Here is a 61,895-nt window from a genome sequence, read left to right as displayed (position 1 = left end):
AATCGTGTAAGCTCTTGCTACGTATTCAATAAATTTCATTAGCAGAATTATAAAATCAATCTTTAGATTAAATATCACAAATTCAGTAAATGTATTACCTCCTTTTAATTTTTCAGCTAAAATCTATAAACTAAAAAAGAACTTTATTAAATCTATAAATTGAAATACCATTTTATATTTGTGACACTATTGAAATTTGTGACAATACATACTATAGCCTTCGTTCTAATACGAAATTTGATATACAGCACCTTCGACCTAAAACAAACATTCTTAAACGTTCGTTTTCTTTTATGGCTGTAAAAATTTGAAAAGATATACCTTACTCAATAAGAAATGCTAGCTCAGTAAATTCATTTAAATATTTACTTAGAAACTTTCTTTTAATCAATACAGTGTAGAGTTTTGTTATGTGACTGTTAACATGTGTTTTTCTTCTTTACAAGTCTGCTGTATGGAATGACTGTGACATTTTCATTTGTATGAGTAAATGGTTTTGTGTTTGTTAGAGGGCCTCATTGAAAATAAGATTTGTATGTTATGTATGAAACTTAATGAGTCTTACCCTCTTTAAATAAAGAATTTATTATTATTATTATTATTATTATTATTATTATTATTATAAATCTTAACAAAAATGTATAGATCTAATCATTACTTTGACAAAACTTTAATGGTGTTAAAACTCTTAAAAAATGTTACAAAACCTTATAAAGGTAAAGTCTATTAAATAAAAAAATCAGTCATAAAACATATCCTATGTACTGTGTATAAAATAATAATAACAATAATAATGTATAATAATTAATAATAATTTTAATAAACTAATGAAAACATATATCTTGACTGAAGTTGATACCTATTTGGTATCCAATTATTTATCACTGTATAAAGTGATTTAAATGTTTAAAAATATTTGTGTCTCGTTGCAATTACCGGGGGTACTTTTTTTAGTTTTTATTTCAACATAAAGTATCCTGACCCATTCCTGATTGCGTTTCGTCTGATTTCCTTTACCTTGGGTAAGATTTTAGACCCGACCGACTACAAGGAGCTAGGAAAATCGATTTAAGCATTTATATATTTTACACAATAATGACTTGTCCGCAAGAATCTTTAGTTCTATAAATATCATACATAACCAGTTGAATATAAATGATTTTAAAATACATCTACCCATTTTATTCTAAAAATGTATGCTTTGCACAATTCGAAAATGACCCCTGCTACTTGAAATATCTTTCGAAACCGAAAAAGGAAGTAATTTATTAGTCATCAACAGTTGTTTACATAAACTCGTTCTACAATCATCTGGACAGGTAAATATGTCTGCTAACCGAAATAAATGTGGTAAATCAGTTTCTAAAATGTTTTTATTAAAGCCACTATAAAGGTCCGGAATAAGATTTATATTATCCACAATACACGCCAAATGTGGTCAAATACAAATGTCGATAGTTTAAATAACTATTGCGCGTAAGTGTAATGGGTTAGATCATTTCAAATGTTGATATACTAATTTCAAACTATTAAGTGCGTTATTTACCTCAAAACTGATCTTCTCCACCAAGGTCATATACCTGTTAGTATGAAAGGATTTTTCTGTTTTGTTTTGTTTTGTTTTATTCATTTTTTTGTTTACGCTGCGCTGCGTAGTTATGACTGTTTCCAGTCTAACTAATCAATTGTAGGCCCAGCGGGATTTGAATTTTGAGACCCGTTGCCAGATACAGGTCGGCGCCTGGATCGATTCCAAAGAATTAGATTCATATGATATAATTAAAAGGGGGCCTTAATTCAAGGCCCGGGTGTTATTTTTGGAACATGTCTGGGTCTTGGCTGGAGTATTTATTGTTATTGTAATGTTTTTAAATGTTATACCCCCCTAAATTGTGTCTGAATTTCCGAAATAATAAATAGATTATGAAATATATATTTAAATTTATTAAATTTTGTCATCCAGGGTAAGAGCCGCGATTACCTTACTTACACTCCTGGAACGCCTGAGAAAAACTGCCACTGACCATGAACTACATCTATACTCTTAAGCTTTATTTTATTAATATTAAAACCTTAAAAACTTTCAAACTTAAAAAACACATCTAAAACATAGCCTTTATATACGGTACGTCCGATTGTTGACAGTACAAAGGTTATTTATAGATTACACGCCACGCCTACTGCATAAATGTGTCATATCGATAAATATGCTTATTTTATATTCTCGTAAACATTCAATGTACTTCACCGATACCGTTTTACTATATTTTGAAATTGCTGTCATTTTGTCATTTTTTAATGTTTTTTAGTTCTGTTTTTTTTTGCACTTTATAGCCCAAAGTCTAAATTTAATGTTTATTTCGGTATTACTTACTTTACATATTGCATGTAAAAGATATTTACGATCGCGCTGTATGAAGTTTTGCGTTTGTTTTTATCAAAATTCGACCGTTTCTATGTGATTTTGCTTATTTTAATGATATTATCTTCCTAAAAATGCTCTAGCAATATAGCTATATATGTTCTTTAGCGATTCTGCTAATTTGAAGGTAAACTATGTATTAATAAGTGTTTTATACGCGAATCCTGTGTACCCGTCGCCTAAATTACGCGTAAGAATTTTACTTAAAATTTACCTGTTTACCTGTTGTTTGTTTACCGTTGTGTGTCGACGTCTGTATGTTTCCGGATCATCATCACTACTGGATTTTCCTATGATGGCGTCTTTCTCGGACTGGGTCATGCTTATGCATGCCACCATAGGTCCCTATCACATATATACAGTGCTGACCATTACTTTAATTTATTTTAATAGCTTTATTTGATATTAGTTGCTTATGTTTTCATGATTTTATTACTGTTATTATAGAATTTGTATAAAAAAGTTAAAATTGAATAAAAGTTGGTTAAAAAGCTAGCTAAAATTTGATAAAATTTGATAAAATCAGAGTCGGCCTTTGCCGAAAGACGAAAACACAAAGACTCTTATTTCTGATTTTTATTTTGCCTAAAGTTTTTAATAAAATTAAGTTATAAAAATATGTTTAAAACTAATTTAGTAAAAACAGGTGACCATCCTTGCCGAAATGTAAAGTGTTTGCAAGGATGTGTCTCCTAGTTTTAAAATCATTGTCTAAAATTAGCCTAGTTATGGCTTAAAATTACGTATATGTTTAAAATCAGAACAATTTAAAAGATACTGGTTGCTAAAAGAGTATTTGGCCTTTTGATTATTATATAGAACAATAAAAAATAGCATATGTATATATACATTTTAACAAACTAAAAATAAAGTACTATAATATAAATTATAATGTTAAAACCTCTTTCGGGCTTATTTTTGATATGCTTCATATACAGTCGGCTCCTGTTACTATGTTGTTCTTGAATTTATTTCTAGCTGTTCATAGTTGTGACCCGACCCTAGCAACTTTAATAGATAGCGCCTTTCACCCTGAGGATATATCGCTTGTATTGACCGCACCAGTGCCGTTAAGCCTTACATGGTACCCCCAGACGGGGTGCATATACAAGCTCAGCCCCCCTGGTTATTGACGCCATCTCTTTTGAACGAAGTTTAGGATTTTAACATGTTTATACACGTTTCCCCTGAGATTATATTATCTCTATTGACCGCACCAGTGCCGTTAAGCCTTACATGTTACCCCCAGACGGGGTGCATATAGAGATTCAAACCCCCTGGTACTTTGTGATATTAAATTAAGGCCAAAGTTATAAAATCCATTGTTAGGTCGGGACCCTCCTATGTAATGTTTATGTTTTGTTTTTATTCTGTTCAAGTAACCTATTTTGGTGATGAAATGTATTAGGAGGCTGTAGACCTGCTGCTCGACTTCCTTTGGAGGGAAGAGGAGTGTTTTTCTGTCTATACAGACCAACCCGAGTTTCAGGAGTCCACATTCATGTTCCAATCTGTGTTCTGCATTTCGTGTACACTCTTTGTGTATGTCAAAGAATACGTGGTTGAATGTTTCGTATTCTGTACAGTGTGGGCATAGATGTTTATCTGAGTAGTTCTCCCAGCCCAGACCGTTCCGCCCCAGCCTTAATCTGGTAATGATCTTATCATGGCCGGTGTTTGTGCTATAAATTTGCATTTTACTGGGGATATGTTCTGAGAGGGCGCAGCGCATTGTGTCTTGTTGTAGCCATCTCTGTCTAAAAAACTCCCTTGATTTGGCCTTTATTATGCTATTAACCTCAGATACTGCTAATTTGATCTGTTTTGGGGCTCCATTTTCGGACCCTTGCTTGCTTTGCTAGTTGATCGACCCTTTCGTTTCCCATAATGCCTACATGACTCGGGACCCATATTAGGGAAACATGTATACCTATTTTACTGAGATGGCTGTTTTTATGAATAATGTCAACTATTATATCAGATCTTGATTGTGACCTGCCTGTATTTATTGATTGTAATACAGACAAACTATCTGTAAATATAGCTATGTTTCTGGGCATGTTTTCGGGTATCCATTTCAGTGCATGTTGGATGGCTGTTGCCTCACACGTGAATATGGAGACCCTAGGGTCTAATTTGAGAGCCGACGAGCAAATTTCTTTTTTCTGTGCATGATGTTCCTTTATATATATATAAAACGGCTAATCATGTTCATCTCACGCGGTCTACCTGTAGTTAGATATATATATAAATCAGTCTCAAATAAATATGTGAACAACCTTGTCACAGGTCATTAAAATGCAAACAAACGCTGTTCAGTTCACTGGTCGACGAAAATGTGAAAACCGTGTTGCTTCATTAAAATGTTTTAATAATAGTCTGAGCGTAAATAACTAGGTAATGGTCTAAATTAACATCTGTATTTAAAAAAAAGTACTTGGTTTTCTACTTCAGTTGTGGCTGTAAGCTATGTAGAAAAGTATTACGTAATGATTTGCTTATAAACTTCGCAACCATATCTTCACTTGTTAAAGAGAAATCAATTAAAAGATATTCGTAACTATGTCATCGTTCGTTTGGTTATAAATGATTCATTGAAATGGAACGTTTATTATTTTCTATAGGTTGAAATATGAAACGTGGAGGAAGCTATGCACTGATTAGTCTTATTTTGCTGATTGCTGTAACATTTGTTTTTGGTAAGTTGTTTGCCTTTAAACCTTTCTTTGAAAGACCAATTAATTATTAATGATTTTTAATACACCTGCACTTCGCTTATATAATTGGCTTGTATTGCATATGATTGTAGAATATCGTTAATCTTCACACTACACCACACACAATAGAGACAAACCATATTTTTTTTCAAAGATTGAAATACAGTGAAACACCGCTCGCTCGAGGTCGCAATGGGATGAACAAAATGCTCGAGTTATCCATGGTATCCATGAGCGGCCCAAACATTAACCAACATACGAAGAAAATTGAAGTTTGTTTTACCAATTGTCATCGAGACCATTTGCAGAGGAAACGGTGATGCGTAATAATAACACACTCGTGACATTTTCTAAAAACGTATTACAAACGTTATTTATGATAGATCGTAAATGGCACATGTGAAGAAACAGCTAAGACATTTTTTTATTTGAAATACTGTAATCGAATTCGCAATTTTCTTCTCCAAATTAAGATCTCATAATTATCGTCTCAATTTTATGAAAATACTATCTTATTTCCTTTATTTGCATGAAAACAACTGTTGATTAAAATATTTTAAACAGTCATTCTCTGTAATGACTTAACCAGCTATATAGGGGGTTTGGCAGGCATGACCTTCAATTTTCCTAAAAATTTGCATATTGTCATTATTTGATGTGTACTATATCAATCTACTTCTTTTTTAGTGATACGTGCTTCTGTTGCCATGGTAACCAACAGGTACATTCTATGCTAGGATTCCAGCATATTTTTGGCAATAAATCCCACTTTTTAACCCTTGTTTATTTTTAGGAACAAACAGAAAAAAATGAAAATGGGATTATTGTGTTAAAATACATTGTTTTAAAAGAAAAAATGACCAGTCTGTATATAAATTAAACAGTTGTGATTGTCATGCGTACACTCAGAATTGTGGGGTGGTCCTTGTATATGAAAAACATTGATTTTGCGTAATCTTTAACTAACTGCTGTTATTTCCTGCGGACACATTGGGAACAAAAAGCCTTGGTCTATGAAAGGAAAATACTTGTTGTTACAGAATATGAAATAAAAGTTCTGGGAATCTACTTCCAAAACGTTGTTACCATGGAAACAAAATGTGCATATTTTCAATTTTCAAAAAAATTAAATAACGTTTGTCAAGATCATAACTTTGACATGCATGGTGCAATCTTGTTTATATTTGGCATGAGTATTAACATCAGTGAGACAAAGTTTCATGCACAAATCCCAGGTTCCAATCCCAAAGGTCAGGGTCACAGTTGGAGGTCAAAGGTCATATCAGATCTTGTATGGCCCATAACTTTGGAATGTGTTGAGAAATCTTCTTTAAATTTGGCATGGATGTTTAACTCAATGAGACGGAGTGTCTAGTGCAAATCCCAGGTTCCTATCTTAAAGGTCAAGGTCACAGTTAGGGGTCAAAGGTCGTTTTAGAGCTTGTCCAGGCCACAACTTTGATAAGTAAGTAGCGATCTTTTTTATCTTTGGCAAAAATGTTCATCTCTGTAAGACACAGTTTTGTGTGCAAACCCTATCTCTAAGGTCAAGGTCATACTTGGGGGGTCAATGGTTATTTTAGAGCATCTCCAGGCTTTTACTTTGCTATGCATAAAGCAATCTTTCTTTTATTTGGCATAAATGAGTGTAGACCTTGAGCCGACATGGCTTACTTATGAGTTCTGGATGAGGTGACCATTTGACCAAGGTTTAATGAAAACTCTTCAAGGGTTAATGAGATTCAGAGCTCAAACCTTTGACCTTGAGTTGTAACCTTGACCTTGAGCAGACATGGCTGACCAGTGAGTTTTGCACATTGTCTTCATGAGGTGATTATTTGATCCAAGTTTCATGAAATCCCTTCTCAGGGTTTAGGAGATACAGAGCGGACACAAAATGGAAGGCTCAAACCACTGACCTAGAGTTGTGACCTTGACCCTGAGCAGACATGGCTGACCCATAAGTTGTGCATATTATCTTGATGAGGTGATTGTTTGACTAAAGTTTCATGAAAATCCTTCAAGGGGTTAAGGAGATATAGAGCAGACATAAAGTGTTACGGACGGAAGGACATATTGACAGACACCATCCGTATAACAACAACTGTGGTGGTTGATGAATAATTACAGAAGACATTTTAACTTTGATATCACACGCCAAATATCAAGGCTCTAGTTATTATTGATTCAGAGAGTATTTTCATGCTGTTGCATTAACACTACAACAATTTAACGTAATTTGTAAATTTACTATAAAGAAGTGCGTCCCTATATTCTTGTTGACCTGAACCCATAATAGAAGAAATAGTATATTATGTTTCAGTATACAAGAGGGCCATAATGGCCCTATATCGCTCAACTGTCATCATTGCACATAAGGACAAGAAGGTAAAAAGATCATTATCAAGTTTAATCAAAAGAATCATGAGAAGATATACATGTAGTTGAAATTTTCTTAAAGGTACAGATATGTCAAAATACATCTATAAATTGGAGGTACCATCCATGTTGTACCATAGGAAAGTGGTCTCGGTTTTTCCCTATGGCCAATAATTAAAAGTTACTAAATAAGCTATTTATAGTAACATAAAAGGGAAGTAATTAAAAAAAAATATTGTAAGTGAACAAAAGAAGAATCTGCCAAATACAAGAGCTGATTGATGACAGCGCGCTCGACTTTTCGAAGAATTGATTGAATAATGGGGTCAATATTAACATAGATATTCAGACAAAAGAAAAAAATAGATTAGACAATGTTCCAGTATTTATGGATTTCGATAGGTGTACTCTTGCCTACAGATGGAAATCGTAATGATAAACAAGTGTTCAAAGTTTAAAAGCTATATGTCATATAGTTTTGACAAAACATGAGCTTGTATGAAAACAGAACAGATTTCTAAGTCCAAAAAGGGCCGTGATTCAGCCAAGATAGATGATAGAGTTATGTACTCTTTCCTACAGATAGAGACTATTATACTGAATAAGTGATAAAAGTTTCAAAGCCAAATGTCAAACGCTTTACATAAAATATGAACTGGTACGAAAAACTAAACCAAGACTTCTAAGTAGAAAGGGGCCATAATTCAGCCAAACTCCTTGATGGAGTTATGTACATTTGCCTATAACTGGTTATGGTGATGGTAAATAAGTGCTGAAAGTTTCAAAGCTTTATCTCAAAAGACTTTGCCAAAATATGAACCGGTACAAAAAGCTTAACCAAGATTTCTAAGTCAAAAAGGACCATAATTAAACCAAAATTCTTGATGGAGTTATGTGCTCTTGCCTATAACTGGAAATGGTGATGGTAAACAAGTGTTGAAAGTTTCAAAGCTTTATCTCAAAAGACTTTGTCAAAATATGAACTGGTACAAAAAACTTAACCAAGATTTCAAAGTCAAAAAGGGTCATAATTCAGCCAAAATCCTTGATGGAGTTATGTACATTTGCCTATAACTAGACACGGTGATGCTAAACAAGTGTTAAAAGTTTCAAAGCTTTATCTCAAAAGACTTTGCCAAAATAAGAACTGGTACTAAAAACTTAACCATGATTTCTAAGTCAAACGGGGCCATCATTCAGCCAAAATCCTTGATAGAGTTATGTGCTCTTGCCTACAACAGGCTATGGTGATGGTAAACAAGTGTTGAAAGTTTCCAAGCTTTATCTCAAAAGAATTTGTCAAGAAGTGGACTGGTACGAAAAACTTAACCAAGGTGTGATGCCGACGCCAATGCAGTGGTGAGTAGGATAGCTCTTCTTATTCTTCGAATAGTCGAGCTACAAAAAAAACAAGAGCAATGCAATGCAACGCAAATGCAGAGCAATATACACACAAAACAAAGTCATATAACCTTTGACCCCTAAGTGTAACCTTGACCTTGAAGTGAGCCATCTGAAACATGCGCTCTGCACATCGTTTCCATGAGGTGAACATTTGTTTAGGTTTCTTTGAAATCCTTCAAATGGTTCAAGAGTTACAGAGCGGAAATGAAATTGCTAACCAACAGACAGACAGACATTCAGACCAGACACCGAGGCGGTAACGTAATACGTCTCTTAGGGCGTATAAAAAAGAATTGAAATATTATGGTGTAACAAGCTGTGTGCAAATTTGGTTAAAATCAAATCATAAATGAAGCTGCTACTGTGCAGACAAAGTCAAAATAGCTAATTTTGGCCCTTGCAGGGGTCATAACTCTGGAACCCAAAATGTGATCTGGCCAGTTCAAGAAAGGAACCAAGATCTTAATATGGTGACACAAGTTTTTATGCAAGTTTGATTAAATTCAAATCATAAATGAAGCTGCTATTGTGCAGACAAGGTCAACATAGCTGATTCTGGCCCTATCAGGGGCCATAACTCTGGAACCCATACTGGAATCTGGCCAGTTCAATAAAAGAATCAAGATCTTGCCATGATAAAAGTTGTGTGCAAGTTTGGTTAAAATCAAATCATAAATGAAGCTGCTATTGCGCAGACAAGGTCAAGATAGCTAATTTTGGCCCTTTCAAGGGCCATAACCCTGGAACCCATAAAAAGATCTGGTCAGTTCCATAAAGGAACCAAGATCTTATGGTGATACAAGTTGTGTGCAAGTTTTGGTTAAAACAAACTCATAAATGAAACCACTATCGTTCAGACAAGAAATTGTGGACGGACGAAGGGCAATCACAAAAGCTCACCCTGTCACTACGTGACAGGTGAGCTAATAAAACTAAACTGTTATATGCAGTGTTATTCGCCTAGGCCCTTGTAAAATTATTCTGCTTGAGTATAACCCCTTCATAATGTTTCTATGTTAATGCTGATGTCACTTCAATGGTGCACCATGTATTTATCAAGAACCAGCGCTTCAAATTTGATAAAATATTTTACTTAGAAAACATGTTTTTAAACAAAATATCACAAAACACAACTTTCTTGATTAATTTACACATACCCTCAGCTAGTTATTTGCTGTACGCTTTCTCTTTCATTTGCGCCTTAATGGAACTATTCTGCAAGATGTATTAATAATATATGTCATTTGTTATACGAATCAGATAGAAATATCCATCCCGAGGGCACCTGCACATTGGGCGGCAACTCTACAATCCTCGATACCATGCACCCATGCTCAGGTGGCCGAGGGAGGGATATTTCTATCTGAATTTTAAACACGACTGAAGGTTTTTCTTGTCTTATACATAAAAGTTTTATATTCTGGCAGACTAGTTTCCATGCACACAGTATTTTACAAATAAAAAAAATAGATAAAGCAAATAGAAATACTTTCTTTGTAGCACTCTTTCTTAGAGTTTGTAAAGTGCGAGAAATAGATGTCTGTAAGCAGAAGTGATGTCATGACCTTTCAGTGATGCACAATAATAAAGTTCCATTTTAGCTTTATCATTTGTAGTGTAACGTTGTGTTATCACCATAAAGTAACATCTTTTGAATCAAGAAATATACTACAAGGAACGTAGAGAAACTATCAATATATCTGACTATTTCGAATTTTAAATAAACAATATATGTGCATGAATCTCTAGTTGTCATTAACAGCACGAAATTCATCTGGCAATGGGAATATCAGATGGGTTTTGCCAACATTGGAAACGCCAGTTCAATTTGCAAGCATATTATTTCTGGTACTGACAAAGAATGTGACGACCTAACATTTGGTGCCATACATGTGCAAAATAAACAGTTTCGTCATGTTTGATATAACTTTTACATACCCGATATATTAGAATAGCAATAATTTCTAGCAAGACATGTTTAAACACTATACAATCTGACTGTTAAACGTAATATGAAATAACTGCTCTTGCTTGACCTAAAACTCCCATTGTGAAAAAACAAAGTAAAAAGCGGTTTTGCTATAAATTATTTCTTAAGTCTTCTGCTAACTTTAAATTGTCAGCCATGGAAGTAGTCATATTTTGTCTTTAGTGGCTGCTGTCAATTTAGACTTGAAAGAACTTTTTGACCGGATAGCTTTCTTTCCATCTTCTTCAACATCCGAGTCATAATCTTCAACATCTGTTGTCTTTTCGAGTTGATGAAAACGAGAGAAGTAGGAGCTGATCTGTTGACCTGACAAGAATTTATGTCTGGTAAACTTTTCCGACAGTCTCATTTCCTCCATTGCCACAAAGGGTTCGACTTTGTTCATGCCACTTTATCTGTGTTAAAATTCTTTCTCGAAGTTTTTTTGTTCGAAATTGAAGCTGATTCTACATTTTGTTTCTAAAATTACTCATTCTTACACAAGTGTAGTAATACAGTACTTTCAGCTATACTCTCATTATTGTTGGGCAAAGGCAGCATTTCCTTTGAGTGGAACATGTTGAATGAAGTATCGGCATATACATGCTTAGCCTTTTTATGTTCAAGTCATTTTGCTGAGTGTGAACAGCTTTTATTGTTGAAAAAGTCCTTGTGTAGTTGTCCTACAGACACTAGAATACAATGGTTGATAACTCCGCTACTGCTCCTGAAAATCAAATAAAATTACATATAATTTATAAATTTATAAAAGGGAAACAATAGGTTTCCTAATTCCATTACATATACCACTTGAAGTTAATTTATAACAGGGCAGGGCCTCTTTTTACCCTACAGGCATAATTTGAACATTCTTTGTAAAGTACCACTAGGCAATGCAACATACCAAAATTCAAAAGTCTAGGCCTTGCAGTTTCAGACATTTTTTTTCCTATTTAAGTCGATGTTAAACTTAGGACCCCCGGTATGGGGCCTCTTTTCACCCCAGGGACATAATTTGAACAGCCTTGGTAGAGATCTACAAGGCAATGCTACATTCCAAACATTAAAGGCCTAGGTCTTGAGGTTTCAGACAAAGATTTTTTAAGTTGTTTCCTACAAGTCTATGTAACACTTGGTACCCCCGGGACAGGGCCTCTTTTCACCCCAGGGGCATAACTTGAATTTTTTTTTATAGAGGACCATTAGATGATGCCACATGCCAAATATTGAGGCCCTATGCTTTGTGGTTTTTGCCAAGAAGATTTTCAAAGTGTTCCCAATATAAGTCTATGTAAGCCATTTGACTCTCTCCCCAGGGTCTGGCCATATTTGACCCAAGGGGAATAATTTGAACAATCTTGTACAGGACCACTAGATGATGCTACATATCAAACATAAAAGCCCTATGACCTGTAGTTTTTGACAAGAAGATTTTTCAAATTTTTCCTTTTTGTTGGAATGGCAAGTTCTATATGGAATTCAATTCTTTGAACAATTTTCAAAGACCATCCAAGTAACATCCCTATGAAGTTTCATCAAAATTAGGAGGAGATGTTGTTTAAAGGAAAGTGTGGACGGAAGGGTAGAAGGATGCCGGATCGTGAGCGATCACAATAATCATCCTGAGCTTTTGGCTTGGATGAGCTAACAAGAACTGGTAAAAGGCAGCACTTTCAACTGTTTGAAATCCTTCCACACAATATCTGCTTACATACAAAAGCTTTACAAATTTGTGTAAGTTTAAAAATGGGCAAACTTTGGTAAACTGTAAGCCAGAGATGTGAAACCAAGTTCTGAATGGTCAATTCAAGGTGGCAAAGACTTATAAATAGACTTATGCGTTGACAAAATGTCAGCTTGAATTATAAAACCTGCTCTGTGAAATCATCCTACGATAGCATTATTGTAACAATGATCCTGAAAGCAGTCAAACAGTTTCTCAGAAACCTGGTAACATATAATTTTGCAGTTAAAACTGAACACTGAAAGGGGCATAATTAAGGGGTATGTGGCTGTGATGACAGAATACTAATTTAAAGGTACAATATGCAAAGTGATAATGATATTAAGGACAAAATTGAAACCAAGAAACTGTTGTTACACATGAGCATATATTCTATATAAATTTACCTTAATATATTGTAGTCTGTCATATGCAGAATCTCTATCAAAATTCTCCTACCGTTTGGGGAAATGCCTGAAAAAAAATGTTTTAAAATGTCATTGATGTATGTCATGTGTTTTGTTTAAGTAATATCACCACATCTAGGACACAGATTTCTGCACATCAAGTCATATAACACAGTAACACAGGAAATCAGTATTGACTAATACCAATAGATGTGCGAGTAACTAAAAGCATACTACGAATGTATGTACACAGTGAAATACCGGTACTTCATCTTTTAAATGATTATGATAATGAAAATACTGTAGTAAACTTTCAGTAACTTTAACTAGAGCTGCTTTTGAAAAAATGCATGTCTTCCACAATCATGCCTAATCATCTGAATAGTATTATATAAGTCAAACATGTGCCAAGACCTCAACTCTGCCTCATGACTGTGTACAAATGTGCCAATTTACATCTAATTCCCTCCTGTATGAAAAAGAAATGCTCCGGACAAAGTCATTCTTGTATGTGACCTTTGGCCTCTAAGTGTGACCTTGACCTAGGGACCTGGTTCTTGCGCATGACACTATGTTTCATGATGGTGAACAATTGTGTCAAGTTACATTCAAATCCCTCAACGCACGAAGAAGAGATGATACAAAGTCTGTAAATTAATCCTAGGACCTGGTTTTTGTACATGTCACTCCGTCTCATGATGGCGAATAACTGTCCCAAGTTACATCAAAATCCCTCTATACATAAAGAAGTTATGTCCGGCCAGCATTCCCATAATACATCCTGTTTTTTTTAAATGGGTGTATAGAATTTTGACAAACTAGAAATGTGTCCATGGGACACAGATGCCCCCACTACATCCCATTAAAATGACAATTTTTTCCCAGGTCAGGGGCCAGAACTCCTACAATACTGAATGAATCCGGATGCGAAAGCCCAGGTGCAGAACTGCACATGCTGACCAACATTCCTGTAAACTTTGGTGACTCTAGGTCAAATACTTTTGGAGCTACGCACGACACAACATTAAAATGATCCATTTTTAACTAAGTCCGGGGACATAACTCCTACATGACTGGATGAATCCGGACGCGAAACCCCAGGTGCACAACTGCATATGCTGACCAACATTCCTTGTAAACTTTGGTGACTCTAGGTCAAATACTTTTGGAGCTATGCGCGACACAACATTAAAATGACCAATTTTTACAAAGTCAGGGGCCATAACTTCTACATGACTGAATGAATCCGGACGCGAAACCCCAGGTGCACAACTACACATGCTGACCAACATTCCTGTAAAGTTTTGTGACTCTACGTCAAATAGTTTCACAGCTACGCGTGACACAACATTTTCGGAAGGACGGACGGACAAGAGCAAATTTATATGCCCCACCCCCCACCCACACCCCGCGAAGTGGGGGCATAAAAATTGCAATGCTCCCATTGCTTTGTACACTTAGCTTACTGTGTTGTTTACAGGGAATCTTACATACAATTTTATTTTTAAGACAGGACATTGAATATTATACACTGTTTTCAAATATTAAAATATCCTGTTACAGTACTTCAATGACAATGGGGCTAAAATTTCAATTTCTTTTTTTTTTAATTGAATGGATGCAAAATCAGTCTAAAGAAAGTAGGGAAATCTTCCTTTATAACAGACTTAGAAGTGTCTAAGGGCACACATCCTTACCTCTAGTATGTGATTCTAGAGGTAGGGATCCTGTAACCCTAAAAATTCCTTTTAAGGATTGTCTAGGGGCATGGACCTTCTCTTTCCAGATGTTGTGTGTTATTTACATCATTCTTTAATCTTCTTGCAAACTAACAAATCAAATATGATTTAACCAATATTCACCTATTAAAACATGAATCTAAATTGTTCATGGATTGATAGTTATTTCCTTTTGAAACATAAATAACTGTCAAGACACAACATAAATATTGCAAATCCAACTGGCACAAAATACGTAAGACACAATGATATCAAATTATGTTGTGACAGATCATTTAATCTTAGTTATGTTTTCCGCATATCTGGTGCTGGAAATATTTGAGGAACAAATAACCAACAAAAAACTTTAAAATAAATAAAAAACATATGGTCACACACAAAAAATGAAAATGTGTAATGTGTGTATACTGTATATGTCAAAATCAAGGACATAACTTTAGCATCCTGCAAAACAGGCCTGATTTGTAAAATATAAGAATCCAGGAACATATTTTTCATCTTAAAAATCATAGTCAAACTAATTTGACGCAATCCTAGGAAGTATCGAGATAATTGTTTCATATGGGCAATACCTCCACTTGTGTCAAACACTTTAAGACCCAAATAGTGGAGAAAATTCCGCTGAAATTTTCATCACAGCTGACATGCTACAAGCTATATGTTTAAATGCAAATACGTCACAAGCTCGCCGAAGATTCAAACAAAACTTACTTACAGGAGATTAAATTCCTGAGAACTAATTTATATTGCTTTAAGTAAAATTTATCAAATGATTTCCAAAATTACGAATTATTCGGTGATTTAAACCAATGCAATGAATGTAGGTATGTACTGTACATGATTATTGTTTACCATATCAGTCATCTACACAGCATAACGCGCAAGCGATAAAACCAATAACATTACACGACTGTGTATTGTGATATATCTGCCATTATTTTGGTCTTTCAGAGTATTGACAGTTACACAGCTAAAATAATCCAGCTTCAGCTGTTAATGTTATGGATCTCTAATGGATGTGACTATTAGAATATAAAAATGGCATCAGTTAAGTTATGGTAGCCAGAACTAACGTTTTGACTTCCCCGTCACAACTTTATATACCAATCTGATTGTCAAATTATTTTGACTACATGTAATACAAAGCTTGACATACTGTTGTTAGGTATTTCTGGTATTTCCTATGAACAAATCATAGAGTCTGAATAAAAAACTAAAGTAGATACATGAAAATTGTCATATCATAAACACTGATAAAACATGTTAATTGTTATGCCAGTAATCAAAACTTATTACGAGTACCTTACCTGTGCCTGTGGAAAATATAACTTCGATTGCTGAAATAACTGTCAACAAATTTTCTCCAGAGATTGCCCAGAGATTTGTCGCTCATATTTTTCCGTAGTCCCTGAATGTGTATCCAGAATAGCACACGTTATGGTACGGAGTGTGTTTAACTTTCAATTCACGTAAATGATCCGGATGATGATTACCAAAAATAACAGGTTTCGAGTATGAATTACGATGAATGCAACCTGAATCTGATAAATATACACAAAGTTCGTCTTCTGCAATCATTTATTATGATTCCTAACGATAAACCATTTATATAGCACGACAATGACACTGAAAACTCGTGGCAAAGATAGCTCTCCGCCATAATTTTTTTTAATGTTGCCTATATCTCCTCTGTGAAGATCATCAAAGGGGGATAAATCATGTAGGAGAAAAGGGAAATAAGCTTTATATTAAAATCGCGTTTATGGGGAAACTAGATAGATTCCCAAATATGTTATTGATGTTTATGTAAGTTCAATTTTCTGCCAATTTAGCCCAATATATCAATTTATGCAAACCAGATGCATATTCAAATACCATTTACCAAAAGTAAGCACCTTTTATACACTTTTTTGTTACATTTAAGGGCCTTAATGATGTATTATAAATCGTTTCGGCTTGTATCGTGAATGTTGAGTGAATGCTGAACATGAGTTAAACTATTTTGATGCATATCAATATAAAAAATATAGATGTTAAATGATATTATGGATAAAAATCAAATTACTGTACCAAGCGTCCGAGTATGGCAGGATTTTGTGACTTTTCTTAAAAATACAGTTCGTTTCTATGGCAACCAGTTATCAAATTGAGGTTATAAATGTTTTTTTATTTATTACATTTATCCTATCATTGTATGGCAGGAGTTTGAAGAAAATGCTTGACAATGCGTGGCACAATTTTCTCAGTGGTTACAGAGAATGACTGTTAATATCTCATAATTATCTTCTCGATCCCGCAGAAAAAAAGTAATGATTAATAACAATTTTGATCAATACAATTTTTCTTCCACCTTTCATCAATAATCAGTCTCATTATCAGATCAAATATACCGGCAAACAAACATTTAAGATAGTCGGGGAATAGACCATGCAGTTCTCACGACGTGTGAAAATTTTTAATTAACATTAATACATTCTGACCGCCGAAGGTGTGAAAACATTTGACCCCTATGCTCGAGTTTGCCATAAGCAACAAAGAGTATATTAATACACAGGGACCAGGTGTCATGCTCGGGCGATCGAGTTATCGATGCTTGACCCAGCCATGATAATTTCACATAGAAAATAGAAGGAAATCGGCCGGGACACATAAATTGCTCGAGCGAGCCGGGATGCTCGAGTCATTGATGCTCGAGCGAGCGGTGCTTCACTGTACATTAAATAAAGTCTAGAAATTGATTTCTAGGCCTTTTAAAATAAATAAAAACAAATGATTCTACAAATTTTCAATTTATAACAGCTTTGTTTATATCAAAAACAGAAGTTTTTAGATTTAATTTAATGTTATGCTCCGCAAAGAATTACAACTGTTGCCTTATGCCAGTACTTACAAACAGAGTTATCTATTTGTTTACTTCCCTTGCAATTACACAATAGGGTGGAAAATAAAGACAGCTTGAGACACAATATCGTACCATGGAATGTATTTTTACATATCGAGTAGGAATAAGCAATATTATAATATTAACATGCAGTTCTGTCTTCTATAAAGATAATCTATAAATTTGTGAAAAACTTCATTTTGTTTAATCATATGGTAAGAAATAAGTTACTGTTCTGCGTAGTATTCAACAGCAATTCTGTACCAAACACTTTCCAAAATCCATTTTTATATCAATAAATCAAACCAAATGCAAATGAAGATAATTTGGAAGCATAGAAATCAACAAAACTAAACTAATAGCAGACTAAGTTTGATTAAGCCATGAGACGAGATGGAATGTGCAACACCCATCACGCCCCCGCACCCACCCCTCTATTATCCCTTAACAATAACTGATCTCCGTGATCCATTATAATAACACGTACCTAGGTCTGGTGGCTTTAGAATGAGGGCGTCAGTATTCAGTGTTGCTTTATGATTATGGATCTATGCTTAAGCTGATGCTATGGGGCATAGGGAGGGTTGCACTTTCCATATCCTGTCACAAACAGACTCAATCATGCCGAGTCTTCTATCTAAAGCTGTGTAGTGTTCTAGGCTATTACACGGTCTTACTTTTAGATTTATTTACCAACTAATACATGTATATATTTAAGTTAAAAACGCGAAGGCGTGTATTTATTTAAAGTACAGGTTATTTATAATAGCTTTGTATGAAAACGAAAGTTTTGGCATGATCTGAAAAAGAAAAAATCTTGAATCGAAAAATCGTACAGTCACACTTGAGTCATTTGCATGTAACACACATTGTACAATATATAAACATATAGCATACCTGGAAAATCCCTTTATGTATCATCTCGTACAAACCGTATTTAAAAAATTATGAAATTATATACATTTAAGTACCATACAGTATGCAGACATACAATCAAAGTCTGATTCATTAGATGATGATTTATGGATGCATTCAAGTTAAATACAATTAAAAAATGCAATTTCATTTGAAGTTGTCAAATAAATATGAATGCCATATTTTGTAATAAATATTTTGAGACCGAAAACACATTTAAAACACTATTTTATATTTCGTTGAAATACTGTATCAATATTAAGAGGAACTAAAGCATTATATAAAGGTTTTCACTTTGTTTGTTTTATTTTGCTTTCAGTTTTTATGGGTTTACGTTACACTCGTTTTCCTATCATAGTTATAAAGATGCTTTTTCAAACAAACGTATGCATGACGCTGCTATAGAAATTAGTGCACCAATTAAAGTCGCTTTCCTTCTATTCCAGAAGTATCCCCGACTGTTACGATACACAGTGTTGGTAGTCTGCGAGATACCGGGTCTGTCCGATGTGGTTCTAGGGTCACGTTTATCTGTTCGATCCCGACATATAAATACACAATAACCTGGTTAATTGACTCTGATAAAGTAGCAGAGTGTATAACAACCAACTGTGTTCAGTACCCGCCATACAAACTCCAAAATATTGAATTTTCCCACAACACAAGCAATGGAGTATTCAACATGACTATTAATCCTGTAACATTTAAAGCCGATGGACGTGTAATAAAATGTAAAGATGGTTCGGATACTGTACATGTTTCACTGGCAGTGAAAGGTATTTTTTTTTTTTAATTTCACATTGGTATTTACTGGGAATTCTTTAAGGACGGATTACTTTATTTTCTAAGAGTAAACGAACTTACTTGCAACATTATATATCTCAGTTTCTAAACACTTCTTTTTAGTGGTTGCAAAGGCCTGTTAAAAGGCTTTTACATGTATGCTGTGAAATATCTGAAAGCTTTTTGTATAAATACAAATAACATTGTTATTTTAGTTTTTCCTAATCAAAGCACAACAACAATTTCCGAATCAAAAGATGCCAGTCACGATATGATCAACATAACGGCGATGTCCGGATGCGTATTTCCAAGGTCAGCAATAACTTTGCAATGGTATTATAACAAGGTAAGAATATACTCTCCAATTACTGAATATATACATACAGGGTTTGTGTAAACATAGTAGCTTTTTCAAATATAATCCAGTATTTATTTATAAACGAAACTGATTTTCCTCATCCTGTTAATTCAAGTGTAAATATTTCTATCTGAAACTACGTTTCCATATTATATTAACAAAACAAGTAAGGAACATGCCTCAATGTCAAAATGGTAATATACTTTATATACAACCGCATGGCGGTCTTGAAGGTATACCTGAACTTAGACTCAGTATTTTTATATTTTCGAGTCAAACAGAGTATACCTGTGATTAGTTTCTGTTGTTGCGGTCTATATTTCGTAAGGATATCCTTATAGAGTTTATATTTGGTCATCATATTTATTCTCATAAATAAATAAATTGTCGTTCTCATAATAAGTCATTTGGTTGAAGTATCACAAAGAATTTGGACTATTGTTCTTAATTTTGTCTAGCTGTTTTATTTGTTGTATAGTTGAAGTCTACTGAACGTCATTTTATTGTGTGTTTGGTTATTTGGTCATGTCCAATTTTACGTGTTAGACGACATTTTGTTTTTCAAAGATCTCCAAAGATCTTCAGAAGTTTTTTTTTATTCGCTGTTTTTGAATAAAGATATAAACACACCACAAAGAGTGTCCGAAACCAAGTGCTCTGAAGTAGGGTCATCCGAGCCGAAAACACGCAAAGAATGGATCGTTATCTAACTACTGAAAGTATATAAAATTACAGTGTACTCAGGTATTCCGAATTACTTAATTTCATAAATAATAAAATTTGACTTATGCTTCAAAATGTACAATATCGTGTACACATATTCATGAATAAATCATTAAATTACCAATAAAAAGATAAATTCTGAATTATGAGATATCTCTTACTTTGCATAATATTTGAATCATTTCTACCTGTAGTGATACTAAGTAAGTGAAGTGAAATGGCCTTCAGGTTGCTATAAGAACTTTATATTCGTTCAGATAAAACAACATGATCAGTTTAAATTAAAAAATAAAACCATAACGAACCCTGTATATATTTGTTGTTACAATTTTAATATTGAAACAAACCGCCGTTCAGTGTAACGCACATAACATGCAAAATGGTTTAGACTAACTATTGACATAAACTCAAGATAGTTTCAAATTAATGGAAGAGCATTAGCAAATATTTAAGTGTTGTGCAAGAGAAACGATGCACATATGTTATAAATAAACAAGTGTGTCCATCAACAGGCTCAATCAAACCGAGCCTGCAACATTTTCGTTTTTGTCGTGTTGAGCGACCAGTGAAGTTTCCACTTTTCTCTATTTTATTATCACAGCAGCGTTGTTTGTGTCGTGTGGCGGCCGTAAAAAGTCTCCCCGTACATTCAATCAGGGCTGTTATATTTCGATCTTCTCAGATCGTTCAGAACGACTTTTATGTTGTGTTATTGGTACTGTTTAGTTTCTCAACATGACCATTTCGGCCTGGGTGGTTCCAATACTCCCGCTTTCATAGCCTTGGGTATTGTTTAATTACCCCTTCGATATGGTGCCTGCTTTTTAATTTTGTCTTTTGACAGTTCCTGTGATACGCATGCTCCATAACCTCAGATCCCCTTCCTAAATTCCAGTTAGTTTAGTTCTGCCCATTGTTTTCTCGTTTGGGGCAAACCCTTTACTTTATCTGGGGACCAAACGCCGCTCTTCATGGAATTACACGCCTCAACACGTGTATCATTGAAGGTTCCATGTTCACCGCCGTTTGAATACATCTGCGGATGTCTCTAAATTGCTTTTTGTACTTTTAGAATGTGTAAATGTTGAGTACTGCTCAACCCGGGGCTAGAGGGCGTGGACGGTAGCATGCATTTCCACTACCGTCCACGAACAGGCTCAATCAAACCGAGCCTGCAACATTTTTGTTTTTGTCGTGTTGAGCGATCTGTGAAATTCCCACTTTTCTCTATTTGATACAGAATAGATCAGACAAAAAGGAAGTGATTCGGAATACCCCAATACTTAATAATAAACAACATTTTAATAACAAATATTTACAAATCTATATATCTATAGTGTGATAGGTATATAATGTACCTCATGCCCATGTATTATTTATCTGTGTATATCACCTGGCAATAAAGTAAAGCTCTTGATTTTCTCGGCAAAAATTATCACCTCGAGCTAATCAGCGACATACCAACATTTTTTTTGCTTGAAAAAATAGGTAAATGTAATAACCTACGATTGTCTAATATGCACAAATGCTTAATATTTTTTTCTAATTTTTGCTTGAGATTTTGTTGTCATCAGCCATAAAACGTTTAGAGTGACCTGTATTTAAGACTGACTCGGAATATCCAAGTAGACTGTATTGAATCTCAATATGTTCCATGCATGTTTAACTGTTTCATTTGTTGTTAGAAAAATAATTTAAAATGTTTGCACTAATGTTTTGACCACCACATAATCACTATGTCTTTTCTATGACAATTCGATTGTGTCCTAGGACATGATAACTAATGTTTTTTTCCAGACGACTACATAAAACATTGGGCTGCCAAGCCTCTTCTACATCTCGTTGACCAAAACAACGTATACGTACTTGTTTCAAAAGAACAACCAGTGTGACAAATAAAAATGAAAATATATTTTTCTAAATATTTTATTTGACATTTAATCCCCAAAATATCATGCAACCAGGAAGTACTATCACTGGATTAAAAGTGTCTCTATTTCTATATTGTACGGACAAAGCAATAGGTCAAAATTACTTTATGATAGTAAATACTACTTCTAAATGCTGAAAGTATTTGTCTGGGACTGTTTAACAAAATAAAATGCCCACCTGTACTCTTATCATTAAGTCCAAACAATGTTCAGTTTTATCTTTACTGCTAACTGACTAATAGATATACTTTTTGTTAATACAGCACCTGGTACAGAATAGACCATATTTTGGACACAGGTGTATCCAGAGCCATTTAATGTTAATGTGGCAAAAAGTACTTAATATTAATAATGTTAATAGTGGACAAACCCACTGTCAAATGTATAGTTCAGCAATGTGTCCAGTACCAACATTTTGCAATTGTGGTCTGCACTGATGTTATTGATCTTTGATTTTACAATTATATGTTTTAACTATTTACACAACTTAACAATTATGTAACTATCTGTGTATTATAGAATTGGTTAATTCATAAAATGTTTGGTATCTAATTGAAAAAGTCTGAATGAATATTTACTATAACAATATTTTTTTCTGTAAATTATTGCAACTAAAAACATGCACATTATAGCAGTCTTATTATGCATACAATCAGGCAGGCCAAACACCCCAACTGTACAAGATGAGTTCACCAACTGTTAGTGTTTTACCTGTATGCAAATCTGGAACTTGCGGCGGAGATGGAGTAGTTCAGATGTCAAGTACACTTTCTATACCGGAGGTACAGACTGGCAGAGAATATTATTTTCAAATTGCAATCAAACATGAAGATGATGACAGTAAAGACATCATTTTGATGAACTCAACTCGAAGTTACAAAATAAAAAGTGCGTAGCATTTAGTAAACAAACCAATTATTCCATTCTTTTTGCTGCTTCCAATGGTAATATTTATCGATCCAAAGCCAGAATGAGATGGCGATTGCAAATTTATTTGTCCTCTTGTAAAGCATGTACGCGTTTCAAAGACATTCTTAAGTATGGAAGTATGTGATCACATGACTTAAAATAGAGATAGTACCTAAGTTTTTCAAATCAAAAGTTTGAAGTTAAAAAGCTTTGAAATTAAAACAAATGTCCATATATTTCTCAAAAACAGGAATATAGACAATATTTTAACCAGAAGTGTGGAGTTATAAGCATTTAATATTTTCATGTTAACGAAAATTTTGTGATCAAGGAATTGTAACTCTTTTTTAACACGGAGAGCATAAACATCAAAGGGACATAATATAGTGAATATTTTCTAATTGGGTGCATTTTATTTTTAACATTCAACTTTGATCTTGATTGCTAAATAATAATCCATGATACTGTGTGCTAAAAATTTAGAACATCTGGAACAGTCTATTAACAGCAAAACTATGCTTTAGCAGAATGCAAATAGTTAAATAAGCTCTAACTGGGACTCGAACCCAGGACCTCTCACACCTAAGGCAGACACTCTACCACTTCCCTATAACAGCAGTAGCTAATAGCTATGCAGTTTAATTGCTGCATTACATTGCGTGAACTGGAACAATAATCGGTGAACTCCGGATTATCGGCGTATCCGCTTTGTTACCTTACGACAATTTTTGTGTAAAGAAAAAATATTATCTAATGCTGCCAAAGTCATAATCGGTCAAATCTGCCCAAATTTCTCTGACGGGTTGTTCAGGGTATGAACTTACCAACTGGTAGTACCAGTAAAGTATTACTTACAGTGAATCTTTTATATTTGCCATTTATGCAGCTGTCGAACGGCAAATACGGTAAGCTTTGTCCAAATATAAGTAATTATATTACCAGTTTTGAGAGGATTTCAACTGATGGGAAATTACAGTTACAAACTAAATACCTTTCTGCAACACATGGAGTCATTAGCATTCACTGTCAATCAGTATTATGACTAAGATCGACTGTCATTCATTCATTTCAAAGTTTCATAGACAGAGTCCGTTGTTTACATTTACATCGTAACCGGTGCACCTGTAAAAATCACTTTAGTTTGAAAACTCAAAGTATGCGAAGAGCTATGGTACGGTCTCTACTTAAAGAAGTAGATATACTTGCAAATGTAGTTTTATTTTCATTTTCATTACTTAGAAATTCATTCCGAAATCCCGCAGACGAAGGAACAACAAGTCATTTATATTGTAGTGGGAGGAACACTTGCTGCAGCATTACTACTCCTAGGTATTTTGGTTTACAGCGTAAGGAAAACTCTGTCTACTAAAAGGTAATTCAAAAATTACTAATGCAAGATTAAAAATAAAATGTCTGTTAGATTTACTGACATGACTTGGAAAAATATAAGAAATGCACCCTTTAAACGTCTTTCAAAATAATTATTACAACCAGCTTTATTTACAAGATATGTATTGGACTAACAAAACACGTCTGCAAGATGCAAAATTGGTCATATAAAGAAGAGGTTTTTATACGTATTCTTAATATAGTTATACTGTAAGCATTGGTATACTGGTCTAGACATTGCATTGTAATAAAAATTCCTATCGGAAAACTGTGTAATAAACATAGAAATCAAGTATTTGTAAATCATACGGTTTAAAATATCTAAACCTTTTTGAAATATTCAATATTACAAATATAATGCTGCTGTTTCGTACACATATCGTAAATATAATTCATTCACATTCAATGGTCTTGGATTTGCGTTTTACAGAAGGAACAGGCAGTCTACGGATACCACAACAATCGATCTCATTGCACCTAAGAGGAAGGAAGTATCTAAGTTGCATAAAATAAACTAAACACTCTTCAGGTATAGTTTTCAAACATTAAACAGACGTTATTTAGTTTTAAATCCCACTGATTTACCCGGCCTAGAATTCCATCACTTAACCATGTTCATTAATTTCGAGGTCGTCAATTCGATCTTATATGCATTATAAATTGATATACAATTGATATATATGAAAATATAATTTCAGAAAACGAGCCTGCAGATGATCCGGATAAAACAAAAGAAGATGAAAAAAAAAAAAAAAAAACCCGTGTAGTTTTGCCTCTCGACATTTCATTAGATTTAAGCAACGGAAAAAGTGTCCTTAAAAGAGAATTTTTGTGTTTTGCATGTTCTGTTGCCTTTGTCTTTACTTGTGTTAGTGATTCAATAGGCGAGGATGACTTTTGTTCACACTGTCCGGAAAAGGTTTAAATGACCTTTGACCTTTGGAACCCAAAATAATTACGGGTCATCTCTGGTCATGACCAGCCTCCCTATTAAATTTCGTAATCCTAGTCCCAAGTGTTGTGAAGTTATTGTCCGAAAACCGTTTAAATGTTCCGCGTCACTGTGACATTGACCTGTGACCTGCTGACCTCAAAATCATTAGGAATCATCTGCTGGTCATAACCAACCTCCCTATTAATTTTCATGATCCTCGGCCCAAGCGTTCTCAAGTTATCATCCGGAAACCGTTTAACTGTTTCGTGTTATTGTGTCCTTGACCTTAAACCTACTAACCTCAAAGCCGATTATGACCTTTATTTAATCATGTTACACCTGTGTACAAACATTTAAGACCCAAGCGTTCTCAAATTATTCTCTGGAAACAGTTTAATTGTTCCGAGTCACTGTGACCTTTGACCTAATGACTTCAAAGTCAAACTTGACCTATATTTCATGATGTTACATCTGTGTTCCAAAAATTGTGATCCTAGGCCCAAGCGTTCTCAAGTTATCATCCGGAAACCATTTACATTTTCCGAGTCACTGTGACCTTGACCTTTGACCGACTGACCTCAAAGTCGAACTTGACCTGTATTTCATGATATTACACCTGTGTAACAAAATTTGTGATCCTAGGCCCAAGCGTTGTTAAGTTATCATCCGGAAACCATTTAACTGTTCAGGGTCATTGTGACCTTCACTTTGACCTACGGACCCCAAAGTCGAACTCGTATTTTTGATGTTACCTCTGTGTACCAAAAATTATTTAAATCGGTCAAGCCTTTTATGAGTTATCATCCAGAAACCATGAAAACCAACAGACCGACCGACCGCCAAGCTTACTCCTATATATCACCCCCCCCCACCTCCACCAAACTTCGTTTTGTGGGGGTATAATAACCTAATACATTTTTTTTTTCTACAATAATTCTGTTTAATGTCTATTATGCAATCACTTTTTGATTGCTATAATTGTAAATACATTTTTTTAGGAGGAATATTCTACGTTATATTTGCTTTATAGTCCATTTTGCAAACCCTTATATGATAAGCATTATGTCGCTACGCAAGTTACTACGTAAACTTCCTGTATGACAGTTTAACGTCATTGTATTGTGTACGTCGTTTTGAAATAAATCTGTTACATTTCGACTATTGCGATAAACGATTGATATAACGTTTCCAGAATGACCACTTTAGAAATAGAACGATTTACACAGAGATACTCGTTTGTTAAACTAATGTTTGTAAGGCGTAAGTTATTTTCCATAGCTGCCTGTTTATTCTTAAATTTTGATTAATAAATGATATAATTAGTTATTATTTTGGTGTCTTTCATGCTTTTGTCAGTTTTTTTATGTTTGTTTTTATTACGGTTGAGATGTCATCCATGTACTTTTTATCATTTCACACATAGTTTTATACAACATTTGTGTATTTAGAATATACGTTTAATAAGTCATACTGTACATGTAGAATTCAACATTTTACTTTAGAATACACTGTCAATCTTTATTCTAAATTTTTAAGAAATCATAGCTTTATTACAACAATTGTGTAAATTAAGACATATATAAGGTTTTGTAATTTTTAATATATCGATCAAATCTTGATTTAATTTTGATTTCAGTCCATTAGTGATGCAAATCATTTGGTGTTAGGTTTACGCGGTTATTATTATCCATTCATACATTTTCATGTTCCTGTCTATTGCACATGAAATTTTCCTTCCGAAACTGACCTTTGACAAAATGCTCTTCACCTTCTTGTTGCCCTTTCATACCCTTCTTATCTATTGTCGGACCTTGACACCGCTGTTGACAGCACCGATGAAACATTTCTATCCCATCTTGGTTACGCTTGAATTCTTGCGACTTCTAAATGCAATAACATAGATCATGATATGTCCAAGACTAAAATGAGAGTTACTTGCATTCACATCAAATTAAGATATTTTCTTATACAAGAAATGAAATTCATATATCTCTGTGACTCTATTGTCCCCAATGGAATTACCAATGCACTAAATGAAAATGACCTCACGTTCAAAAATCTATATTTTTTCATTCTCAGCCTCGTCCTTATCCGGGTAACAACAAATACCGAATCTGTGTAATTATTTTCTTTCTCCATTCGTAAATGCAGTCTTTTTATACTGACACAACTCTGTTTTTTATTATATTTGTTATCTTGCTGTCCGGAGACGTCCATGAAAATCACGGGTCTGATTCTAAATCATCATCTGCATATTCCGATGCGGAATACATTATCTAAGCATATCTCATGTGTACACTAAAATGTTCATAGTTTAGCTTTAAAATTAGATCCTCTTTACTTCGATTTAAAGGACTTTGACATATTGTGTCTTATAAAATCTTAAAACAGATATGCTAATTAATACATAAAAGATTAAGTCATGTATATGTTATAATATTATGAAATAGAAAAAAAAACATATGATTTTAACACCATTACAGTAAAACATCACTTATTTTCAATGATCGAAGCACAGGTTTCAGGTAAAATATTTTTCTGTATTTTACAGAGCTACTAATACCGATTCATCCTCTTCACCACTTTTTGATTTTTGACTAAATCCATCTGACATGGGAATTGGGAACATCATATATTTCTTTAGACTTTAACTTAAATTATCAGATGCCATTTCTTTAAGAAAAAGCACTATATGATATGAACCCAATTTGCCTTGTATATAAGATCATTAAGTCTCCTGCAAATTGTACCGAAACACATCTTCTTCAAATATTGATCTGATATTCATTTCCAGAAGAAACCTTGTTAATCAAATGGAGTTGGTGATCCCTTTCTTTAATAGAACGCAAATCTGCAAAAAATACAAACACCACAAATTTCCTCCAAGTTAATTATTAATCTGCTAATATAAATTGTAACGATTTTCTGTAACATGGAACATAAATAACGAAGTTGTATTTTTGAAAGTAACCTAGTTAAATGTTCGTGATAAATTCCGGACGTGTCTAAAATAAGATTGACAGTTTAAACATATTTAAAGGCAGTTTTTAGGTAGTGGTAAATGGTTGGTAACTGGTCAAAGTACATTTCTCGTTTTCTGAAAAATGTTCTTATTTTGCTGTATGTCGTTAATTCATATCAAATTAATGGTTGACATTATTATGCTTTTAAATATTATTATATATTATATATTTTGCATTGCACAAAGTCTTTCATTTGTCTAAAACTGTCAGACTCCTGGATTCTATACTTGTATTGACTTTACATCCGCAAGTATCTGACAACTTCTTCACGTGAATCTGATGTGGAGCACCAGAACGACTTTAAACGAAATAATTTTTATTCAAATCGTTGCCATGTCACTGAAGACAGAGGCCTCGGACTACAAACCTCTTAATTAGTAGTACTCATTACTTTCATTGTCAAGAAGGTAGAAGGTTTTAATATCTTCTCGATGGTGTGCGCGCAGTTTGTTTTTTTTTTTTGCACATTTCGATGCACGCCTTATCAGGGTAAAAAAAAAAAAACACAAAAAAACACACACATACAAAAGTTTCAGTATCTCCAGAAAAGTACTAACATTTATATTTTATATCGTTCATATTTTTTATTTAGTTTATCTAAATAACAACAAAACGAACAGGTCTGCGTACAATTTTACCTATTTTCCTTTTGTGAAAAAACTGAATTTTACAAATGTATCATACAAAATTGTCATGATGGTATGAATATTATCACTTTCTTAATAAAAGGTTATCAAAACTTTAATGTTTTCTATTGTTCCTATGGTATTCACGTTACACCGATTGGTGTATATTATTTATTCCGATCGAGTTGATCTACCCTTGGGAGAAATGCCTAGCCTGCTAAAATTATTTTACCAAAATATACAAGAGAACTTAATTACCTATTTGTGTGTAACGTAACGGGCTAACACCATTTACTGGCTAACGTGATACGGATGACACGCATTTCTTGTGATAATGTTATGATAAATCTAAATCAATACTTATAATAGTGTGTGTATATTTAAGTATCAAATAAAAGAACTAAGTAAACTTAAAGTTTCTTAAAATAATTATGAAAAAATAACAACTTACAAAATACCATTCACGTCAAATTCTGACAAACTGACTAAACACACATTGATGATCTCAGAAAGAGACTATAATCGCCTAATGTTTCCCAAATGTGCACGGATTTTTCATTCAATACAAAATGTTATGTCCTAATTGCTGACAAATAGATTTTACATGTGCGTAGCAAGTTGGGCATTTCGTTATATTAATAGTATCCGATAAATTGTCTTGTTCTTTCTTCATTTTTTTATTTTAATCATACATACATGTTACAAACGTTTTACAAATTCGAAACCAGTCTGGACTTTGCAAAACAATGAAGCATGTACGGATTCAGTTATCATTCTCGGAATAGGCCTGCATAGTGTTTATAGACCTTACTCGGTTCACAAATCTGTCACAGATCTATAAATACAATGCAGACCTATTCCTCGAACAATAACTATTACTTATTTCCTTCTTATTTATAATTATTTATGTTAGTTTGTAAATAGTCGTGCCATGAATACTTTCTATATGCATCTTTGATCAAGAAAAGGACAACCGTAAACTAATAAGCTTTCTGTCCTATTCCTTTACCATTGTTGCTGTAAATGCAAATGTGTAATGACTTGGATAAAGTAAGTATGTTTTAACCGATGAAATGCCATTCCTGTTTGCAAAAGTGAACTTCTGGTTTTAAGATCATACCAGTAGTTATATAAATACCGCTTCTGGCGCAGTTTAATCTAATTTAACATTTAACCCTTGACCTAAACCGATCAATGCTAACCAATTTCAACAAATTTAAAAAAAATTTCATAGTACTTTATGAAAACCTATAGTAAAATATGATTAAACACTTCTGTCAAATTTTTGCCAAAATCCTGCCAAGTGGCAGCAAATGTGACAGTGTCTGCCAACTTGACAAACTTTTGGCAGAACGTTGGCAAACACAAATTCAACCAATCAAAAGCCTGCCATTTTTCTGCCAAGTGGCAGCAATGTGACAATGTCTGCCAACTTGGCAAACTTTTGGCAAACTTTTGGCAGATTATTTTTATTGATAAAATGTAAAGGTATTTAAACTTATTTTGAATTAATAACTACATTATTAGTCTTTAAATAATTTTAAATACATTGATATAGAATGAGTTTACAAAATAAAATATATTGTTTGAAAGAAAGAAGATTTACTGATAATATAAACCCCCATTATGTTATAACAAAAAATGGGAGAAAAATGATAAAAGCTACCTGTTCATCTTGTGGAAAGATGAAATCAAAGTTTGTTAAAAGTACAGGGGGTAATTTAGATATTCACAAAGCAATGTTACCTTTATTACCTAAGAAAGGTTTAACACTTCCAGGATATAATTATTGTGGGCCAGGAAATCCCCTAGATAATGGACCCCCTGTCAATGAACTGGATGCAGTATGTATGGACCATGATTTTTGCTATGACTCAAGACTAAGTAAAAGTGAATGTGACAAAAAAAATGCTTTCCAATTTAAATAAACTAAATCAAAACATTTGGAGAAAAGATTGCAAAACATTTAGTTGTAAAACCTATAATTAAAACGAAATACAAACTTGGGTTGGACAAAAATCAAAAAACGGGAAAAGGGGGTAGAGTATACCCCCGAATCACTGCACCAAGCTACCGCTGGAGCGATGAATTAGCAGAAGAATTACACAAACCAATTAAAAGAAAATTTAGAAACGAAGAGTGATAGTTAATGATATTGATGATACTTGGTCAGCTGATTTAGTTGACAAATGCAAGCTTTTTCAAAATATAATAAAGGAGTAAAGTACTTGTTAACCGTTATTGATATATTTAGTAAATATGCTTGGGTTATTCCATTAAAGAATAAAACTGGAGAATCTGTTACTGAAGCATTTGAAAAAATAATTCTGAAGGAGGTTTACCAGTAAATTTATGGGTAGAACGAAGGAAAAGAAATTTTATAATAAAAAGTTGAATCATTTTTGAATAAAAATAAGATTAATAATGTACCATACATTTAATGAAGGAAAGCTGTAGTTATTGAAAGATTTAATAGAAGTTTAAAAAGAATAATGTGGAAATATTTTACAGCAAATAATACTTATACTTATTTAAATAATTTGCAGGATATGGTTGATAAATATAACAAAACAAAACATTCTAGTATAAAAATGACACCAACCGAAGCTAGTAAAAACTTAAATAAAGGTACTGTTTACTTTAATTTATATGGTGATTTAAAGATACCAAAGAGCAAAGCAAAATTAAAATTGGTGATCGAGTTCGTTTAAGCAAACTTAAAAAGACATTTTGAAAAAGGATATACACCAAACTTGACAGAGGAAATATTTATAATTTATAAAATTAATAATACAAATCCCAGAACATACACTATTAAAGATTAAATGATGAAATAATTCAAGGTTCATTTTATGAACAAGAACTTTTACCTACTACACAAGAAGTTTTTTAGAATAGAAAAAGTTATTAGACGAGACTATAAGAAAAAACAAGCTTTAGTAAAATGGAAAGGTTACAATGAAAAATTTAATAGTTGGGTACCATTTAGCGATCTTGAACAAATTTAATTTAGAAATAAAAAGTTTAATTATATAAATGAGCAATAAAAATCTAATTTCTAATAATAATGAGGAATAGAAACAATAGATCAATTAATTATTCACTTAACTAAACTAGCTGCTGCTTACAGAAAAAGTTATAAATTTTGTGGGAGAGTAAATACTGGATTATATATTACAGCAGGTATTTTTGGTTGCTCAGCTGCATTAGTACTTGTTCCAGCTATTCCTATATTTGTAGCAGTTGCTGGCGCTGTTCCATCAGTAATTACCATATTTACTAACAGACTAAAACTTGACGACAAGAAATTTATTTTAAAATCACATCATCACAAAATAAAACAACTTATAACAAAAGCACGGATTGCAGCTTTAGCTGTTCATGACCCTAATGATCCTGGAAAAGTAAATAAAGAAGAAGAGAAAAAAGTAATTCAGGATATTTTTACAATACTATTAGAAATGCAGAAAGAAAAAAATTATTCAACACCTCTTGAAATGCACATGAAGGAATTTAAACTTAACGGATATAAAAGTAAAAAAGAAGAAGAGTTGTATTAACTTTAATTAAAGATTTTTTCTATAAGTATTTTATATAAATGAGAAAAATTATATCAGTTGAAGGTAATATTGCATCAGGAAAAAGTACGTTTTTAGATATTATTAAAGAATATAATCCTAATTTTAATATAATTCCAGAACCAATTCACGAATGGCAAAATGTTATGGACTCTGATTATAATTCATATAACCTTTTTGAACTTGCTGCTCAAGAACCTTCCAAATATTTATTTCCTTTCAGCTAACAACTTTAAACAGTCACATAAAAATGTTATCTTCTGCTAAACAGTTTGATGTGTTTCTGTTCTTGAACGTTGTTATTTAACTAACAGTAACGTTTTTAACAAACAACATCACGACAACGGTGTTATAAATGACCCCGATGGGCAGTATACAATCTTTTCTTAACTGATCATATTATAAAAACCATATGGAAAAAACCCAATTGAATGATTTGTTTATGTTAAAAACCGACCCAGAAATATGTTTTAAAAGACTTCAAAAAAGAAACAGAACGGAAGAAAACAAAGTTGGTTTAGATTATTTAGAAAAACTACACAAATTACACGAAGAATGGTTAAACAGAATGTTTCAAGAAGGTATTAAAATTTTAACAGTTGATAACAATTTAGAAAAAATGACTTTAAAATCTTATTCAAAAGATATAGATAATATAAACAAATTTCTCAAATCAATATAATTTCATTAGGTGCGTTTTTAAAGATTTTTTTCTATAAGTATATTATATAGATGGTTAATAGAAAGGTAGATAGAATGATTATGCCAAAATTATCTAGCACTTTAGGAGAAATAATGAATCCAGATGAAAATTCATATAAGAAAGTTCTTAAAAGAAGAAATGTTATTAAATCAAAACTTGATCAAATAGTTAGCGATGAATATAAAAATCATGTCATTGATAAATTACAAAATGTTATAGATCCTTATCTATTAGAAAGAACTTTATTTGAATGGGACTGTGGTTGTCTATTAACTGAAGAAGAAAATACTGAAAGATTATGTGATTGTCCCAGACCAAATAATTATCGAAACAATCCTAAAAAAGTTATTGTAACCGACTGTGATACTAATGAAGAAAAAATATATAGAAGCACTTACAAAGCATCTAAAGAATTTGGTATTAATGCTGGGTTAATAAAAATGTGTTGTGAAGGGACAAACCGAGTAAAATGTGGAATATCAAAAGTTAATGGAAAAAGATATAAGTTTAAATATTTTATTTCTTCTTAAAGATAATTTAAAACTTTATTTATTTTATTACTTTTTTAATTATTTATTTTATTACTTTTTTAATTATTTTTTAATCCTTTTTTGCTTGAAGATTTTTTTTCTAAATATAATATATAGATGGAAATCGAGAGATCTTCAAAACAATATTATAAGAAATTTGAATTAAAATTACATATAGACAAGATCCAAAGAATCAATTATATTTAACTATAACGACCTTAGAAATACTTAAATCTGAACTTAAAACTTTAAAAGGTATAAAAATAAATGTTGTTTTAAAAATAACTTTTGCAAAAAATGGATAAAACTGATACAATATATAAATCAGCTTATTTTCAATCAAAGGCTTAGAAATTATTAAACACAAATGAAATAAAAAAAACTTTAACATCAAGCTTTTGATGAAATAATAAATAGAATTGGTAATTGGATTTCTGAAGGAATGGCTGAGAATAGAGTCAGTTGATGTTCATTATATAAATAGATATAAGTAAAGTCCATAGGCTGCTTCAAGTTATTTAGAATTACCAAAACCATTACAAAATCCGAAGAAGGATTAATAAATAAAAGAATGATGATAATGAATGTTTTAGATGGTGTCATTTGCTTACAAATTTCCTGTTGAAAAAGACCCTCACAAGAGTTTCAAAATATAAAAAACATATAAACGATCTTGATTATACTGGAATTAAATTTCCTGTTACATTAAATCAAATACCTAAAATAGAAGTTTTAAATGAAATATCATTTAATATATTTGGTTATGAAGAAAATAGTATTTATCCATTGTACATATCAAAATATCAATACGAAGAACACTGTGACATGTTGCTAATTACTAATGATAAAATAAATGATAAAATAAATGATAAAATAACTGATGATGACTGTAAACCCTCAAGAACTGTAGTCCAACATTATGTTTGGATAAAAGACTTTAATAGATTAATGTTTAATAAAACAAAAAATCAACATAAAAAACATTTTTGTAAATTATGTTTACAGAATTTTTCACAAGAAAGAATATTAAATGAACATATTCCAAATTGTTTAGCTATTAATGGTATCCAAGGTGTAAAAATGCCAAAAGAGGGAAGTAAAGTACAATTTAAAAATTATCATAAAGGTTTAGCAGTACTTTTGTAATTTATGCTGATTTTGAATCATAACTAAAAAAGTTTTAACTGCTTTAACCATCAACTGAATCTTCATTTACTGAACCATATCAAAATCATATAGATTGTGGTTACGGCTATAAAGTTGTTTGTTGTTATGACGATAAATATACTAAACCAACCCAGATTTATAGAGGCCCTAATGCAGTTTATAAGTTTATTGAAAAAATGCTTGAGGAAGTGGAATATTGTAAAGAAATATTTAAAGAACATTTTAACAAAGAACTAAGAATGTCTAAAAAAGATTCAACCGAATTTAAAAAACAAAAGTTTTGTCATATCTGTGAAAAAGAATATATAGAAGGTGAAGTGTCCAGTACGTGACCATTGTCAATAACAGGAAAATTCAGAGGAAGTGCTCACTCAGAATGTAATATTAATTTTAAACTAACACATAAAATTCCTGTTATTTTCATAATTTAAGAGGTTATGACGGTCATTTTATTATGCAACAAATAGGAAAATTTAAAAAGAAATTAATGTTATTCCTAACAATATGGAAAGATATATGGCATTTATGATTTCTGACTTGGTCTTTATTGATTCATTCCAATTTATGTCTCAATCATTGGATAACCTAGTAAAAAATATTCCAGAATTTAAATACTTATCTCAAGAATTTGATTGTGAAAGCATTAATTTATTAAAGACAAAAGGTATCTATCCATATGATTACATGGATTCATTTAAAAAATTTAAAGAAACAGAATTACCTTCTAAAGAAGAGTTTTATTCAATTTTAAATGAAACACATATTTCTGATAATGAATACGAACATGCTAAAAATATCTGGAAAAATTTTAAAATTAAAACAATGGGAGAATATCATGATCTATATTTAAAAACTGACGTATTACTTTTAGCTGATGTATTTGAAAATTTTAGAAAACTATGTTTAGAGTACTACAAATTAGATCCTTGCCATTATTTAGTAGTCCTGGTTAGCTTGGGATGCAATGTTAAAAATGACTGGAAATTAAGTTAGAATTTAAATAACTGATATTGAATGTATCTTTTTATTGAAAAGGGACTGAGAGGAGGAATAAGTTATATTTCAAACAGATACAGTAAAGCAAACAATAAATATATGAAGGATTATAATTCAAAAGAAGAAAGCAAATACATTATGTACCTTGACGCCAATAACCTTTACGGTTGGGCTATGTGTCAACCTTTACCCTCTGGAAACTTTAAATTTATATCTGAAAAACAATTCAAGAAATTAATTGCAAAAGGTAAAACTAACTTTATAGTTGAATGTGATCTTGAATATCCAAAAGAATTACATAAAACCCACAATGATTATCCTTTAGCTCCTGAAAAAATCAAAATACCAGACGAATGGCTTTCCAACTATAGTAAAACTATTAAAGAAAAATTTGAAATAGGAAAAAGTAATGTAAAAAAGTTAGTTCCAACTTTAATGAAAAAACAAAATTATGTAGTTCATTATAAAAATCTTGAACTATATACACAATTAGGGTTAAAAGTAACAAAAATACACAAAATATCAACTTTTGATTCATCTCCTTGGTTAAAAAAGTATATTGATTTTAATACTCAAAAAAGATCTAAAGCAAAAAATTCATTTGAAAAGGACTTTTTTAAGTTAATGAACAACTCTGTATTCGGTAAGACGATGGAGAATTTACGCAAGAGGGTTAATATTAAATTAACACATGATGAAAATATTTTATTAAAATACATAGCAAACTTCATTTGTTAGTTCAACGATGTTTAACTCTAACCTTTTTGGTATTCATAGAATAAAAGAAAGTTTGTTATTAAACAGACCTTGTTATGTTGGAATGTGCATTCTAGATTTATCAAAATATTTAATGTATGATTTTCATTATAATTACATTAAGGAAAAGTATGAGGGTAATTGTAAATTATTGTTTACTGACACTGATTCATTATGTTATGAAATAAAAACTAAAGATGCATATGAGGATTTTTATAAGGACAAAGATTTATTTGATAATAGTGATTACGATAACAACTCAAAATTTTATTTTGATAATAATAAAAAAGTAATTGGAAAATTTAAAGATGAAGCTGCCGGTGTAGTAATTGTTGAATTTGTCGGATTAAGAGTAAAAATGTATTCATATTTATTAGAAAACGAAGTTAATGTTAAAAAATGTAAAGGAATTAAAAAACTTGTTGTTAAGAAAACAATAGTTCATAAAAATTATAAAGATACTTTGTTTAATTCAACCCAAAGTAATCACACCTTTAAAGTTATTCGTTCTGATAAACACAATCTTTCCAGTTATGTTATAAATAAAACATCTTTATCATGTTATGACGATAAAAGATATATTCTTGATAATGGTATTGATACATTAGCTTATTCTTAAATTAATTAAAGTTTTTATTAAAGTTTTTATTAAATTATAGAACCATAAATTGTTAACTGAATATTCATAACGTTTAAAGAATTAATATAAATAACATCATTTATTTTAAATTCATTTGCATAATTAATTGAAACAGATTCATTTTTTCTATTATTTTTTACATTATAACTTTGAAGAATTACATTTTCTTTATTTTTTAGTTGTAATTTAGCTTCTCCTTTATCTAATTTAATTGCATCAACAAGAATAATTAAAATGCAATTTGTTTAATTGCCACAATATTAACCACCCTGAACTAAACCAGGACTAGCATTACAGTTTCCATTGAAATAATCCACCATCAGTATCTTGGGTATAACTTGTTAAAACAATGGAGGTTTTTTTATTAATTGCCTTTCTATTTGTTTTTCTATTTTATTTACTTTTTCATTTATATTATTGAATATTCCCATTATATTAATTATTCCAGTTAAATTTCAGTTAAATAAATGTCCTTTTTAGTTAAAATAATTATAATAGTTTGTTCATTTACTCTTTGATTATTAATTTTTAGTATTTTATACAATAAATCATACAACGGTACTTTATCTTGTAACATTTTTATGAAAAATAAACAATAATATCCGCAGAGTGTACTTGTTTTGTCTTGATATTGAACATTGTTGTATTTTACATTTGGTAATACTTAATTACTTCTTTTGGTGGAGGAAGTCCAAATGATCGAAATACAAAGCATTCTCAGAAAACCTCTGGTTTTATCGAAGTATATGTTATTTACATAACAAACCCAATGTGTTCCAGGACCAACAGAGTCGTCCAAATTTATAATTCCACATTCAACCTTTTCTTTTGATTTTAATAAATTATTTCTACTAAATACACCCCTAAAGTTTTTAATTTTTAATTGTTTTACCCATTGTTCAATTTCAAAGTTAGATATTGGTTTGTTTATAAATTTTATTTTTTTTTTACTATAGGAATTCGTCTGTAAGGTCTCCGTTGTGAATCAATCTGTAATCCTTTCCCACTTAACAAAGATGTAATCAAAGGTATTCCTAGACTAGCAGCCAACATACCTAAAAAGCCGCCGTCTTGTTTTTGTTTTTGTGTTAATTTAATCACTCCAGATCCTACTAGTTTCTTTCTTTGATTAGGTGTAAGATATGGTGATATCATATTTCTCTTATCATAGCTACTGAAATAATACCATTTCCAAGTATTTTACTAACACCAGTACTGGCCATGTCCAGAAAGGGCTCCAATGCCTAGAGGGGCTAATATTTTTGGAGTCTATTTTTGCTGCCATTGGAAGAATTGTTTTTCCTAACAAACCAGCCAAAGCTCCTAAAAATCCACCATTTTGACCTTGACTGGACATTTGTTTCTTTGAAATTGTAATTTCTAATCCCTTCTTATTTGCAACAGCTTTTTTAATTTGATTAATTTGTGTTTTTGTTAAAATAAAGGGAAGTTTCCACGTAATTGTTCATGTTTTAATCTAAAATTATATGGAGTTTTGTTGTTGTAGGCTCGGGCTAAATTTTTCTTTTGTCCATCTGTAAGGTTAACTTTATATTCAATATAATTTGATGACATTATATACTTTATATTTATTTTAATTTATATTTATTTTATTTAAACAATAACAAGTTCATTTCCATATAGTTTATTTCAACTGTTTCTTCATACAATACAATTGCGTAAACACGAATATTAGCTGCTGGTGGAATATTTAATTTAGCTGTTAATGTAATATGCTTAGGATCTTCTGTAGTTACTTCCTTTTTATATTCCAAGTTAAAATGAATAAATCCAAACAATTTTTTAAAATTAAATCTATTTAAGAGACTTCCAGTAGTTTTGTTATTTTGTTTATAATAATAATTAATTACATCATCATATATTCTTGATATACTTGTGTATTCTGTTTCTGGATAAAAAACACCATTACCAACTTCAAGACGACAGGAGCTCAAAATGCAATTTTCATTATCTGCATTAATTTGAAATGTATCTAATAAATGTGGGTTATGTTCTTGTGAATTACTTTTATCAGGTCGTTGTAAATAAACAAATACATGTTGTGGTTTTATTACACCAGCCGTTATTCTAAAGGTTATATTAGTTTGTTTGTGTATCAGTTGATTGCGTCATCATTTCCCTAAGGTATGACCATCTTGCTTTTTTAAATCTTTCAGTAGTAATTAGATCAAACCCAAATTCATTAAAAATTAAACGTGGAACCCATAGAATTAATTTTGTTACAATTACTCTACCTGGGTCTCCACCAGCTCTAAAAATTAATTCATCATCATCTGTCAGCTGCAGTGTTATTTGAATTTGACTTGGAGGTAAAATATTAGTTTCTAAACCCTGAAAAAATGAATAATTATTTAATGGAATCTTAGCATTTACCTCTTTACCACCTTGGATTAATCCTTTTCTAAAAGCAAAACCTGAATTATTATCAGCGGCAGCAGGAGCAGTAGTATCTAAATAAATAAATTCATTTGTTCCAGTTGATTTTGCATAATCTTCAGATAGTTCAACCAGATTCTTTACATTTATTACTTTGTATAAATTATTACAATCATATACAATTTTTCCATTTTGTTTAACCACTAACTGATCAATTAATGAAGCTGCATTATTAATTAGAGCAATTTGATCTCCATCAGCATAATTATTACCATTAGCAAGCTTATTTACTTTAAAACTTACTTCAAAATAAGCATTAAACCAATCAAAATATGAACTTCTATCATTAATTGTAAAGTGATATCCGTTTTTTTGTTGCTTAACATTATTTCCCAAGACAGATATTAAAGCTGTATCTAATTGAATAGGAGTTAGTTCGTATCTTTCGCAATATTCTTTTGTTCTAAACATGTATATATTATATATTATTTTATTTTTTATTTTAGTTTTTATTTTATTTTAGTTTTTATTTTATTTTAGTTTTTATTTTATTTTTTATTTTATTTTTTATTTTATTTTTTATAAATTAATCTGTTAATACGTTTACGCGTCCCCGATCCTGACAATAATCTATTTAATCTTATATCAATATCCTCCTCATTATCATTATTTTTACTATTATTCTTTTCTTGTAATTCCTTAGCAATTAAATTACCAACTGCCGGAGCAGGTTTCTTTTTAAGTTTTTCAACAAGCTTTGCTGCAGCTAAATTTCCAACTTCTGTTCCAACCTTTTTTGTTCCACTTTCAAGTGCTGCTTTTCCTGCTGTTTCCAAAGCTTTTTTTTCCAGCTGTGCTAATTGAAGATGCGGCTGAACTTGAAAGCAATTTCGTTAAAGTGTCAAAGATACCTGTCCCGTGTATGATTTCTTCTCCTGTGTGAGCATCAACATAAATAAATATTCCTTTATTTTTGTCATAAACTTTTTTGTACATTATATAAAACTAAAATTTATAATTTCATAATAAAAGTTTTAAAACTTTAGTTTTAATTAAATTTCTTTTAAAATTAGTGTAAAACTTGTTTCAACAACCTCATTAAAATTAATTATTCTACCAAATACATCTGTAATATATATTCTAATTGAATTTATAATATATTTATTAATTTCAGAATATCCAACTCTTTGTGGTTCTTTTGTAAATGGATAAGCTCTTGTTAAATCTGCAGTACTTAAAGCATAAAATATCACTGAAATTACCATCAACAAGTGAATTATCAATAAGATCACAATGAATGTAAATTGTATCCACAGAGTTAGTTATATTTGGTGTTTTAGTTCCCCATTCAGTTTGTCTATTTTTTTTCTCAAATCCAAGCAAGGTATGAAAATTTGATATTTCCAAATCCACTTAAAATTATCTGTAATTGAAATCAAAATCTTAAAACTACTTAAATCAAATTCCAAAACTTATTGGAGCAATTTCTGATTTATCAAATTCATAATCATCATTACTTATTAATGTTTCCTTAATATAATTATTAATATCTGTGTAACTGTAAGAACCATTTGTAAATATAATATCTTTCCAATCCTTACCATTATGATAACGAATTCTTTTATTGTCATATTCATCACTAATATTATGCCAAGAATAGGTCATAGTGTTAATACTATCCAAACCAACAACATAAGTTTTATTTTTATCTAAAAATTAAAGAACGACTAAATCTGATTGTAAAATCACTCGGTTTATTTTTATTATCTTTAACTGTTTCAGAACTTAATACTATTTTTGTTCCATTTATATAATTAAAGTTTAAATTAAAATCTAAATTCAAGAAAAATATTTTTTATAAAACATTTCATGTTGTTCTGGTAATAGTGAATTCATTTTTAATAGTTCATCAATTATTCTAATACCTTCATTTTTTAGTTCTTCATTATTATTTCCAGCATCAATTGAACCACAAATTAACTCCAAGTCATTAACCAATTCTTTTGGATTACATGGACAAATGTCATAACCTTGTCCCCTAATTACTTTTTTAAATTTCATAGATCTTTTATTGATAGGTAATCCTGACTTTTCTGTTAATTCTTTAAATATTTTTATTGAATGATTTGAATGCTTTTTGTTATTGTTATATCTTTTATTAATTAAATCAATTAAATCATCATCAACTTTAGTGTTAATGACTTCTTTTCCAGTTATTCTATCCTTAGCAATTAATTTGTTTTGACTATAAAGTTTATTTAAGTTAATAATTAAATTACCATATTGTCCATTTGGTAAAACTTTATATGGGTTATGATGTTTTTTTCCTTTTCCTGTATATCCACCTGTGTCAAGAATATAATTGATCGTTTTTCTATAATTTTTATAATTTTCCTTCTTGGCTATAATTGCTTTCTGTTGCTTTAAATCAAGATCTGTGGGATTTTTCATTCTGGATATTGCACCAGATTCATTACCCAATTTTTTTATTTCATCCGATACTTGTTCTATAATATCCTCTACTTCTTTCCTAGTCATTTTTTCATCAGGATTTTCAGATTCAGTGTGAAAAAAATCAAACACTTCTTGCGGTGTATAATATTGTTTTTCATCTAAAAGACCTAAATCAATATTTTTATTAAAATTAACTGTAAATTCTTTTGGTCTTGCTCCCAATTCTTCTGATTCTTCAAACTCATCATCTTCATCATCTTCATCATCCAAACCCATATGATCTTCAGGAATTTTTTTTTCTCTGTTATAATAATCTTCCAGTATTTTACCAACCTCTTTTTCGCCTAGTTTTTGTGGTGATGGTTGTAATGGTTGTAATGGTTGTTGTAGTCCCGGAGGTGGTTGTTTTTCCATTATCTCTGCCAATTTTTGTTGTTGTTCTACTTCTTGTATTTTATCAACAAAACTTTTTGGAAGTAATGCTAATTGCTCCTTAATTCCAGGTAATGCTTTTAACTGACTTGATAATTGTTCTTTTTGACTTTCTATTTTTTCAGTAATTGGCTTATAAATTTCAGTATACGTATCCCGATTTGTAGCTTTTCTTATTTTTTCTCTCATTATTTCTTCTCTAAGATTTCTCATCTTTTGCCCGACTAATTTTTTTCTTATTATCATTTCATTAAGTTTTGATTGCATTTATATAATAATGTAAAATAATGTAAAATAATGTAAGATAATGTAAGATATTGTAAGATATTGTATTATTATATATAAATGGAAATTCCAAATTATGATACAAAAAGTGATAAATCCAATAACTTTAAACAATTTTATCCTTTTATGCCAGATTCATGTTTTAGAATGTTAATATGTGGATCTTCTGGATCTGGAAAAACAAATACATTAATGCATATACTTCGAAAACCTCTTATATATTATGATAAATTATACTTGTATGCTAAAAACTTAGAACAATCTAAATATCAAGATTTAATTAACAACTTAAATCAAATTGCAAAAAAGATTAAATTAGATCCAAATGAAATACTTGAATATTCAGCTGATCCCAACCAAATTGAACCTTGTGAGAATCTTGAATCAGAAAAAACAAAAAGTAGTAATATTTGATGATTTTGTATGTGAAGATAAAAAAGTTCAAAATGAAATAACAAAATACTTTACGTCACAAAAACTGTTGTGTTATTTATTTAAGTCAGTCTTACTATAAAACACCAAAAGATATTCGAATTAACTGTTCACATTATATTTTATTTGAAAGTCCAGGTAAAATGGAAAATAATAGGATTTGTGATGAACAAAATATAGATCGTGATACTTTTGCTAATGCAACAGATCAAAAATATGATTTCTTATATATTGACAAACCAAGGAAGTTTTTAAGAAAAAACTTTACTGGTAATATATAATAATTATATAATGGGAGTTTTTAATGATGTAAAACAAATAAGTGAACCTGACAGTATAAGTAAAGTTAAATTTGATATTGATTTAAGTGATTATGCTACTAAAAAACAATTCAAAAAGCTTAAAAAGGAAACGGAATCGTATCTTCATAGAAATAAGGAACTTGATAACACAATGAATAGAGCATTAGATATGGGAGGTAATGAATAATCAACCTAGGAAATCCAGATAAACCAACGATGCAGTTTCAAGACGGTTTGTGTATAAAAAAATTCAAGTGTAATAGATGACTATAAACTTGAAGATGTCAAAAGTATGAAACAAACACTAGAAGTAGAAGTAAAGAATATTGAAGAATTAACAAAAGATTTTAAAAAGAATTCATTATTAATTAATCAATTACAAGGTAAAATTGAAGAAGAAATGAAAGCTATGACTGATTCTATTAAAGAACTTGAAGAGAAATCTGATTTGACAGATGACAACATAAAAGAAGTATTTCGAGTCAATTTAAACATTTTATACACTCAAGTTCAAGAACTAAAAGATAGTATGATTAAACATGAAGAGCTAAAAGATAAGATTATTGAAGCTGAGAAAAAGTTACAAAATATGTATCAGTTAGAAATCAAAACAGAAATAAATAAACTAAATACTGAAATGACAAAAGGGAATCAAGATTTACTCGATACATTTTCAAATAAATTTGCAGAATATAAATCTGAATTGAAAAAGGCAGCTTCACAAAGAGGTGATGATCATGATACAGCATTAGAGACTTTAAAAAAAGAAATTAATTCTAAAATAGATGACTTTAAAAAAACAAATTCGAAATTGGATTAGTATTGTTGACAACCGTCATAATTTAAAATATGCAGAATTAAGTAATATTACAAAAAAATTACAAGAAGATATTAATGAATTTAATGATAAAATTAAAAAAATAATAAATGATCTGGACTTTGTAGTTGAAAAATCAGTTAAACAAGAAGAAGCAATTAAGATAATTAATGATAAAATTAATGATAAAATTAAAAAAATAACAAATGATTTGGACTCTGTAGTTGAAATATCAGCTAAACAAGGAGAATCAATTACTGCTAATACCCAAGTAATTACTGCTAATACTAAAGCAATAACCACTAATGTTGGAGAAATTACCACTAATGCTGAAGAAATTACAAAAGTAAAAAATGTTTTCTTAAAACAAGAAACACAATTAGCTAGAACAAAAGGTGTTGTTGACAATTTATCTGCTTCTGAAGTTGCTACAACAAAACGAGTTGATGATTTAGCTGAAATAATTCTTAAACTTAAAAAGAAAGACAAAAAAATAAAAGAAGAATTGGAAAAAAATAAAAAATTAAAACATGAAGTGTTTCTCTTTGAATACTATAATAAAAGTTTTTATGGATTACGTAAAAATGAAAAAGTATTTTAACCGTCATGGTGCCTGGATATATTCAACATATGAAGATCTGGGCGGTCTGGGCTATTTAAATATATTTCAATTAAGACCTGGAATTATCGTAGATTATAAAGATTTTATAACCACAAACCAAGAATATAAAATAGATGTACTAGATGTGACTTTGAAGGGTGTGTTTATAGTCGAAAAAACTGGAATTTATATAATAGATATTAATATTTTATTAACGGGGGCCAGGCCCATAGGTGGACCAGATAAACCGATTAAAAGCCCAATATCACATTTTATATTTAGGTGGTGGAATGATAGGTTTCGGGATGGTATTGATGATCTATTTTTTGGTAAATTTAGCAGTAATATAATAAATATAGCAGCTGAGGCAGCTGAGGACTTTGACACTGATCAGTTAATATCTATGTATAAGAAAAAATTAAAATTTATTTAACACAAGGGACAATGTTTGACATTCATCCTTATAACGATTCAACATCTACAGAAGTAACATTTTCACTTATGAGGGATAGTTACATTAGATTCTACATATCGGATGAATCTATACCGGATGGACGTGCCGATATAAGCAAACTTTTGGATTAAAGGTTTAATTAAAAGCTTAATTAAAAATTATTTAAAACTTCATTTAATTACTATGTGTACCCTAATAATTATACTTACTAATTGAAAATAAGATCGAATAAGTTTTCATTTTATCAATAAAAATAATCTGCCAAAAGTTTGCCAAAGTTTGCCAAGTTGGCAGACATTGTCACATTGCTGCCACTTGGCAGAAAAATGGCAGGCTTTTGATTGGTTGAATTTGTGTTTGCCAACGTTCTGCCAAAAGTTTGTCAAGTTGGCAGACACTGTCACATTTGCTGCCACTTGGCAGGATTTTGGCAAAAATTTGACAGAAGTGTTTAATCATATTTTACTATAGGTTTTCATAAAGTACTATGAAAATTTTTTTAAATTTGTTGAAATTGGTTAGCATTGATCGGTTTAGGTCAAGGGTAAAATGTTAAATTAGATTAAACTGCGCCAGAAGCGGTATTTATATAACTACTCATACCATCTCAGTGAATGGTGTGAGAAGTTCAATCAAACACCTTAATGTGGTGGAACCGTAATGACCATCGGCAAATTATATTTCCCAATTATTTTATCTGGGGACCAAACGCCGCTCTTCATGGAATTACACGCCTCAACACGTGTATCATTGAAGGTTCTATGTTCACCGCCGTTTGAATACATTTTCGGATGTCTCTTAATTGCTTTTTGTACTTTTAGCATGTGTAAATGGTGAGTTCTGCTCAACCCGGGGCTAGAGGGCGTGGACGGTAGCATGCATTTCCACTACCGTCCATGAACAAGCTCAATCAAACCGAGCCTGCAACATTTTCGTTTTTGTCGTGTCGAGCGACCTGTGAAGTTTCCACTTTTCTCTATTTGATAAAACAATTGACTGATGGCCTCATGTCTAATGATCGTATTGGCTTAATTGTTACTGAGATACCAGCTTATTTACAAAACTCTGACTAAAATTGCTAAGATGAAACGGAGAGCATTCATTCAAAATACCAATCATGGCAGCATAACCGATGAACTGCATATTTTGTCATTCATAATAAATTAATAACATATTCTTCCAGTATCGGTGGTTGTTTTCCTATCAGCATATCACATTACTGTTTAAAAAACAGTTTTTCTTTATTTATCATGCCATTACTATAGCAACTGCCTGATAAAGCCTGTCTGAGAAAAGCAGGCTTTCTCAGGTCAGTGACTTGAGAACACTTTGCACTGTTTAAACCAATGATTAAATCCAAGGACATCAGATTGTGTCCATTTTGCATTTAAAAATCATTACGCCCTCATACGACACTGAAGTAGGTCTTTAAAATCCAAAAATATAAAAAAAAGCAGAAGAAACAACAAATTCTAACCTAAAAAATAGGCAGTACCGTTTCATCTACCGTTGATTTTATTCCATGGAAGTTCATTCCAGATGCAATATTCCATGATGTAAATACGGAGAGCTAAAATCCTGAACAAACGCTTTGCATGAGTCATTTTCCGTTTCTACGAGCGTTTCCGTTATAAAAACATTTTTGTGGTAATTGCAAATATGGTAGGCATACGCTATACATTATTGACATGGTCTCACATACCTATTAAGAGCGCGTTTATAAAAATATTGGCGCAAATGTCTTTTAGCAGTTATTCTAAAGAAAAACAAAACAAGATGGCGTCATTTTGAACAAAAAAATAAAATAAAAAAGAAGTCCGGCAAAACAGCAAAATCTGCACTTTATTTCGCATAATGGTAGGGTAAAAATTAATAAATTATGGCATGATAAATAAAATAACAGGTAACTGTCTTTTGAGAAAGGGATTTCTCAGACTCGGCTAGATATGGTCCGGAAGGAGCTCGGCAAGCCTCGCTCCTTCCAGGACCATATCTAGCCTCGTCTGAGAAACCCTTTCTCAAAAGACAGTAACCTGTTATTCTCTATATATCGGTATTATTATAGTGTATCCAACATATGTCTCCTAGTTATCCAAGTATACAAAAGTTTCTAAATAGAAAGTGAAAGTATGAAATGCTGCTTTATTATGTGTACAAGTTTCGTTTCCCTAGATTAACTAGATTAGTATGTCAAGCACACGATGTTATGACACAACGAAAACATACTTTTAGATTGTTTATAAATTTAACTGAGTTTGAAAAACCTGCTTGATGGAATATACATTTTGTATATTAACTTCAAAAAGGAACATAGATTAATCGGGAAGAAGCGCTGACATTTTGTGGATCTCCTTTAATGAGCATACAGCGCTTTGACTGGAATTGTAAAAGCAATTCATTACACAAGGTACAAATGTAGTTTGATAAAATATTCTAAAGTAAAAACGGTCATATCATGGGCAGATGAGCGAATTACAATGTAAACGTTGTCTCATGCAATGAAGTGAATTACTCGAAATGTCCATGCAAGACACGGTGGATGTAAATTGTATACAAATCAGGGAGAAAAAATGGACAACGGAAATGATTAATTTTCGTTTGTGCCATTGCGATAATTATATTTGGGTCTGCTATGATAATAATTATGTACTATAAGAAGTTCTGAAATACAAATATTATTGAAAGACTAAATTTTACCTCATCCAACGTTCAAGTAAGATACACGTACTAGCTTATCTACAAACGTGTCACTAAATATACATTCAACTGTACGTTTGGTTGGCATGGAACCAAAATACTATTATTAGGGTTGAGATAATATTACATTTTCAGTCTTTGAAAACAGGTTTAAAGGTCTATTATGGTCTGCAAAACTGTTTTATCTTAGAGATTGTAACTGAATTACGACAATAAAGTTAATGAAGTATGATTGTTATCATTTACTTGAGGATATTTAAAGTAATTTGCATTTGTAAGGCAGTTATTCAATACAACACAAAATAGCTAATATCTCAATATATATTTTTACGGTTTAGCATGAGCCCAACCCCAGCTTAAGTGACATTATATATTCCTGGCAGAAATGTACTGGTGCCGTAAACAAACAATCAAAGGAGAAGCTGTTAAAACACTGTTTGCCACATTTATAACTATATCTTCATGAAGCTTGGCCAAAATGTCAGACCAGAAGATCTTTAAGTCGAGTTTGAATCTGGATCATGTGGGGTTCAAAGCTAGGTTATCAGGTCAAATCAAAGGAAAAGCTAATTAACAATCTAAGAGGCAAAATTTATGACTATATCTTAATGAAACTTATTCAGAATGTTAATCGTGATGATCTATAGGTCAAGTTCTACTCTGGGTCAGGTGGGGTCACCTGGTCAAATCATGGAAAAACTTTTAAACACTCTAGAGCCCACCTTTATGGCAATATATTCATGAAACTCGGCTAGGAAAAGGAAAAGCGTGTTAAAACTATAGAGGCCACATTTTCATGAAACTTGGTCAGAATGTTAACCTTGATAACCTGTAGGTCAAGTGTGAGTCTGCGTCATGTCAGGTCCAAATCTAGGTCAAAAGGTCAAATCAATTGAAAAGCTAGTTAACTCATTAAGGACGCAGATCGCATTTATGCGTTCATTTTAACTCTTATCGAGTACCGCATGTCGTATTTATCCGTCAAAAGATAACAGGCGTGTATGCCGAGGATCGCATAAATGCGCTATCTGCCTGATAGTACTGTATGCCGCGTGATGTGATTTTACGTTTGTAAGAGTACTAACGATTGGACTGCTGTCAAAGTCAACCAATGAAATATTTTACACTTAAGATTTATAAAACCCGGAAGCGATCGAAACAATCAAAATATTTATTATTTAAGCATGTAGTTTCAATATATTCATCACTTAATATCGAAACTAGAAAGTTATTTCTAGGTACTGCCTGTTTTATCTTCTCATTCTATTATACTGCAGAGTCTTTCTTTTTGATTCAGTATTTTTGATTTTATTAAATAAAGCATAATTATGTTCTTTTATGATGTCATTTCCTTTAAAGTTTAGCAATAAATGATATTTGAATAAATATAAAATTATCAAATAATGGCTGTTTTTCTATATCAAATCTTTCTTGGATATTGCAGTTTTCCATATTCGTGTTACTTCAGTAGGCATGTGAAACGATTTTGCAAATTAAAATAATAGTAAATTTTAAATTATTGAATAGATCATAAATTGTAGTATCAGATGTGAAAATTTCAGTTTTATTCATCTGTTATAAACAGATGTTTGTCCCTAATATTGATCAAAGGATGCTTAGATCTTATCGATTATTGATTATCAGTGAAAACCCACAGGCATACAAAGCAGATAAATTGATAAGTGGCTCAGGAATGTATCGGAAAATTGATGCCAGTAATTAAGCGGCGATATGGCTGCAGGTATTAATGAGTAAATAGTAGAGGCCACATTTATGACTATATCTTAATGGAACTTAGTCAGAATGATACTATTGAAGATTTCTGGGTCAAGTATCAACCTGGGTCAGATGGGATCAAAACCTAAATCCCCAGGTCAAATCAAAGTGAAAGCTTATTAAAACTCTAGAGACCTTAGTTTAAGTTTGAATCTTAGGAGAATAAACCAGAATGTTTGTGTTGATGACTTCGAGGTCATGTGGGCTCAAAAACTAGGTTACCAGATCAAATAAAAAGAAAAGCGTGTTAACACTTTAAATGCCACATTTATGTTGTATCTTCATAAAATTTATCTTTGGTATGTGGGTCAAAAACTATGTCACCAGGTCAAATCACAGACATAGCTTGTTAACAATGTAGAGGCCACATTTATGACTATATTTTCATGAAACATAGTCAGAATGTCAATCGTTATAATGTTTAGGCCAAGTTTGAATCTGGATTATTTCGGGTCAAACACTAGGTCAGTAGTTCAAATCAAATGAGAAGTTAGTTAACATTCTATTGACTTCTTGCCTATACAACTATGCTAAGGGGGAACATGCACTTTTCTGCTTAAGCATCTTCTGCTTTCACTACATGTACATTAGAATGGAAATAAGACTATTGCAAACAAGTTTAGTAACAGTAATTATTACAAAATTACATGAAATATCATAGTTGAAAGAATAAAAAGCACTTACCGGATCGAAAGGGAGATTAATAATTCTTTATATTTTCCTAAATTGTCTTGTCCTTTTGGATTGTGAAGTCCATTAAATATCTATTATAATAAATGCCTCACTAGGGGAGGTTGGGTGTTGCACGTTTCATTACCTGTCGTGAACAGACAAAATCAATATAATCTGGAAAGTAGATCCCTCGGAAGTACTGAAAACAAGGCAAACAGTGAAAATTGCAGACTCGGTTTGATTGAGTCTGTTCATGAGCAGTATTGAAAAATGCAACACTTCCCACGGCCCCTAGCAATGGCTTAAGCAATATTCAATTTTCAAATGTAAATGAGTTGAAATCAATGATCCCGAAGGACCAGAAAATATAAAAACGAGTCCATCATTAATTTGTTTGGATGCATACCATGCCCTCAAAGGCTCTTCTCACAGATTTTATTTTGGAATAATATCCTTTTAATATTTCCATTACCTCTTCCGTTAAAGATAGGGAGAGCGTTGGTCTACGGACGCTGGATCGTGAGTTCGATTTTTGGGCGACGATTTGATAAAAGACATTGTGTCTGAAATCATTCGTCCTTCACTCTGAATCATATGGGGAAGTTGGCAGTGACTTACACAGTACAGGTTTATAGTGGCACAGAATCAAGGAACACTGGTTATGTTAAATGCCCGCCGTTACATGACTGAAATCTGTTGAAAAATGGAATTAAACCCAAAGTGCCATACTTTACCGTTTAACAAGCTAGTATTAAACTATAGCTTAAATTATACTAAACAAGAGCTGTCAGGGGACAGCAAAGCCCAACTATTCAAAATCAAATTCATTGATAAACTTAAAAGAAACAAATCATATAAGTAAGTCCAAAAGGGGCAATTATTTTGAACTTTCATATCTTAAAATAGCTCAGTCGATGAAAGGCAATTTCTGTGTGAAAAAGGCATAACAGAAAAATTGAACGTCTGATTTTGACATCATATTTTCACCGTCAATGCTGCAAGAAGTTCAATCAGATCTTGTAAGACCGCCTCGGTAGCTTAGTGGTAGAGCGTCCGCTTCGAGTGCGGGAGGTCGTGGGTTCGATCCCCGGTCGCGTCATACCAAAGACGTAAAAATGGTACTAGTAGCTTTCTCGCTTGGCGCTCAGCATTAAGAGGATAGTGCTAGGACTGGTCAGCCTGGTGTCAGTATAATGTGACTTGATGGGGTATCATGCCACGTGTCTACGGCGTGATATTCCAGTGAGGCAGCACTATAAAGTTGGGCATTGTGCTCACTGTTACAAGTAGACTCCGTCGTTTATATGACTGAAAAATTGTTGAAAAAGACGTTAAATCGGAACACACACACAAACACAATTTTGTAAGATAGTGGACACATAATGACCATCGGCAAATTACATATTCCCAGTTTGCGATTACGAAATTTATGTGCAATTTGAGATACTTTTGTATGCAAAGAATGCCAAATTGCCTAATGAGAATAAGATATCATACGGAAATTGCCAAAAGTAATTACTGGTTGGAGACTTTAGTATGATACCAGCTTGGATACAAAAACTTAGTGGATAAAAAGCGCATAGCTTTGATCAAAACAAAATTGACTAATGGACTTATGTCAAATTATCACACTGATTTAGATGCTATCTTAATATATCGTTATTATTTTTGTATGTCCAAAATATTTCTCCAGGTAATCAAGGTAATGCATTCTTTTTTTCTAATTAGAAAGAGAGAGTATGATATGCTGCTTAAACAAGTGTACACTTTTCGTTGCCCACAGTAACTATCTCAAACATATAATGATATGCCATAATTATTCTTTTTTTTTTTTTAATTTAACTGATTAAAAAACTGCTTGTTGGAATAATATCATTGAGATTAAAAAGGTGCAAAAATAAAAAGACTTGTCGGAAGAAATACTGACAGTTTTCGCATTTCCTCTAATGTCAATGAAGTATACGCCGTTTTAATTGGAATTGTAGAAGCAGTTCAGTACGAAAAGGTACAAATGTTATTGTAATGTTTTAAATTTAAAAAGGGTCATATCGTGGGCGAAAGAGCGGCTTACAATGTTAACATTGTCTCCTTCAAAAAAGCGGATTACTCGAAATGCTCATGCAAAACGTGGTGGCTGTAAATTGGTTAAGATAACTGGGAGAGAAATGGACATCGCAAATGATCAAGTTTTGTTTATGTCATTAAAGAATTATGTACTCGAAGAAGTTCAGAAATATAATTTAAAGCAAATGTTACTTATAACCGACGTACATGTACGCTACAGTACTTATTTAACTACAGAAATGTCAGTAAACAAGCATTCAGCTGTGCGTGTGGCTGACATGAAAACAAATAGTAATACGCTTACTTGAGTTGAAATGATTTTATGTTCTTTATCCTTGAAAACAATAAAGGTTTATCGTGGTTTACAAATATTTTTTTTATGTCCCAGAGAATAAAAAGGAGTTGAATAATGATTTTGCTATATTATTTGAAGATATTTACAGTAAATTCATCTGTAAGGCAGTATTTTATAACATCACATGATACCGAGTTCCTTAGGCTATGTATTAGAAAAAAATTAAAGCAAAATAGTGCTTTAACAACAAGTATGCACAATGGGCGGTTATACGTCGGGCGTAATAATTTAAATTATTTTATCATTCTGAAAACCAGACGAGAACCACATGACAAATGGACAACAGTCACAGGCAAGATTTGATGTTTAATTGGACGTTGCCGCCACGGCGACAGCATAACCCGTGACGCTTTAATTATTTCTGGACTGACGTTCATCCCTTTAAATATTGACGACAGATTTTTATATGAACGAGCGGACTGACGGACAGATAAAGTGATACCTTTGTGTCAGAACTTGACACAACACAAAACCAAAATTCTGTAAGTTTAATAATTTATTACGGCCTTTATTAGCCAAGATAAGGTAACATTACACATTATATAGTCATATTTATGAATACTTAGTAGTAAGCTGCCATAATCATTAAAAGAAGTATGGAAGATATTGGCCACTTAACAGATGACAGGGAATGCCGAAGCAACTGTCAACTGAAGAGAAATCCTATCAGCCGAGAGACGAACAAGCCTACAACGAATTACCGGCAATTAACTAAGCTAAAAGCGAATACTGTTGCGGAGTCATTTAGCAAATGGCAATACTGTTACGAATAAGGCGACGCCTAAGTACAAAACCAAGACACGTCATTTGGCAAGCGTAATTGTACAAGCAAACTAGGATTGCCAACACCTTATGGGCAAAACCTAGAAATGCAACATGGAAACTGAGCAAACGCAACAGTGTACTAGATTAAGTCAACCCGATTACATACAGCTACAATAAAGGAAACCAGCCGCCAATGCTCCATGACCGACGGGAATGAAGCCGGAGCCCCAACGACGATCACTGAGCAAACACGACCGTTATGATTACTGCAAAAATACTGAATTTGAACATTAATAACGGCGCATTTTGTAAGACTGGCTTGCTCGACCCTCGACTGACAGAATTTTCCGCCACAATAATTTTTTTTAACAAATGTATCCCCCAAAATGCGTAGAAACCAAAATGCAGTAAATGATTACTGTAACACATGGAATGATTAAACATCACATTTGTCGAACAAGATGATTATATATGTTCTTGAATGTTTACTGTAACCACATTTTTTTTTTAACTTCAGTTTTTTAGCAGTATATCTCTTAAGCCATCCAGATAGAACTCTAATCCTACGTCATTGAGGTGGACCCCGTCACGTAGCCATAATTCAGTCTCTACATCAATGTCGTGTGATAGAGAGTCTTAACGACCCTTACAACTAACTAGGTATCGACCTCAACGATTAATTCTCCTTCTCTTGAATTCAATAGTTTTCCAAGACTTAAGGGCTCCTTGCCACTTGCGCCTTGGTAATATATCAACCGAAATGATAACTGTGTCAGGGAAATCTGCTCTAAAGTATTTTATTTCTCTCTCAATAACGTTTCTGATCTGTAAAATTGATCGAAAAGTCAAATCGTTTCCTCCAAGGTTGATTACGAGGACCTTTGGTGGAGAAGCTAATAATACTGAAGCCTCAATACAAATGCGGAGCGATTGCCATCACAGGCCTCTAACCGCCCGCCAGGCAATGGTCTTACCTAGCAAGCGGAGGTTTGGCTTTCCAGTAGCTCTGGCTCTAATTCCTGCCCAGTATGGGATCGAATCCCCCAATATCCACACGTCTATTAAAAGATAAATTTTATGAAAGTACGTTTCAAAATGCTAAGGCTATTTAAACCTTGATCAAGTTTGCGGCAGGTCAATTAGTAAGTTTATAAAAAGAAATGTACTAAGATCTGATATAGACTTTATATGAATCAGAGGACCAGCGACCCATTCTCCTTATTGTTTCAGCAGGAAGTCCTGAACACGCGAGATCAGTTGCCCTCCCCATTCTGAAACTATGAGACTTGTAGTGGCCTAGTTCTGGCAATGCATTTAGCAAGAACCCCCGAAAACTGAGATCTTGTGGCGGGTGCACCATTTGCGTGACTTAATAGGGGCTCTTGGAATTTTTGCCTTAAAGACAAAAAGATGTTAAAGGCTTTTACGGGACAAAGCTGGTGATCTACCCGTTGTAACTTAATTCTAATGGGTTTCCCACGCTGATTCGTTTTGAAACAGCGAAGTTTTATTATAAGGTGTGTATTATTTTTTGCACAAAATACGTCACTCAGCTGTATTTGACTATTTGTGCCTAGCCTTGGTGCAACTAGTTCACTAACTCTGAATAAGCCGTAATATGCAAATAAGAATAAAGTGGAAAATAGTATGTATTCGTAATGATTTATCGTGACGAGCGGTTATGCGGAGCATACGTCAGTTAAAACGTTCCATGTTGTAGGTGTCCTATTGTCTTTAGAAGCGCGGTTTCTGTGACAGCCCTCTAATACTTTCTTCACTATAAAATTGTTAGTAATGTCACAAAACCCATATAATTTCTGGTAATAGTTTAACCCAGAAATGTATGTTGAAATGCTCATTGGCGACAAGCCCTTCTCGAAACAATGGGCCATGAAAATAATTATGTGTTTAATTGGAGCTGGCCATAACCCATTTAAGTCGTAAGACTGTCTGAATTGTTGGAACGTTCTAAATGCGACTTGGTAAGTTGAGAGAGAATTAGAGGCTATTCCAGACCGTAATAGCTGCCCGGCTCTAAATTGAAGATATCCCGGAGGAAAGCTGGTACCCGGCGCGGAGCTGAGTCTGCCTCTGGAGCTAACTGTCTGAATTTTCCCAGCTGAAATCGAGATAATGCGTCACAAACGCTATTTAAACGAGCTTCAACGTGGTTAGCCTTTATAAGAATATTGAGCTGTAAACATCTTAATGCGAGAAATCTAACCAAACACATGACAAGGTTTGACTTCGACGTTAATTTGTTTAGAATGTGAACCACTCCGATATTATCACAATTGAACTTTAATTTCTTGTTTTTAGCTCTGTACCCCGAATGAACAATGAAACAACAATAGGAAATAATTCCAGGACTGTAATGTCTGAAGTTACCCCGCAGTGTACCATGATTCGGGCAATTTAGCGTTACACCATTGGTCTTAAAAGTAAATACCGAAACCTGTGCCGCCCGTGGAATCTGTAAAAAGTTGAACGTCCTCGTTTGTGACCCAGTAACGGTCATGGAAGACAGATATCCCATTAAAATGTTCAAGGATAGTTAACCACATTTCTAAATCGAGGCGGATTTCTTTCTTAATTCGAATATGGTGATGTGGCTTAGAAAGGCCACAAGTACTGTTTATCAGGCGGCGAACGAAAGGTCTACCAACTGCAATGGCGCGACAACAAAAGTTCAAAGAGCCAATAAGGGACTGCATCACGTTCAAGGTTGTTTTAGGATTACGTAATAAGTCTTTTATCTTACTTTTAACTTCGTGAACTTTTGAGATCGGTATTCCGACCAACATTTCAGCTGAATCAAGTTCAAGGCCTAAACATACGAGGACCTCTGCCGGGCCGACAGTTTTGTCCTCAGCCAATGGAACCTGTAATTCTAACATAGTCTGTTTGAATGACTGTAAGGCCAATGCAGAAAGTTCAGTGTTTCTTGCCCCACCGAGGAAATCATCTAAGTAGTGTATCAAATCTGCTGATTTCATTTTTGATTTTGCCAAAAATTCCAAAAACCTAGCAAAGCAATCGAAAATGATGCAACTTACTGAAGCTCCGAATGGCAAAGATTTATCGAAATAGAGAACTTTTTTAAAACGGAAGCCTAGCAGTTCAAAGTCTGCAGGAGAAACCGGTATTAGACGAAAAGCACTCTTTATGTCTATCTTAAATATCTTACAATGCCTACCTAGACGTTGGACTAATTTGACAGCTTCGTCGAAATATGTATTATTGAATTGAGCACAACTTAGGATCGATGAAATCATTGACACTTCGATTATTTAGGTACGAAAGATAATGAATCATTCTGAACTCGCCTGGGGTTTTCTTAGCTACAAGGCCGATCGGTGAAACAATAAAATTTTGAAAAAGTGGCACCTTGAAAGGACCTGCAACCCTGCCAGCTTCTATTTCGGTATTTATCTGTTCTTGTATAATATCTGGATTTAGGTTTGTAGACTTAAGATTAGGCGAATCTCTAGCTTGACGAGGACCGCTATATTGCAGGGAAAATCCGTTTTTGAAACCATTAATTAAAAATGCTGCCTCAGTTCGATCGTAAGTTTTGAGACCTTTCTCTAAAGCTGAAATATTAATTGGCGAAAACGCTAAACTGTACACGTCTAAATTGTGTGGCACCTGGGTAGTTCTATTTATAAGGTTGACCTCGGCCTTGACCCCTGAAAGGGCGGGCGTATGGACGGGTACGAAACGGTTGGTTAACAGTTGCTTGACTATTCCCTTGAGGTATATTTTGTGACTGCTTCTTAGGACACGTCACCGCAGGTTGAGGCTCATTACACACCTTACATGTATGTGCAAACCTGCAATTTGGCCACATGCAAGATTCTTGATTGAAATCGTTGCATTTAAAACTGAAAGAGGTCGAGGGCCTAGAGCTGTTATGCACTTGTACACAACGCCACCAGAGGTCATTGTTAATACCTGACCAAGGGGAAGGCGTGAGAGCTTGGCGGAGGTGAAACTGCTCATCATAGGTCCTCCAAGCATAAACCCCCTGACGCGTAGCATACTCACGAATCGTGAACATGTAATTAAGGAGCTCATAGACTTTGTTCGAGTGAGAGGACAAATAAATGGACGCATAGATAATAAAGGCATCAGTCCATCTTTCGATCGAGTTAATTTTCTCCTTACATTCCTTTTTTGAAGGTTCGATATGACCATCAGGACCGACCAGTCTTAGAACATTGCCACTACAAAATTCTGATAGTTTAACAGCACCTTTCAAAAAAAGAGCAAGATTTATGTTCTCTCCCCTACAAATTTGCTGTTTAATTGAGGAAGGGACGTGAGCAGCCAAATCGTTCCCAGCTCAGCGCATATGCGGTAAATTTGAAAGGTTATGAGAGTTACTTTAGAATAAAGGGAAGTTTGTGGAGTTACAACCTGCGTCGGCCGGAGATAAGAGCTGATTTTGCCTACGTGCAACAGAGCTCCCACCGCCCACTTCAGGTGGCAACACCCCAGAATCCCTTATAAGAGTATCAAAATCAATTAAACGAGACCTACCCGAGTCAGGCTGCAGCAGGTCGTTACTATCCTCATCAAGGTCATCTGCAGTCCTTTTCTGGCCACGAGGATCCTCCGGTGGTGGGTCCGTCTGGATTTCAGCGTTTTGGACAGCAACTTCAGCCTCTCCATCGTTCTCCAGGGTCTCTACACGTACATTTGCAGCGGCATTTACGACGGCAGCTTGCCGGTCTCGACGACGCAGTCTCTCGTTTTCAGCGTTGTCTTGGCGTACCTTACGGCCCAAATTTGCAGCATTTATGTCGGCAGCTGGCCTGTCCCGACGACGCAACCTCATATATGCTTCCTGGTGTGCGTTTTGCCTGTTTCCTCTCCTGCCGAATCTCCCTCGACCACGTGGCATTGTGCGTAAGCTTTAAAAACGAAGTCCGAGTTCGTAAGCTAAATTTGTTGAGTTCAGCTAAACGGTAATGAACCAAGTGGCAGTTGCACGGATTTCATGGTATTTATATGACTTTAGGTAGGTCCCCGGCTAAGCGGTGTTAGACAATAAGGTATAGTATGCTTGATTGGACGTTTGCCTAACGATACGTCCCGAGGATAACCAAATGCATAGCAACGCATCAGAAACGGGTTTTCCGAGAAAAATAAAAGAAATTATTTATAAATAAAATAATTTGTATTATTTCTACGACGTATTACCGCCCGAATGTATTAGTAGTGTTAAAACACGGTTAGGGTTAGGGGAGGCTGCGCTTTTGGTGCGTGGCATTCCCTGTTTGATATTTTTCTTTGTTTTTTTGCTATAAATTATTTCGATTCTAATATGCCCTTAATCTAGAACAGTATATAAAGTATAAAAGCGCTCTTTCTTGGTCGCAACAAAAACTTTGACGTCAACGCACGTTAACGTGACGTCATTTAGCGTAAGAAAGTTTTTACAGAGACAAGTATATTAGAATGTGCTAAAACCATCTCAGCATTAATGACAGTACATATTTCTTGGGAAACTGTATTGGTGACTAATTTTTTCCTATTGCTTGGCATTAAATGTTTTATAAACGAAAATGCAACTAAAAAGTACTGGCTGTGGAGAAGACACAATCAAAAGAAATATAAAGTCTTATATTACTTGTGATTTATATTACTTACGTTTTATATTACTTACATTTTATGCATTTGTTTAAGTTACAATATATCATGCAGTTTTCTTTATATTTAGTTTACCCTGTATTTTGACGGTAACAATCTCATTTTATATCTAATTTATTTAGTTTCTCCGTGTATAGGATGTGCGAAAAACGAATCACCTGTCTTATAGCATCAGCTCTACTGAGTACAGAATATGATCTTTATTTTTTGTATAATTTAGTGTTTTGGTTTCTCTGTTTGCAGGTAAAATTTCTAACTTTAATTTTAAGATCTCTATATGAGGAAGTGCAAGTAAATTAAAGAGTCATCATTTAATTCTTCTGAGTACAGACTTTGATTCCAACTTTTGTATCCGTTTCTTTGTGCTCATGAAATATATGCAACATCACATTTTATGTACGTTTTGATATCAAAGAATCTATAATGTTCTTAGTAATATGAAAAATTATAGCATTAATGTTCCGGTTTGTTTCAAAAGCATCATTAAACTACTTTAATGTATCCAGAATTCTAAAGAGGAGGATTCACTCTGTCTGCCCTGAATCCCCCTATAAGGTAGGTATAAGGTAGGTAAAAGCTGTCTTGAGCGAATACTTTGCCTTTTATTGGAAATATATCTATAAATCTGGATAACAAAGCACTGACATTGACTGACAAGTATTTGGTATAATCGAATATACAATATACAAAATTGACCTACGTTACTCATTTTACTTCGGATACATACACAATCTTACTATGTTGTTTAAACTTACTTTTTTTTGTAGAATGTTCTAAAGGGATAGTTTTGTATGTTTTTTGTAGCTTTTTTATAGATATCAAATTTATCTCCCTGAAAATGCCCATGCAAATAAATAATGTGGTTTTGTGTTTTACATAACAGTAGCATATAACAAATATACTAAATGTACAGTTTCTAATATATGTAACAATGTCTCTTATGGTGTTCCAAAAAGACATGAAAAGCGTACATATCCTTCCTACTAATTTTGAAAGCGTTATATTTGACAAACTACACACAACGGCTAATAGTATAACTAAGACATCGTGTCATATTATTTTTAGAAATTGTACAGATTTTGATGCATGTATAAAGAAAATGATTAGGACTGTAATATCACAGAGACAAAATGAAATGTTATGAATTTCTCCCCCATAAAATCTGATATATATCAAGTCGATAAAACACATGTGATATTTGTTTTTTAAAACTTTCGTTCAAAGGAAATTATAATCAGATATTCATGTTAAATTTCACATCTAGATATATCATCGGAGATAGAAGTAAGGTGTCCTTTCGTGTCATATTTATACAAATCTAATTAAATAAATGTGTAAATGATATAAAGAACTTGTTCAATATCTTACCTGAAAATAATCGATGACTTCTGAAGTCCTTGTTAGAACGATTGACATTTCGCAAGACTGTAGATACCATGTTTGCGTGAATCAAGATAGCTTAATATCATAACAGAGTGTATTTGTATCAAATCATAGCTTGCTAAATTTGGAATGTAAAAGTATCACAAAACATTCGGTGTATCACAATCGACACGTGATTCTTAATCAGCAATGTGTTTTAAAAATGGTTACACCCAAAGATAAACTTAGCTTTATCCCAACAGCGCACTGTAAAAACATACAGTCCGCAATTATCATATCAGGTAATATAGATCTGTATCAAGTTCAGCCTTGAAAAGCGGTGTAATATATATAGTACGTTTGAGGACGTGAGTACTACATTTGATATCCAGTAAATAATGTGAAGTGTATAATTATTAAAATGTCTATGTCATAGTGTCCTTTATTTTGTTAAAATTCTAGCGAAATATTGCTATTTTACAAATATTGTTTAAATTGCTAAAACAGCAAATTTTGAATAACTTCTAAGCAATGTGTTTACAGTAGTAGCATATCAAAGTTTCAGTAAAATTAAACAATGCAATCATATACATTAAAAGAATTTAAGACCTGACCGCATTCAACATTTGCAACCATTGTTCTAAAAATTTTAACCTCGAGAAGTATTTTGGGCATTTTAAAGATATTTGCAAGATATTACTGGTTGTCTTAGCAAAACCCGTGTATACCAAACATCTTTGGGTATTGAAATATAAGCATTATCTTTTTTATAT

General features: G+C 32.6%; 1 protein-coding gene and 1 long non-coding RNA gene across 2 annotated transcripts; one reads left to right on the top strand and one right to left on the bottom strand.

Moving 5' to 3' along the window:
• The first annotated feature begins 1,172 nt into the window (after positions 1–1,172).
• LOC128551432 (uncharacterized) lies at positions 1,173–29,344 on the top strand. The gene is made up of 8 exons (XM_053532286.1): positions 1,173–1,319; positions 5,047–5,121; positions 19,003–19,332; positions 19,555–19,685; positions 23,008–23,239; positions 24,500–24,632; positions 25,080–25,178; positions 25,348–29,344. Exons 2-7 carry the CDS (start codon positions 5,055–5,057, stop codon positions 25,165–25,167), a joined length of 981 nt encoding a protein of 326 aa, XP_053388261.1. The 5' UTR covers positions 1,173–1,319; positions 5,047–5,054; the 3' UTR covers positions 25,168–25,178; positions 25,348–29,344.
• On the bottom strand, positions 9,992–16,647 carry LOC123562679 (uncharacterized). Its single transcript, XR_008368785.1, has 3 exons — positions 16,068–16,647; positions 13,022–13,088; positions 9,992–11,618 (listed from the first exon to the last, which is right to left on the bottom strand). It is a non-coding gene; the product is annotated as an uncharacterized LOC123562679 (long non-coding RNA).
• Positions 29,345–61,895: the final 32,551 nt, after the last annotated feature.

This window comes from Mercenaria mercenaria, unplaced genomic scaffold, assembly GCF_021730395.1.
Source record: "Mercenaria mercenaria strain notata unplaced genomic scaffold, MADL_Memer_1 contig_1085, whole genome shotgun sequence".
Classification (NCBI taxonomy): Eukaryota; Metazoa; Mollusca; class Bivalvia; order Venerida; family Veneridae; genus Mercenaria; species Mercenaria mercenaria.
This window is presented reverse-complemented; position numbering and strand designations above follow the sequence as displayed.

Bases quoted from the DNA above. Each gene is read 5' to 3' on its own strand.
- LOC128551432 (XM_053532286.1), top strand. From the start codon at position 5,055: ATGAAACGTGGAGGAAGCTATGCACTGATTAGTCTTATTTTGCTGATT. The intron at 5,122-19,002 runs GTAAGTTGTTTG...CTTCTATTCCAG, and splicing joins TGCTGTAACATTTGTTTTTG to AAGTATCCCCGACTGTTACG. The intron at 24,633-25,079 runs GTAATTCAAAAA...TGCGTTTTACAG, and splicing joins AAAACTCTGTCTACTAAAAG to AAGGAACAGGCAGTCTACGG.